General features: G+C 49.2%; 1 protein-coding gene across 1 annotated transcript; it reads left to right on the top strand.

Annotated features, from left to right (window-relative positions):
- The first annotated feature begins 1,070 nt into the window (after nt 1-1,070).
- SLC7A5 (solute carrier family 7 member 5) lies at nt 1,071-42,240 on the top strand. The gene is made up of 10 exons (XM_075714982.1): nt 1,071-1,665; nt 15,441-15,566; nt 28,661-28,766; nt 29,507-29,551; nt 30,932-31,055; nt 32,158-32,261; nt 33,006-33,102; nt 33,458-33,607; nt 34,754-34,931; nt 38,622-42,240. The coding sequence occupies exons 1-10, from the start codon at nt 1,071-1,073 to the stop codon at nt 38,675-38,677; spliced, it is 1,581 nt and encodes a 526-aa protein (XP_075571097.1). The 3' UTR covers nt 38,678-42,240.
- The last annotated feature ends 14,916 nt before the right edge of the window (nt 42,241-57,156 follow it).

Raw genomic sequence — 57,156 nt, 5'->3', positions numbered from 1 at the left:
CACTGCCAAGTCTACCACTAAACCACGTTCCTATATGCCACATCTACGCGCCTTTTAAATACCCCCAGGGATGGGGACTCAACCACTTCCCTGGGCATCCTGTTCCAGTGCTTGACAACGCTTTCCATGAAGAAATTTTTCCTAATATCCAATCTAAACCTCTCCTGGCCCAACTTGAGGCCATTTCCTCTCATCCTATTGCTTGTTATTTGGGGAAAAGAGACCGACACCCACCTTGCTGCAACCTCCTTTCAGTAGTAGGTGAAGTACCCCAACAAGTCTCCTTGGATGCAAAACCTATGCCTTCACCGAGGTGGTGCGCTAGAAGTCGCTCATTTTGCCTGCAAGCTTGGCAGATTGGCAAATTGTTGTGTGGGGGTGGGTGGTTTTTTTTTTTTTGCAAACAAGTCTTTTTGGCGATCTTGGCGTCCAAAATGACAGGCAAATTTCTGCAGTGCCTCTGCAGAAGCACGGGTGATGCAGCAGCTGGGCCTTGGGCTGTGCGTGTGTAAATGTCGAATAGAAGAGTACGGTGAGCGCGCTAAAATCGGGTGGGGCGGGGGGGGGGGGATTGAGAGACGCAGGTTTTGCTGAACTTTGGGTTGACACACGCAGCGCCCCATTCTCCTTTGTAAGAACGCGTGGTCGAGCCTAGACAGGAGAATGAATGGTAACAACCCTCGCCCCCCGGCAGCGGACAGCGGGGGCCCCCCTGCACCCCGCAGCCGGGGGTAGAGGCAGGGGGTGCTTCAGGTCCCCTTGTTGTCCCCCCGCTCCCCGCCGATTTGGTCTCTGGGGGCGCAGGGGAGGGCGGAGGGGGGAGACCCGCCGGTGAGGGGCGGACGCCGCAGCACCCGCCTTCCTCCTCCTCCTCCTCCTCCTCCTCCTCCTCCCGGAAAGAAGGCCAGGCCCGTGCTCCCCGCCTAAAGCGGGAGGCGCCGGCCGCACGCCGCCCACCGCCGCCGGAACAAAAGGGCGGGCTGCATGGTGGCGGCGGAGCGCCCCGCCGCTCCGTGCTCCTCTCCGCGCCCCGCTTCGCCGCCCCGCGCCCCGCTCCGCGCCCCGCCATCATGTCGGGCAACGGTGTCAGCAGCAGCGCGGTGAAGAAGAGGAGCCCGGCAGGCTCGGCCTCCTCGCTGGCGCAGGATGAGGAGAAGCAGGCGATGGAGAAGATGCTGGCGGCGGCGGGCGGTGGGGCGCAGGAGAACGGTTGCGCCCGCTCGCCTTCACCCTGCGCCTCCACCGAGGGCGAGGGGGTGACCCTGCAGCGCTCCATCACGCTGGTCAACGGCGTGGCCATCATCGTGGGCACCATCATCGGTTCCGGCATCTTCGTCACCCCCACCGGCGTGCTGCGGGAGGCCGGCTCGCCGGGGCTGTCGCTGGTGGTGTGGGCCGTCTGCGGGGCCTTCTCCATCGTGGGTGCCCTCTGCTACGCCGAGCTGGGCACCACCATCACCAAGTCCGGCGGGGACTACGCCTACATGCTGGAGGTGTACGGCTCCCTGCCCGCCTTCCTCAAGCTCTGGATAGAGCTGCTCATCATCCGGCCCTCCTCGCAGTACATCGTGGCTCTTGTCTTCGCCACCTACCTGCTCAAGCCCATCTTCCCCACCTGCCCGGTCCCCGACGAGGCTGCCAAGCTGGTGGCCTGTCTCTGTGTCCGTAAGTACCCCCAGACCCTCTCCAGGGGCCTGCTGTCCCGCTACCCTACGTGGCTCCCCGCTCCCCGTTGCCTTCCCCCAAAAAAGTCAGCCCAAACAGCTGGCTGCCTTGAGCCCATCACTTTGTGGGAGACGCACCACCTCCCCTCTGCTGCACTAGCTCCGTACTGGTATTTTTGGGCTGTTTTGAACAGCATGAGTGCAAATGTGGCCCCATCCCAAATAAATTGAGCAAAAAAAAAAAAAAAAAAAAAGCCCAAACTGCCAGTTACGGGCTAGCGAGCCTCTCTGGTTTCTGGCAATGCAGCGAACCGCGTGCGATAAATGCAACGTGTGTTTTGCCTGCGCGCTGGAGCGGGATTTCTCATGCCCTCCCACCGGAGCGTGTTCGGGCAGGGCAAAATCCCCTTGCAGCGCTGAGGTAATGCTGGGCATTTGTGTGCAGCCGTAGGTGAGCATAACGTGCAGCGGAGAAATTATCTGTCACGAACAACTGGTGCTGAACGTGGCCTGTGCTGCAGTGCCGGGCTGTTTTCAGCACCAGTTTAGAAACGTTCTCAGCTGTATGTGCATTGATACCATGCTCGAAACCTGTTAGCGTTTTTGTTTTTTGCCAGCAAACATGTCTTGTGAGGCGTTGCCGTGCAGGGAAGTTCAGTCACGCCGCGATGAATTTAGGGCCACTGATGTCTGCCATGGCACACAAATCTCTCTCTCCTGCTGCAGTTTTTATTGCCTCTCTGGTATTTTGAGGTCTGTGGTTTTCCAGTGAAGCCCCGTTTTCCATTCCTCCGGTGACTGCAAAGTCACCCCATCCAAATTCCTCATTCTTTAAATACAGGACCGTTTTCTGCCTTTCTCTCCTCCTTTCCTATTCAGTCTGTGTTGCACTCCACTGGTAGTTCTTGTGCCATTGTGAAGGTGTGTATTGGGAGAGGGTATCATTTTTTGTGAGGGTTATTTTTTATAAAAAGCATTTATTTGCTGTACAGAGTTACAGTCAGGTGAGCTTTTTATTTTTTCATTGTGAGGTGGTGAAGAGGTCTGCTTGTTCGTGCTGTCCAAAGGGAGATTGTGTTAGATTCCTTCAGCCTCTCGGGGATCGCAGGCATTCAAAAGTTGCGGCGCATGGTCGTTATGGGAAGATATATTGTCTGTAAATGTCTTCATACACAAACCGACCGAGTCCTTGGTAGATACATTATATGGCTAGCTAGTAGATATAGTAAGATGGATAACAGGCAGGACAGCAAATTGTACTTTCTTTGGGCAAGATTGAAACTTACTCATTCCCCAGATAAATTTTTCGGAACGTAAGGGCAAGTAGACAGGCTTGTGGACTTCCCAAGTTTTTAACAAAGTGGAGTGCATATATTAAGGAAATACAGTCACCCAACTAAGAAAGCTGTAGCAGGGTTAGAAAATAGTTCTGCTGATGGGTTTCTTGCCTCAAGCAGGGCCTTGTGACAAATCCAGTTTTAGAGCTTTTCCGCCAGTCTGCAATACGGCTTCTTCAGTGGCACAGAGAGAAGGGGCATGCATGCACGTGGCCTTCACGTTTTTTGCTGAGAAGCTAACAGAATTAGAGCGTTGATTAGATGGACTTTCTAACCGGTTTATGTCAAAGTTTTGCTGTGCAAGAACATACCATAGTTGACAAAGCCTTCGAGAACACGTTTCTAGTAATAAGTAACTTTTCATCTGTAGGATCTTTCCCCAAATAGGTGGGGTGAGGTGTCTCTGTTCCCATTTTACTGATCAGAAAACAAATGCGGGGGCAAGATCCGTTCAGTGACAGGGTGGATTGCAGCATGACATTTCTTGATGCCAGGTCTCATCCCCACTTAGCTTCTCCAATAAGTAATATAAGCGTCTCCAACTTTCTTTTGCTAGCAATTAGTCGTTTTCCTGAAGCAGAATTTGTTCTTGAACCTTTATCTTGAAATGCCAAGGGAAGAGTTGCTAGCTCTACAAATCTGCGTCATTTCCATGTGTTTCTTCTTTAAACTTTACTCCCCCCTGCACCACTGGCTACTATTTCGTTTATGCTTTGAGTTAAATTTTTGTTTGTCTGCTTTGCTACAAAAGGTTAGTTCATCATGCATTGCCTTCGGCAAGTTAGTTTTCTGTAACTTTGATTTTTGGAGTTAGCTTTCCTACTGTCTAGTGCCAAAACCACATCACGAACTAGGAACAATAAATGAAGTAAATCTGGTCCAAGGACTTAGCGAGTCACACAAAACTTCTATGGACTAACAGGCGTCTTTGTTACACGGTTGTTCCACACATACCCTTATCCAGTGAGATACTATTTTTTTCCAAGAACCCTAGGATAGGAAAAATGGCCTGTTTGTGCATACGCTCTAGAACATACGTTAACAAGTTATCTCAAAGAAGGGAAGAACAGTTTAAGAAGCAATAGGGGAATTTGGGGCCCCGGGCTGGAATACAGTTGACTTATTATGTAGCCAAACCCCAGCCGTCTAGAACAGTACCAGCTGTATTCTTTGCGAAGTTTGTATCTCAACGTAAAATGCAATTGACTGCATGGTTTCTAGTAAGAGGGGAAATAACAAAAGTTATTTGTTTCTACTTTGAGCCTTACTGGTGTTGAACAGTTGAATAAATAATGTGTTGCTCGGTATTTGCCACCATGAAGTACAGAAATTGGATTTCTAGGCATTAAGATAATCTAAATAAATCACAGTCTTGAAAGAAAGAAGAAAATAGTTGGAATAGGGGATTTTGTTCCCCTTAAGGTGCTGAGGAAAACAACGTGGGTGGTAAGTAGAATTTAACTACAAATAGGTTTTTTCTGCCATCAAGATTGTAATCTACAGACAGTTGGTATGCAAGACTACTTCTTCCCGAAGACAACATAAATGCTTATTATGGCTGCCAAATAAAAGTGTGGGAACTCACTACAGGGAAGTCTTCCTGTAGCAAGATGGGTCAAGCTGTTCATCATTAGCGTGGCTTGTTTGATGTTCACTGTGAAACAGCCAGTGCTCCCTAGTTGTAAGAATTTCCAGGTGCTTTGGCTTTTCAGGCTGCGGGTTACTTAGGTAACTCAAACTGCATGTTATTTCATCTGTCAGATCGGATGGCTGATACTTTTAGGACTGATAAATGATAAAAGCAAATGCTAAGGGATAAAAACCCCATAAGGTCCACCTGGTGTCCAAGTATTTTTTGAACAGAAAAAGTTCATGAAGCTGAGAAGTTGTGCCTATGCATAAAAACCCAACAGCTGTTTGAATTCCCCCAAATATGATCTCGCCTAAACCAATTTAACCCCTTCTACAGAGGGTGGAGGGACAGTTACGAGGTCCTGACTTTTCATATTTGATGACATTTACATTACAGTGTCTGTATTGTACATGGCAAAGAACTAAACTACTAAGGATTCTGTACTCTGTTTTTCAGGCGCACATTTGAGGCTATGTAGATAAATGAAAATTTATTTATTGTTGCTTCCTCTGTTTTCTCTTGAGAAAGCATCACAGTGGAACATACGTTTGCACCGCACTTCCAACATACTTGTATCTTTTTCTGCAATCCTCTCCAATTTATTTTCACTCTGAATTAAAAAAAATACACGCTTTTTAACAGAATATTTAGGTAGCAAGTGTAGTTTTGAAAGAACTTGTTGTTTATGAATGTTGCAGGACCATCTTCACATAGTAGAAGGAGGATCATGTAAAACTGTTTAATCCTGTCTTTTTTTTTTTCCCATTGAAGAGCTGGTGTCCAGGTAATGGCCTGAACAGTGACGTGAAAGAGCATCCAACTGAAAGTGCATCTCTGATATCTTACAGTGCTAGCGGGTCAGATTCTCTTTTCCAGCTGGCTGCCGCTTGTGTCACACTTCCTAAATTTGAACTGGTAAATCTTAACAAAAATCCTTAGAAAGTTCACAGAGCACAACCTAATACACAGTGTGTATTCTAGAGATGGCTCAAGGATGGAAAGTTTCAAGTTAGCCAGTTAAAGATAACGTCCATATTTTTTATTTCCACCTGTTAATTTGCTGATTTCCTACATGTGAGAGGTCTTTGAACTGTGGTACAATAAATTCCCTGTAGGTAAGGGAGACGGGGGATAATGCTGCTTCCAGACCCGAGCTGGTTCTTGCTTGGTGTTTCACAAGTGCCTGAACTGTTCCTCCTACGCCCGTTCTTAGACGCCGTCCGCCACGCCCCCCCCGTGTGCTACGTAACAGGTTATCCTATAATTTACTTATTTCTTGACAATATCATCTGCTCCAGAGAAGCTTGGGAAACCCTGCCAGTTGCATATTTGACTCTTGATCTTCAGTGTCAAATTAGCGATTTGATTGTTAGCTTCTGAAGCCTTTTATCACTTGTTAATTATATATGCTAATCTGGCACTAATAACCCCAATATTGCTGCAGCGATATCTGCTACTTCCAAAGCTGCAGTATTTTAATCTTCTTTAAAATTTCTTCAGACTTCTTTTGCTGCTTTTGAAATATTATTTTGGGCACTCCTCCTGCAAGCATGGAATTCCAGTAAAATGATCGTACATTTCTCATTTGTCTCTTCTGTTATGAACGGCCTAATAGTGGAAGAATTAGTAGCAGTCCGTGCAGAGTTGAGTCATATCTAATAGCATGTCATATGGAAGCATAAGTGCCTGACACCCCCCTGAGTACATTATGAGCTAGAGGAAGAGACTGGTATCACATCCAGGGTTTGGCAAAAGCGTATAAAAACGTGCCTTGAACGCTTGCCAAATTACAGCCGTAGTCCGTAAGTGGATATTCAGTGTCAGCATTTCAACTAGAAATCGCGTATGTTGAAAGCAGGAACGTCTTTATTTAGTATTAAGGTTTTACTCTAAAGCTGACAGTTTGGCTGTTTGACCAGCTGTTTAAAGTGAAGCTATGGGTAGATTTTGAACTTGTCAGGTATTAGATGGCAAGCAAGGCAAGCACAAAATACATCTTAGACTTGTCAGTTTAAGATGGGTTTATTCTGCAGCATTGCTACTTGGAATTCATCTGCTGGGACAAGCAGGGTGTGAAGCTTTGAAGGCTTTTTTTTTTTTTTTTTTCCTCCCCCCTCCTCCAGAAAGGAGGATTAAATAACTCAGCTATATCAGTAAATATGCACTTGTTTGATCAGAGTGGAAGGAAGGGGACTTTGTAGAATCCCTGCTGTATGGGTAATGTTGCAAGACTGAGGTTGCTTTTTTAAATCCACGTTTTAATTAGAGAGAGTAGCATTAATGAAAATAGCCTCTGACGCTAGCAGGACTCTCCTGAAATGGATGAAGGTTTGGAGGACTCTTGTAACACAGCCAGCAACTACTGCATTTCTTGGCACCCCTCTCGTGGCTCTCGCAACAAATGTCCCATTAAACTTGATTGTATTTGAATGATTTACACTACCACTGAGACCCTTCAGAGTCTTTCTTTTCTGACATGGACAAATTGGGAAGGCTTTTTCAGAGAAACTCGCCATGGTCAGTCTAATTCAAAGCAAGATCACTAGGTATTTCAAGTATTCCAACAGTCTCATCGTCCCAGTGTCAGATGTGGCCAGTAGATCAAATGCAATGGATGAGAAAGCAGTTTCTTGCCAGCCAGCCTGCAGAGCTGAATTCTGATCCTCTGCGTGACATAAGTGGCATGATTCAGACTAAAACCTGCCTGGAATTTTTCATTAAGTTCATGACCCAGGATTTAGCACTCAATGCTGAAGTTCAGCCACCTTCCTGTGGATTTGTGGAACCTAACTCAGTACAACTCCGGCAAGGGTTTCTGTATCAGTGTAACATCACCGTGGGCCGGGTAAGATGCCATGTTTTGCAGGCCCAGTAGCTGACCATCTGGCAATGGTCATGTCCGTGGTGATGTCACGGGGCTGGTGATGACATCACAGGATGGTGATGTCCGCGGGGCTTAATGTGCACGTAAAATATTAGGAAGTGTTTTTTGCTGTTAGGAAGGTATTTCATATGAGGTGGGCATGGTGGAAAAGATGTCTAGCTTGCGATAGTTATGGGGTCCTTTTGCTTTGCTGGGAATGGAAGAAATACACCTCTTTCTCCCACTGCATATATATGTTTGTCTGTATTTTGTTTGTCTTCCTGTGGTGAAAGGACCTGTTTTGTGGAATTGCTGCATCATGTAATCTAGAAACTTGGACAGTAAAAACACAAGCTTCTTTCTAAGCAGACAAAATAGCAACTCCTACCACTAGCTAGGAGTTAGCTCCCCTAGCATTAATAAATTCTTCGCAGCTTTTCGTGTTCCACACAATTTGAATGGTGTAAACTGTATCGCTGTTATTACGGTGCCTTGGTACCAAAGCGATAGTTGCATTTCTGTAGGCTTGAGATCCAGCCGCTGCAGTGTCTGCAAACCGTGAAATTCTTCACTGAGCTCTTCCTCCGGGCAGTCCTGGTGCTGCCTTTTGGCCCTGACTGGTTGGCACAGCTCTTGAGAGAGGTGGCAAGTAGGTGCTTGTTAATTTATTGTTGCAGAATTCTGGAAACTTGAGGGTGTGGATGCTTCTGGGAGCTGTGCTACATGATGAAATGCTAACCTCATCCCGCTTTGCACTAACTTCTCTGGCTCGCAGCTCTGAGCCTGTTTCAGCACCAGGGGCTTCCTGGAATTGAAAGGCAGTGGAGAGGTGGAGCTGTGACACATTCAGGGTATCTGCGGCCATTTGTTGGAGACATCCAGAGTTCATGGTGTCAGTTGGGGGGGTGTGGAGATGATCCTGCTTCTTAAACGCCAGCGGTAAGGCAGCCTTTGCCTTCTCCTTTCACCTGTTGTGTGTGGATGCGCCCGTCCCCTGAGTCCTCAGCATTTGGGAAGAAAAATAAAAAGGCAACTGTAAGCTGTTGCCAGCTATGTTTATTATTATAAGTTGATTTTAATATAGACACATTTGCTCTGGGGCCAAGTGCTCCTTTCCAACAGCCTCACGTGCCACTAAGCATTTCCCTTCTACAGATGGATTGCCCTGGCTGTAAAGTTTCTCCAGGGACTTGTCCTTGAAGAAATATCTGCAAAGGTTTTCCTTCTGCTTTTTCTCTTTACCACCTTGCAGGGTACAAATCTGAGCTCAGTTGGTTAGAACATGGTGCTAATAACGCCAAGTTCACAGGTTCAATCCCTGCTTACTGCAGGGGGGGTTGGGCTCGATGATCTCTCAAGGTCCCTTCCAACCCAAAGCATTCTATGATTCTATGATCTATCAAGTTGCAATTTCCCTGACCATTTTCTGTGTCTGTCCTTGTACGTGTGTCTCATATTAGATTGTGCTATTAGACACCTGGGACTATTGGAAGACACTGTGGCATCACAACCACCTGAATATAAAGTGGGTTTTTTTGGCCTTAGTGAATAGCTAAGGCATTGATGTTCCCATGGTTTAAACCACTGTAGTCAGTATAGTGTAATTCCGTGTTTGTACTATGTGGAGTAACTATTTTTGATGTGTCTAACCTCTTGTGGGCTTAGACATCAGTTTTCTTCAAAGCACATGGACCATTTTGGGTCTGTGCCATGTGCTGCTGTCATCCCTGCAGTTTGTTTCTTGGTGGCCATGGGCTCAGCTTGTCTCGTCGCTGTTTGAAACCTGGTTGCACCATCTTTGGTAGAAGAGAAAACTGCTTGTCCATCATCTGCACTTTTCACGAGTGAAAGGAGCAGCTTTTGCTGCGGGATGGGGCTGAGAACTGTTCGGTAAGTTAATTGCGAGGAGAAAATCAACATCATCCAGTGGCAGATGGTAAATGGAAGCATCATCTTACAACTGTAAGGGCTAAGCGCTTTGGAAATGCGCGAGTTACAAACAGGAATCATCGCATGGTTCATCCTCTGTGTGCGGACAGTGTTGCAGTCCCTGTTTTCCCGGTGGGGAAGCTGAGGTGGAGGATTTCCCTTCATTCTTCCCATTTCTTTCCACGAGTTCCCTACCCTACTGTGCATTTTCATTCTGGTCCTGTAATACCATGAATAGGAATCCGTGGGTAACTAGCAGCAAGTTAACTGAGTTTACTTCTTTGAAGCAAGCTACTTGGACACATTTATCCCTCTTACAGAGGTGTATACTGAATTATATAGGAAGGACCGCAGGTCAAGACCAGGGAAACCTATAGAAGATGAAATAAAGGACAAAAGTGACATTGTGCAAGGCTCCCGTGGTATGTAACCTCACACGCAGCATGAATGCAGCTGTGCCAGTACCTCAAGAATTCCATTTCAGAAATGATTCACTTGGAAAGCTGCTTGAAGGTCTTGGGTTGAGCAAACTCCCATCTCCCCATCAGCATGATGCTGGAATTGGATCCTTTTTTTCCCCCTGTGAATGAGGACGAGCGTGCAGGGCTGTGGATCGGCTGCTTGTTCGCTTTTTTTCCCCCAAACGGAGCATCCCTGAGCACTGTCTTTACTCCATCTCCGATCCATGGCCACGTTCCATTACCTCGGGAAAGCTGCAGCCCTGCCTTTTCCTATGGGATAGTTGCCAAGAGCGTTGCATCATAAATGCCAAGCCCCGGGTTACCTGTATTAGGGTTCCATTCACACGCTGTTTGCTTTGGGCAGAACCACATGCCTGCAGGGCGGCTTTACTACATCCTGCCTTTCCTTTGTGGACACAGGAGCTGTTGTTACATATAGCGTGTTTGTCACGGACTTGTTCTATATGGGGATTGTCGTGATCTCTTTCTATGTCTGCTTTGTAGGGATTTATTCCTGTTGTTACCTAGAAATCACGTTTGGGAGGGATCTTGGAACTCAAGTTCAAAGGAATGTTCCCATAAAATGTGAACCGCGGGGGGGGCGAGGTTCTGGGTCCTCTGTTGGATTAGTCAGTTTATCCTTGGTTTCTATCAGTAATGGCGAAACTACCTGACTCTGCAGGTGAGCGCCCGCGGAGCAGGTTAAGTGACATGCCTGAAGCCAGCTGGGACTGCTCGCACAGAGTAAATAACTGGAGGTGGACCCGCTGTTGTCTTTACAAAGCCAAACTTCTCTTTGAAAGCCTCTGGATTCCCCTCTTAGGGGTGGCTTGAGAGTCTTGAAATGACGCTCACCCTTGGCCAGGCTAGAGCAGTCACCAGAAGAGATGAAGGGGTGAACGGCACCTTGTGAGCATGTTCTCTCCACAGCAGTCACAACCCAGTATCTTCCCTACTTCTGCCAGACATATGAAGTAAATAAATAAAAGTACCCCCCTCTGACATCTGCAATCACTGCAGCTTTCTAGCTCCTATTATCCCAATTATGTCAAGCTTTTGGAGAGGGGCTGCTGGATCAGACAGACTGTGTCACGTCAGGTCATGCTGAAATCCTCATTCCTAGAATGATTCCCAAGAACGGCCCCGATGGGTCACGCTGAAGGTCTGCCTCGCTGCATAGCTGGCTTCTGACAACGGCCAGCGGCTGTAGCCTTAGGAAGGGTGCTGCAGGAATTAGGGCAGTGCCGTCTGATCTTTCCCTGCATTGTATCATTGCCCTGATTTATAGTAAAGCTGTGGCTGTGCAGCTTTCCCCCGTTCTTCATGCGGAGCAGTTCATCCGAGGTGAACGGAGCGGTGCCAGGAGTCGTCCCACAGCCCCTGTGTTGCAGGGTAGCGTCTCGGATCAAAGACATAAAACTTTCTGCTTTAAGAAACCCTAGCCCTCTGGTCTCCTGAGAAGTTGAGCAACCACTGGAATTCATCTTGGAGTTTTACTGAAAATCTACTCGATCTGTCTTCTCATCTTGGTGTCTGTAGGATTCTTTCTGGTCCATGAGGCTGGGGGTTGGGGTTTTTTTTAGCCCTTCCTATGTTGAAAGCATTCAAGTGTAGTAACTCCACCACACTCCTTTAGGACAGACAAATATTACATGGTGGGAAAAGCAAACCAGGGAGATTGTGACTTGAAGAGCTCTGAATCACGACTGGCGTGGAGGAAGCTCTCAGCTTCCCAGAGTCTCTTGCCTGAAGTGTTTTCTTATTTTTACAGAGCCTGTTTATCTGGCACCGATATGTTTTTAAGGGCTGAATACAGACACTTCCGTTGCTTTTCAGTTTTGGACTCTGTAGAAAGCTTTTGCCTTTTATGTACACCACCGCCATCCCACGGTCCGTCTAGCAGACTCCGTACAGAACCAGAACATGAAAACCAGTCCCGAGTAAGTCAGTATTTAATGGGGAGGCTGAAGCAGCTATTGTCAAAGAAACAGAATGCCTAAACGGGGCAGGGAATGTCACTGTCACACCTCTAAGGGCTGTCTTTGCTAACGGGAAAAGTGTGCTTTTAGATGCGTTAGCTCATCCTTTAAATATCCCTCTGTAAACAAGGAGAGTTTTATTTTTAGCATAATGGCTGGTCGAAGTGAATCCTGGATCCTCGGTTCCCTCCCTGTCCTCCCCATTAGGATTCACCAGAGGTGTTTTTAGCAGACGGATTGTGATCTGTGTTACTGATATTTCACCGTGTTTTCTTCTCTCCCCCTCACCACCCTGTGTAGCACAGACAGACTGTAAGTTGACCTTGCTAACCTTTATTTTCTCCTCCCCTTTATATCTGGACAATGTCTCTTTTAGCATACTGGTTGGGGCAGATATATCGCAACCTTGCCACAAGCTGACAGAGCTGTGACCCTGCAAAGCACCGATAGTGCTGGCCTGCTGCTTGATGCTGAAAAGCCTCCAAGCCCGGGCACGCCGTGTCTTTCTAATTAGATGCACCATATCTCCCCTGAACAGCACAGGGTGGAGGGACAGGCGGTTAAATTTGGGGGAGGCGGCGTGGCAGGTTTGTCAGTGTGGTTCCTCACTGCTTGCTTTTGGCTGTGTGCCGAAGCAGGTCAGCCAAAGCCCAGCTCGTGCTGTCCTGTGACCTGCGTGAGAGCCCGCCGGCGCAGGGGTGTCCTTCCCAGCAAAGACAGCTCAGGGTCATGTCGGTCTCACCTGCTCCAAATGCCCAGACACCCCCAAAGCACCAAAGGGGATTGAAAGACATGATACAGAAGAAAGTGAATCTGAAATCCCATATTTACTTCTGGCTTTTGTTCTTGTAGGATCCGATGATCACGTGCTTTTCTTTGCGAAGACCTCCAACTCTGTCATTTCTCCAAGCTTTAAATGCTCTTGTATTGAGATGACACCAGATCCTAGGGGTTTTGGGGGGGAGCCAATGATCCTGAAAGCAGGCATCATGTTCTGGGACATGCAGACTGCTGCAGTGGGACTGCCTTTGCTCTTCCCTGCCTAAAGATCCCCTACAAGCAGCCTTTAGCTGAGTAATATACGGTCAATTAAATCCTCTCAGCCCGATGTGTACGGCTGTTGTGCTGTGGCCGTAGCAAGCTCTTAGACCCCTGTGAATGAATGATGCAACTCGTAGCCCTTCTTGCCTGCATGTGCTCTGAGTCACCGGAAAGTCCTGTCGCTCTCGGCGCTTGCTTAAGTGAGAATGCAAAGTCTGATCATTGCTGTCGGACCCAGATACCGTGGTCCCTGAAGACCAAGCTCTCCGAAGCCAGCCCATGGGTACATCTGAGCCTTTCCCTGCCCGTATGTTCCAGGAAGGCTATTCCCAGCTCTGGCGTGAGCTCTGTGCGCATTTCCCTGAATTCTTACTAACACAGTTGCTTTCTCACAGGCAGAGCAGAATGCAAGGTGGCAGTGAGCCAATAAGACCCTTTTAAATGCCCAAACACTCCTTCCTCCTCCCATGGTTTTATTTCTCAGCTGGCAGTTTATTGTGCCCTTGCTGAGGGGCAGGGTGTGAGGCTGCGGGAGCAGCGCCTTTGCTCCGAGCGGGTGAGATGCGAGCAGCTCTGGTGCGCGGTCCTGCCGCAAGGCGGAGAGCAAAGGCAAGGCGCTGCCCATCCTGCGCACCCATCTCGCGTTGGAGGTGGGGTCGCGAATACGCGGTGCGCTGGTGCCTGCGTCCTTCGCGTGCACGTGCGCGCTCGGGGTACGCTCGGCTGGATACCGGTCTGTAGCTGGGAGGTAACCTCGCTTCAGAGGAGGGGTGCGTTGTGGTTTTCCCTGTGATGCTCAGCATGTGTTGAGGGCCTTAACGCACCGGGTGCTCTTGCTGGGCGGTAACCAAGCCAGCCGACTACTGGTATTTCTGCCTCCCACCTTTATCCATTGCCTTCTCCCCCCGTTCTGAAGCACCCCGTGCGGCTCAGCCCCGTGAGGACAGGCTTGTGGCCGGAGACTCCACCAGCAACCTCCTGGAGACACTGGTGACCTGACAGCGGTGCTGCTGAGCCCCGTCGTATCTCTGGGGGTTTGATTAAGGCTGAGATATCAACATCAAATGCTCTGGGCTTTAAACCGTGGTGCAGATACAGCCTGTAACCTCAGGAGAGGGTGATCTGATCCCAGCTGAATATTTTGGGGAGCAGCTGCTTGGCTCTGGTCGACGCAGTGGGGTGCTGTGAAAACGAGCTGCAGGATGTGGGAAAGAGCCTTTGCCACGAGGGCAGGGGCCAGCCTGGAAAGGGTCCCACAGGGAAAAGCCTCCAGCTCGAGAAAAAGGGTTGAGATCCGCTCCTGCCCAAGCTGCTCAGTGCCCGGTTGGCTCCGGGGGCTGCTGGCCAGCTGGTGTGGAGGCAGTGAGGGGTGGCTCGGTGCAAGGCAGGCGAGGAGGAGTGGAGGGCATCCAGCACGCAGGGCACCGTCATTCTCTGCGGGGCATTTGCCCATCTGTGAAACAAGCAACAGGCTCTGGAGAGCGGGGAGCGAGCTGGGCATGAAAAGAGGAAGTGATTCGGAAGAGCAGTGAAGGTTTTAGCTGTTATTTTCTCTGAAGCAGGTAAAAGTCGGGCAGTCAGCGGCGGTGTGGCTTTAGACAAGCCCTAGTTCACGCTGTCCCTCGCCTGGTAGGAGTGCCACGCTGCATAGTGGCAGGAGATACAGGGGAGGGTGATGGGGGGACAAAGCAAAAAGAGTAGGAAATTAGGCTTCATTAGTTGCGTGAACCACAGAGCAACTTGTCGGTGGTGGGAGCTTCAGGGCAAGCAAAACGCTGCACGAGGAAGGCGGTGCAATCAAGCACAAGAGCAGCTGCAGCAAATTCGAGCCGTTGCGCTGGCCTGCTCCGTGCAGCTCTTTCTTCCGTCGCTGCGGCGTGCGGCCCTGGCGAGCATCTCTGAAAGCCTGCGCGAGCGGCCCTGGCACCGCTGGTCGAGGATCAAACAGCAGACGAGGCTTTCCTTAGATCCGGCTTCTCTTCCCGTCTGTGCCGCTGACCCACAGGCGTTGTTTGTCTCGCAGCTCGCCGAAGGGATCAGGACGGGGACGTCTCTTCCTTTATGTTTATGCAGTGGGCAGCGCGGCGCGGCCTCGAGAGCCTTTTAGGTGCTGTCGTTATACAAATAACGATATATCGGCTCTAGCAGTTTGTCCTGACATTTGTCTTGTGTTTTCACCCAACAGCAGCATTAAATTGGATTGACTTAACAGGGATTGCAGCCGGGCGCTTTGATGCTAACGGTTGCAGTAACCACTGTTATTTACACGCCCTCAGAAGCGTACTTCCCAATGCAGCGGGGCAGTTCCTTGTCCCAAGGAGTGGATTCAAACCACTTGTTAACAAAACAAAAGGCAGAATAGAGAAGTACGTGGCTGCAGAGCCTGGCTTTTGAAAAGTTTCTGTTTTAGGAAGAGACTCTTTGCGTTTGCTTGAGTTTTAGCAAAAAGCAAATGCCAATCGGTCATAATTTGTTTTGCATTTTAAGTGTTTCAGTGCAAACTGACATGTCTCTTCTTTTCCGTTTCCCTTAGTGCTCCTCACAGCCGTGAACTGTTACAGCGTGAAAGCTGCTACTCGTGTTCAGGATGCCTTTGCTGCGGCAAAACTGCTGGCGCTGGCTCTGATCATCATTCTTGGCTTCGTGCAGCTTGCAAAGAGTGAGTATGTTTCCTTTTTCTTTTGAAGGTGATGTGCAGTTAAGGACAAAGCCCAGGAGTCCTGACCCAAGCATTTCAGAGCTAGCAAAAATGTTTTACAAGCGTCTTTCGTTCTCTTGCATGCTTGAGTGATACTTCCAGCTCGTGCTTTGCAAAGGGCTGAGTGCTTTTGTGCATTTTATTTGTGAGATTTCATATTTACCTTGCTGAAGTTGTGCTGGATTTCATGCTGCTGGAACCCAGCATGTACCACCCAAGGTCTTTTCCATTTAATTCAGTCACTCTGCACCCTCTCCCTTTGAGAATACAGAGCTGCCAAGTCTACGTGGCTTGAAAATTTTGGTGCTGTGGCTCTCAAGAGTCTTTTCTGTAACTGGCAGCTGGTCGTGGCCATTTGCTAGTAGAGAAGTGTCCGCATGTGCAAACCAACCCCCGGTAATTTTCATTCTTTCACAAACTGCCCCTCTACATTTCCCTTCTTCCTGCGTCAGGTATAGAATAGCTTGATCGAGTCCATGGGGTCACGTAGGGATGCCTGAGTCAGGCAAGGCTGCAGAAGCCGCATGATGAACAGTGATATTAGGGCTCTCAGCTGACACTAGCATGCGTGTCTGTCAACTAGCATCTAAAAAAGAAGATAAAAATGGGGAGATAAAGCAAATGTTCCAGTGTTTTTGCTGCTTTTCTTCATGCGCACTTAAAATCCTCTCAAACTTAGGGAGATATTTTTCCCCAAACCCACCTGATTAACCCACGCAGATAAGCTTTACTGTGTGCTTTTTCGTGCAAGTTTTGTGAAAATAAACTTTTCTTAGGGAGCAGTACAGGCCCTATTTGTTAGATGTGGATAAAAATCTATAGCTAGTCCCGCCTGTCTCTGTACTGGCAAGCGTGCGTGTGTGCGTGTTTGTGTGTGCACGTGGGTCTTTTTAATTCCTGTCTCAGCTATGGGAGCCAGCGCTGTCTTCGCAGAATTTCTTGCTTTATCAGAGATTGTATTTTCTTCCAGCTCAGTGCCTACGCACAGCAGGAACATTGTTTGAGGCTTACCACAAAATATACCTCCTTCTTCTTTATAACTCCCCGGGCTGCTTTGCTGAACTTTTTTTTCCTCTCTTAGAAGGAAAAGGATAAGTAAACATAAATCTCTGTGCGTTCTTTAACATTTTACCAATAAAAGGTCTTTACAATTGTTTTTTGCTTGCAGGTAATAAGCTTAGTTTGTTTCTTGGGAACCACCTTCCCTCCCTGTGTACTGTTCTTTTGTCCTTTTGTTGAGGGTGAATCACTTTCTGCCCTGGTTTCTCAGATACAAAGACATAATATTTCCATTGATTTATATGCGTAACCAATAAGAGATTTCAGTCTTGCATACAAAAAAACCATCCTATACTCTTGTCTCAGAAGCTTTTTACCTCCTATGAAGCCTATTACAGTTTCAAGTTTGGGTAGTTCTGGAGAGGTACGACCGCAACTTGTGTGCATCTTCCAATACAGCTCATTTCACATGGCATTTAGTTTCCTGCTAAACTACCTGGACACTTCAGACAGAGTGAATGGTAACAAGATCAAAAGCAGTAGTTAGACAATAACATCTGAAGGCAAAGACCTTGTCTTCCTCTGTGTGTGTGCAACACTCAACGTAAAGCAGACTGGAGCGAGTGGGAACCTTGGGGTCTTGATGCTCCTCACAAAGCCCACGTTTACACCTTGTCCCAAGCGGCACGCTACTGCTTGTCCGAGTTCCTATTTTACAACACACTGCCTGGGATTCTGCCTGTGGTCTAACAAGGATTTTATTAATCTCCTTACAGCGGTTGCAAGCTCCCTGGTAAGTCTTTAAGAATGTGCATCCTCCTTTCATATGCCCTTCCTTAGCTTCCACGTACATTTTGCAACCTTCTCAACTTTCCTTTAGATCATGCCGGGTAACTCGATGCTTTTATGCAACAGAAATACATCAAGGGATTCTCTTTTTTCTTACTTTTTCTTCAAGGAAAGCATACTAGCATCACTTAAAGCATACTGAAAATGGGAAAGCGCTGCGCTGTTCTCCGTCTTCGTTGGGACAAGAAACGATGGGTGCAAGCTGTGAGGCAAGGGAAATTTAAATTAGCCATTAGAAAAACGCTTTTAACTGTAATGCAGAGCTCAAGTAGACTGTCCAGGGAGGCTGTCTCACAAGAAGAGGTTAATAAAGGCCTCTCGGGAATGAGTTAAGGGAGTCGAACCTGCCTTGGAGCAGGGGGACAAACCCGGTGCGCCTGGAAGCCGCCGTGTCCGTGCTCTCTGAGGCTGCGCTGTGCGTTAGTAGTACAGTACAGCGCTGCTGGATCTTCTCCAGGCGAAATGCTGCAGACCCAGTCTTTTAAAAAGTGCTGATGCTTTTAAATGGGCAACTTTTTTCTAAAAGCCTGTTTAACCTCTGAGGAGGTGGGTGATCCCAGGTCCCGTACATAACCACAGTGCCATGCCTTTGCTGCTCCTCTGTGGGCCCTTGTTTTCTTTTGTACCAGTCCCAACGCTCTTTGGACAAAGAGGACTCTTCCCACTGCCGGCTCCATAAATTCAGTCCCAAGCCGGCAGCTATTATTTGGGTAAAATGCACGCCGAGTGGATTTGTCGGGGGCTGGAGTTCAGCGGCGGAGGGGTTGTGTGTTCCCGTGACACTCCGGATAGTGCCCGAGCGGTGCCGATTAACTTGCTTTAATGGTTACCGTCCCGTTGCTGGTTTATGTTTACAGTGTCCGTAAACAGAGCAGAGGAGCAATACCACAGTTTCTTGCTCAAATGTGGAAACTTCTGAGACTTCGCAGAAGTATGTCTTTCTCTGTATTGACCTCCCGCCTTCAGCTTTCGGCTTTTTTTTTTTTTTTTCTTTTTATCCTTTCATTGGATATTTTAATTATTTTCCAAAAAGCAGTAACATCTCAAAACAAAGAAATATGTGGCAATATTACCACACAGAAAATAGCATTTCCTTGTGATCCCTCTATGGACAGCTGTTTTACATCACTTCTTTCATGCAACTTCAAAAGCAGGGTAGAAGTTGGTTTCCTACTTAGACAGCCTTTCAACTACTTGAAAGTTGACTCAGTATAGCTGACCCACTTGGGATGCAATTATTTGACTAACACAAAAGTTACACTTTTAAAAAGCCTTTGTGGGGCTAAAGTTCAGTGTCCTGGACTTAGTATATGGGTGTGTAAAACCTTATACATGGACCTGCAACTGTACAGCCCACCAGTCTGTAGCACTTAAATAGTATAAATAACAGCATAGACAGGATCAGGGTTTTTTCACTCTGCTGTTACTAAAAACTAAGCTTATTTTTGGTTCTGCTGTTTTACCAGCTCTCACAAATTGCCTTCTGTCCAGCCACCTCTGGGTACTTTTTGGCCATATTCTTGACCTGGTGAGCGGGATGCCTGGGACTGGATCGTGCAGCAGGTTTGGACGGTGGCTCTGCAAGTTTAAGGGACATTTTCTGCACTGGGTGTGACGCAGAGGTCTGTGGCTAGGTCTGCAGCTGTGCTCTTCATACCCGATCACCCTGCGCCTCACAGTGCCTTAAAAACTAACCTTGGCATGAAACAGTAGAAAAAAATGTGCTAATCTTTAAGGACACGCCTGTGCTTTTTACATGTGAGGAAATTCAGCACAGGTTTTGGTGTTTAAAAAAAAACAAACTAAAAACATGTCACAGGCATGTTTCAGATATGTTCTTTTCTGTTGTTGATGTAGGGTTTCTTAAATGTTTACCTGACCTTGGGCAGCTCAAGCAGCGAGGTGCCGCTTGTTTGCAGATGGGGGAGTGCGGCAGTGCTGGGCTCCAGCCCTCGCTGCCATTCCTCACCAGCGGTTCTGCTAAAAAAAAAAAAAAACAACGAATTGGGCATTTGGGACTTAGGGAAATAGAATTTAACAGACATTTTATTGAATTATTTTTATTGCACTTCTTGTCCCTTTTCCCTCTTAACGCCTGATTTCTGATCTTAAATTTCTCATCTGTGGTGCCTCCCGTGCCTGTTTGATGGCAGCAGCATTTTTCTAACTCCCTTCATTGCGCTTGTCAGAGACCAGCAGAGTTGCATCTGCTGAACAAGCACGGGGTGAATTAAGGACAAAGCAGGAGGTTTAACTCCAGACGTTTGCCATGGAAAACTTAGACTAGGCAGAGAATTTTGGTCTTAATCTTGTTTTTTCTTTAAATAGATGTGTACAATATCATCCAGCGCTGGCACCCCTTACCCCAGTATTGCTTGCTCTTTGTAAGAAGGTTTTTAGAGGTATAGCTGTGGCTGGCAAATTCTGAACTCCACACGGGAGGGTTTCTGAAAGTGCCAAAATGACGATTCAAGCCTTCAGTCATTAACGTGTGCTTATCATGTCCGTGAAGCCTCCTAAAAATACCATTGAAGTACTCCAGGTGCGAGGCAACGTCTTGGCGCCGCGGGTGTGCGTGCACAACTGGGTACTACTTTCATTTATCGAATCCCTTTGTCTTTTGCTAGAAAGCACCCATGTGGTCTCTGGCTTTTCTCTGTGAGGGTTTTTTTGCTAGTTCCCTGGCCAAACTTTTTTCTTCGCCTTTTTTTGGTGAAAAATCTTGTGATTAAGGAAGAACCAAGGGAGGGAAAGTTTACTCACTCTTCCTTTCCTACCAGATTTTCTTCTCTGCTGCCAGTGGCAGCATCAGTTGAAGGTCCCAAAAAAGCCCCTTGAGCCAGATCTGGAGTGAGAGCGGGGGGCTGAGCGGATGAGCTCTGCAAGCAGCAGAGGCGAGGATACAGCTGGAAGCGTGGGGAGGGCAGGGCTGCTCTGGAGGGGTCCTGCTGACATGGCCAGAAAACTTGATTTCATGGTTGGTCATTAAAATGTCAGGCTCCCTCAGGTCTCAAAGCACAGTGGCACACTGAGAGACAGCGCACTAAAGGACAACAAGAGTGGTTGTTGTCTGAATCATCTTGGGTTTGTACCTACACTTAACCACGCTTGGCTGTCCAGAGGTGGATAAGCACTTAGCATAGCCAAAGAAATCTGCCACAAGTTTTCCTTTGACCTGCTCCCATCTCTTGTGTCCATAGTGTGAACCTGAGAGCGAGCCTGGTCAGCAGGTCGACGTTTAGGAGTTGGTTTTCAATTGATTTTTTTTTTTTCCCCCCTACTGATGGTGGAGCCATACGTGTCCAAGATGAGTTTGGAGCCCAAAGCCAAACCAGATGGGTGTTCACCCCGCCAGCCCATGACTAACTCGCATGTAGATCCTCTCTGGCAGACAGGAGGCAAAGCCTATGGATAGTAAACGTCCCTCAAGCTTTTCCGTGTGTCCCTGCAAGTTGGGGCTGAGGCTTGTGCACACAAGATTGCAAGAAAAGCGTGCCCTGCAGCTGCCCGTGCTGTTTCTTGTTACACTGGCATTCAGAAATGCCACTATAACATGATTTTCCAGCAGTAAGCTTTGAAGGAAAGCTATTGTGCTTCTCTTACTCACCCTCTTGTTCACGGAGCACATGGAAAGTGGAAGACTGTACCGAAGGAGAGCATGAACAAGGAAGCTGGGAAAGCCGCCAGCATCCTGCACCTCTAAATCACATCAACTACATGTTGGAGATTAATCAGGCGTCTTAACGCTGGAGGGTTGATACAACACAATTATGTTTTATGGACCTCTCGCTCTCTAATCTTTGATTTCTTTTCCAGCCAAAGGTGGGTGCAGATGCTGAGGCCAGGTGGGCATGGCAGGTTGGCGTGCTATGCAGCTTGCCTGCTCTGGTTTGGCGTGAGAGCAGCGGTTCGTTTCTGCTCAGACAATTCTTTTCCTGCCCTCTCTGCCCAGAAAATTTTTGGCAATTACAGATTCAAGGATAGAGTTCAGCCTGCTGGGGCTTTTGCATTTTACAAATGCAAAGTTGCCTGTCCAAAAATAAATAAAATGCATTTAATAACAACAACAAATAAACCCCCCAACATAGAGAAGCAATCGGTCGGTGACCTGTGCTTCTTGTTATGATCACTGTGAGTTTGAGTGGCTCTGTGTGCATACACTGGAAGCTTGGCTTTTAAGGATGATGTGAACTGTTGTTTGTTTAACGTTGCGTGTGGAGGCTCATAGCTGCATTAACTCTTCAGGGTGGAAATGTGCCTTGATGTCCGAAAAGCTGCTTTATCCAAGGAGTTGTGGATTGTAGCATGCTGCTCATTTTTGGTATCCCGAATGAGCTGCCAAGTGCTAAGCTGGATCAAGGTAGGTGCCTTGCGTTGGAGGCTGAGGAGCGCATCTCAGGCTTGCCCCAGGGGACCCTGCTCCCCACCGTTGCGGGCTGAGTGGGTTTTAAGGCAGCTGACACAAGAGGCTCTGTTGGCTTCTCATTTTTCCAAGTGCAACTATCCCAGCAATGCAGACTTATTTAACTAGGGAGCAGCTAATACTTTGGTATTTGCTTCTTTACATCTCTGGATCGCCTCTCTCTGTCCCTCTAAAGTCTTTGGTTGCAGCCGAAGCAGTCTTCCCTGCCTAAGGTGTATCAGTGCAGTCGATAGCTCTGTGTGTGTGTATACATGTGCTTTTGCTTGTGTTTTATACTGATCCTTTCCCACAGCCTTCAACTGCTGGGCTCAAATTAATGGCCTTGCCTGTGGTGCTAGAGGTGTGGGTGACAGGCAGGAGGATCTGCCTTCCCCAAATGTTCTTGGCTCTCCTGCATGTCAAGCTGGTTGGCTCCGGTGAGCCCCTCCAGAGCCTGGTCAGGCAGCTCATTCTTGTTTGTCATTCTGGATCACAAGTTTCTATGGATGTGGACCGAACCTGTTGTGCAGATATGAAAATCAAAAACAAGCTTATGGAAGTGGCTGGAAACCCACTGGGTGGTTTGTTTAGGGTTTGCACCTTGCTGTTAATCTGCCCTGATAGGGACAGACAAGGAGGCATTTAGGAAACACCTTTCCATGCTGTGCTACGGATCAAAGGGACCCTGTTCATCTCAGGTCTCTGCACTGCCTCTGTGCTTTCTGGCTCCCGGAGGAGGCACGGCATTTTGCCGCTGCTCCTGGGTCTGCTTCTTTATTTCTCATCAGCAAATGTTATGCTGGCAGACACAAAGGTTGTGAAAATTTGGAGGTGTTTGCTTAGGAGGAGGAGGGTAAAAGGTTTTTTGGTGATAGCAGGATGCAGAGGAGGTGGGAAAGGTAACAAAACACTCTCTGGCCCAAGTAGTGTCCTGGTGGACCATTGCAAAAGGAGGAGTTGTGAAGCTTGAGTAGTGTGTGGGGTGGAGTGAATCCAGGAACCTTGGCTTCACCCCGGAGGAGAAATAATGTTGACAAAGCTTCCCAGCACTGGGAGGAGAGAGGAGCTTTTCCGTAAAACAGAAGGAAGTCGTTGAAATGAGGGGAAGTATCACAGCCTGTCTACAGCTGGTGGTGAGAACCAGGGAGGTAAGCCAAGCGCTCCAGCTCCTTCTTGGATGCCCTCTCTGCTGGTCCACGGTTTCTGGTGGTGTCGTTCAGACCCATAAACTCGCCTGCTATGGGACCCAAGTTTAATAGCTACTGTTCAAAACTGCTTAATGCAAAGCTGTCTGCAGAGTGGCAGCGATCAGAGAGGAGCAAAGAGCTTACGTGGCTACCAAGCGTGCGTTTCCTCGGGAGCCACGAGCTGCTGAAGAGATTCTCTCCTAACCCTGGCCCCTGTGTGCTTCTTGCCCTCTTGTTTTTCTGACTCAGTCGATTGAACTCTCACTGCTTTTCTCAGGAAGTGGCTCAACAGCTGAGTGGATCTTCTCCTCTCGGGTTTTTCATATACACAGCACATTTCTCCCCAGCTTGGTTTCCTCCATGAGCGAGATGCGCTGAGGGCCCACCCTTCTCTTGCTGAGCTGTCTAGATGGCTGTGTTCCCTCTCCTCACTGTTTAGGCAAGTTAAAAAATATTTAATTATCGTTAAGTGCTTTCTGCAAAAGAAGATTGCTTTGCTATTAAAACTGGAATGGACATGACTGGGGAGCAAATGAACATTTTCAAAGAAAGGGTCTGAACATGCAGTGCATGGACCCAAAATAGGTCCCTCCCGCAGAAGGGCCCCAGGTGACCCATCGCTTGCTGGTGCAATTACCAGAGTCTTGGCAGCTGGCAAGATCAGCAAATGGGGTTTATGTCAGAGCTTGTTACCTTAATTTGCTTAATTGTAGAGCAGAGTGCAGTTGAACAGCCAGTTCAAACCAGGTTTCGGATCGCTGGGGTGCTGGGCACGGGCAGGGCATTGCCTAGAGAGCAGCAGTGGCTGCATGGGCTGGGGCAGACGGGGGAGCCGGGAGGGTGGGCAGAGCACGCCTTTGCCCGGGATGCTCTCGCTTACGGACCTCTGGCTCTGTGGGAGCAGTCGAGGCTGTGCTTGGCAGCCTCACCTGCAGATTTGTAACCCTTGATTTGATCCAAAGTCTGCAATTCAAACCTTCAAAGTCTGGAGGCTAGAATTGTACGCTCAGGCTTGAAAGATGCAAAGTGTCTGGAACTGAGGTTCATACCTCCATTTTGAACAGCAGGTCCTAATGAGCGTTTGTATTAGAGGAAGGAGGTAAGAATGACCGTGCTGCACTATCTGTGTCCAGTTTTGGGCCCCTCAGTACAAGAAGGACATTGAGGTGCTGGAGCGTGTCCAGAGAAGGGCAGCAAAGCTGGTGAAGGATCTGGAGACCAAGTCTGATGAGGAGCAGCTGAGGGAGCTGGGGTTGTTTAGTCTGGAGAAGAGGAGGCTGAGGGGAGGAGACCTTATCACTCTCTACAGCTGCCTGACAGGAGGGTGCAGTGAGGTGGGTGTTGGTCTCTTCTCCCAAGGAACAAGCGATAGGCTGAGAGGAAATGGGCTCAAGCTGCTCCAGGGGAGGTTTGGATTGGATATTGGGAGAAATTTCTTCACGGAAAGAGTGGTCAAGCATTGGAACAGGCTGCCCAGAGAGGTGGGGGAGTCCCCATCCCTGGAGGGGTTCAAAAAACGGGCAGAGGTGGCACTTGGGGACATGGTTTAGTGGGCATGGGGGTGTTGGGTTGACATTTGGACTGATGGTCTTAGAGGTCCTTTCCAACCTTAGTGATTCCCAGTTTTACTCGTTGAAAATTAATCCAGCCACCAAGCCAGGAAACATGAAATGAATTATTCCTCTCCCCTTAATTGGTTTAGTGGTAGACTTGGTAGTGTTAGGTTGATGGTTGGGCTGGCTGATCTTAAAGGTCTTTTCCAACCTCAATAATTCTATGATTCTATGATTGTATCTACCCAGTATCCCCAGTCTCCAGCTGGGGCCAACAGCAAGCATCAGTGGGTAAGTGTAAGAACAAGGGGGATACGTGGTGCTGCCTGGATGCTTTCTCAGCCTCCAGTGCACCTCTGGGTCTTCTGCACCAGAGGAGGTGCCTTTGTGTGATGGATTTCTCTTCCAAGGATCTGTCTAACGACTGCTTGAACCTCTGTCTAATTGTGCGTGGGGCTGCTAACGAGATCAGGGCAAGACGGGTACAGACAGAGCTCACCCACTGTATCTGGGATACCCTGCTGGCATCGCTGCTGGATGGAGCTTGGCTTTTTTTGCCCCAGGATGTGTAATGTGGTGCCAGTTATGTCTGTAAAGGCATCGCTGGTGGGCACAAATTGTTATCTTTCTGGTGCTCCGCTGGCCGGCAGGGTGGGACAGAGCTTTGCAGTGACGGTGGGAGAGGACAGCTGCTCTGCTGGGATGAGATCTCTGGAGCGTGTTTGTTAAGGAGCCCAGGCTCCTGCCATGCAACCAGGAAGCAATAAAGCATGAAAGAAGCAAAGGTTGTAGCAAAAGAGCATCATATGCACACCGGAGAATATGAGCCTGTCCCCTTGGAGTGGGAAGAGATATCTCGGCTTCTCTGGTTATTTAATTGTGTTCTGACATGTTGCTAAATCCATTTTACCATGGGAGCATAGAGACGTGAAGTTTAGCAACTCCTTGCAAGTTTTTGGAGAGCTACAGCCCTTGCCAGGTGAGGCAGGGAGAGGGCAGCGAGTTGTCAGCTCCTCAAGTGTCGAGGAGGAACAAAAAGCCCCTTCCCTCGTACCTAGTCTCCTCTCCTGGCTGCCTCCACGCTGACTTGCCACTCCTTTGCCGGTAGCTGCATTTCGGTGCTTCAAAGAGATGGGTTAGGTGCGTGCCGTGGCGGGTGCAAGGAAGAGGTGTGTGAGTAGTTCTGTCCCACCCATCCATCCCTCTGTCCGCCACCCCTGCCCACCCACAGTGTAATGAAATGCTAGCCTTTGTTTTAATTTCTTTGCTTCAGTGCCGCTCCCGTAGCGGTCCCGTGCTGCCTTTCCCTCCTCTTTGCTCCTGTGTCCTGGAGGGAGGGCAGTCCTGACACACAGCCAAAGCGTCTGTACAGCCCAGCAGGCCACCGAGTTGGGCTTGGACCCCTCCTTGCCCAGAGGCTGAAGATGCCCGCAGTTCCTAAGCGGGTGGCACATCCTGAGTCCAGGCATGTGGTTTCAGGCTGGGGACCGCTGATGCTCTCCTCCCCTCCTGGCCAGCTGGGCGAGGGCGGCAGCTCAGACCCTCCTCGGAGGCACCAGCACACAGTTTCTGTGTGAGGTTTAGGAGGGCACAGAGCGAAACCTGCAGATGCCTCAGAAAAAGGAACGTTGGGCCTGAGAGCTTTTTGCCTGTGGCAAACAGAAAGAGGCTTTCGGTGGAAGCTGGTGTGCAGTTGTGGACAAGAAACGGAGGTGTGAGCCCGTGGCGTGATGCTGCTTGTGCCCGGGCTCCTCCCGGATCAGAGCATCCTCCTGACCTGGCAAAGGCGGTGATCCCTCAGCCTGGGCGGGAGCTGGGCTGCTGGCAGAGCACGAGCAGACCTTTGAGAAGAGGCGTCCTGAGAGGTATTTGAAATGCCTGGAGAGCTCTCCTGCTCTCTTAGTCCATCCATGTGCTGTTCCAGTAGCTAATTACAGTCACTGTTAACAAAAAGTATATCTTATTCCCATCACAAAAGACCTGGAAAGAATTAGACTGGTAATTATTCAGGAGGGGCAGAAAATAAACTCAGGAAAGCTGAGCCCGAGGGATCGAGCAGAATGTGATACCGTGCACACCCACCTCCTGCTCAGCCTTATTGTTCGCAGCCAAGCGGGGCATTAATGCTATATTAAGATTATGTGACTGAACCTATAAGCTAGGAATTAGGGTTAAACCTGCAGCATTGTAGCTGTCTCTTTGCATTTCCTGGCTTTCCTGTTACACTCTGAGGTACATGTTCCAACCTCACTTTTTAAAAACAATTGGTGCGTTTTGCTAAGGAGACTCACTGGCTAAAGGGGCATTAAAAACAACCAGCATATCCCAGGGTAGGTTCAGAAGAGACCTTCCTAGCAAGGAGGTGCTGGGACAGAGGGAGAAGGCAACACCGGTGGAGAACTGCAAACTGCAGTGGGATCTGGACAAACAGAGCCTTGGAAAACTGGTGTTTCCCAGACCTGATTGCCCAGTGTGGTCCCAGCGCTTTTGCAGCTTGCACCCACAGCATCCCCTTGCAAATGGGATAGCAACCGGGAAGGGAAGAAGGCAGAGGGGAGCTGGTTTTTTGGGTAGTTTTGTGAGCAGAGAGCGTTTTGGACACTGTGCTAGGGAATATCTTCTTGCCCTGGTTAGGACTCAGCAGCAGGGAGGAAGGAGGTGAAGGGAGCAGTGCCCAGGATGGAAGGGATGGGGATAGAGCTGAAGGGTCAGGCAGAGACGGGGAAAGACGAGATGTAGCTCTCCCACACACACGGGGCAGCTCCGTGTCACTGGCACAGGACTGGAGCAGTCCCTTGCGAAGCCCCATGAATGAAAGGTGCACCAGCAGCAGTAGTGCCGTCAGGAAAATTCCCCCTTTCCCACCGCTAGAAAGATGAGCGCGAGGCCTTACAAGGTCTGTGCATCCATGTTTGTTACCCAGCCTCTGCAAACGTGGCCTTTAGTGGCATAGGGGAGTGAAAGTTTCCAGCCGGGGATGGGAAGAGAGGCCATCCAGAGGAAAAATGCCTGGTACATTAGCATCCCTCTCCTTTCCCCAGATGCATGTCCTGGGTACCTTGTGCTAAGAGATGAAGGGTTAAGCTCCAGGCCCTGCTGACTGCCATGTGATGCAGTCGCTTGGGTGATTAGTAAAGATCTGTGCCCTAAGAGGAATCACATGGGCTTTCACAGGGCGCCCTGGATGCAAATGTGCCCTCGCGGAATCCTGCCTCGCTGCCCGCTTCCACCCTCACCAAGGGGAGCGCTGGGTCTGGGGAGGGGAGCGTGGCTGCGCCATCCCAGGCCTGTCCCAGGCTCCACATCAAAAGGCAGGGAGCAAAACAACTGCAGAGCATTTTAAAGCAAAAATAAATAAATTCTTGGCTGCTCCGGGAGAATTCTTACCAAAGGTACAATTGAGTTGTCTGTTTATGGCTTTTCATTTCAAAAGCAGATACATAACAGGAACTTTTGATATTCAAGTCCTAAAGCAGCTAACTTCTGATATTTAAGCCCCAGAGAACCTGACTTCCCACAATCAAAGGGATTGCCATAACCCTCTGCTTTATCAGGTGGCTGGTGGGACCAGAGGAAATCCTGGATTTCTGCTTTATTGGGTGGCTGGTGGAAGTGAAGGAAATCCTGGGTTTTTATCGAATGAAAGCAGCTTTCAGTTGAGAGGACAATGTGACAATATCTGTTTGCATAGCATCTTCCAGCAGGAAGGTCCTCAGAATGTTTTCTTCGCGGGGAGAAGATATCTGGGAGATTACCTCCGTGATAGCACGTTGCAGTGTGAGAAAGTTTTGAGGACTCAGTAATGGGCAGTTGCTTCAGATAAATGTCTGGGGCTGATTATTTGTTGCGTTAGTCCGGATGAGTTAAGCACTGTAAAACTGGAGGAGTCAACCCAACAGAAATATGTTCACATGCTCTCTAGCATAACCCAAAATGCATCAGCATGATAATTAAGTATCCTAAGAGCAGCTTTTGCCTCCAGGTTTCTCTGTTTCAACACCCACAAAGGCCCTTGGGGTTCGCAGTCCATCTGCATGGATCCTTTCTTGGTTTTGTTTTCTGCAGATAATGTGACAAACCTGACTCCTGAGAAGTCCTTCCAAGGCACCAAAGTAGGCGTGGGGAACATTGTGTTAGCTTTGTACAGCGGTCTCTTTGCCTATGGAGGATGGTAAGATGCAGTCCTTTATCTCTTTTCAATGCTAAATACTGTAGTTTGTTCCTTTGTCCCCAGATTGTGTTTGCAGGGAGAGTATGGTCCAGGACTTTCCATCTTTCTTGCAACCGGGGCAATGAGGCAGATGCTTTGGGTTTGCCTAGGAACGTTAATAGTCATACTTCATGCCCCATTTCCAGCCAGGACACAGAAGCACAAAGAAGTGGTGGTGATCATGGGATGTAGAAGAGGCAGCGATGGTGGGTTGCTCGGTGCAGCTCCTGGGCGGTGGTAAGAGAAAGCAGCAGGGTGGGTTTAGCTAGCAGAGGAGAGGTGTGTTCCATGCCAACAGATTATTTAGAGCACCAAACTGAAGCTCCTGGAGAGCTTCTTTACCAGTCCCTTTGAGCACCTGCAAGCACAAGGAGCCTGCTCAAAAACAGGCCGGTTGCAGCCATCCTTATCGCTTGGAGGGCGGCCCTGTCGCTTGTGGGTCCAGCTCTTCACCTGCAATCGCCCCTCCTGTTGCAAGGAAGCTGGCGGTTCGATGTGTTTGATCCCCCAGCACCATCCAGAGCGGGCGCTCCGCAGGTTTTGTGCTGTAGGTCTTGGACTAGGCATCAGCCATCATAAGTTTTACCGCAGGTTTCAGTCTCTTTACCCCTCCTGAAATTCCCTTGCAGATGAGTAGGATGAAGGCCTTCATTTATTCCCTGGACTAACCAGAATTAACCACTGTTCTTTTTAAATTACAGGAATTACTTGAATTTTGTTACAGAAGAGATGATAAATCCCTACAGGTAGGTGTGTGTCCTGTGGTGACTTCCCTGGGAGGAAAACTTGTTCTTGGGAAGCCCTTTCCTCGTGTGTGTAAGAGGGGTCGCTAATCAGCCCAGAAGCCAAGGTCTTTTTCTAGGGAAATAGAAAACGAGGGAAATTAATGGCATCGTTCCTCCCTGGAACAGGGGAAGAGGAACAATAATCTCTGTATGAGAAGGGCTGTTGCAGACGCTGCTTTCCTGTTCTGCTAATATTATGAGTGTTGTTGCAAAGTCCTGCTTCCTTGGCATGGCACCTCTTTGAATTATAGGCGAGGAAGAAGCACTCGTGGCTTTATTACTGTCCTGTATAAACTCCCACAGGAGTATTTGTGCGCACATATGTTTGTCACATGCTCTTCCTGTTCTCTTGAGCAATAGCCGCTTTCTGTACTGCTTGTCTTCGGGCTTACACAGGGGACCTGGTGAGATGAGGGTGGGCCACACCGAAGCAGGACATCGCTGATAAATCAGTTTTGCTCACAGGGAAGGTGCCTGTGAGGCACTGTTGATACGAGCTTCAGGGTCACTTGCGCAAGAACCCATTCCTGGCTGACCCTCGCAGTTATTAGTGCCTGCTGGGAAGCGTAAGGTGTGATCCGCCCTTTCCTTGACAAACACAGTTATAAAAGAGTTTTTGCAGATTGCAATTATTTTCTTGTCTTCTGAATGCAGTCATGGTATTTGACTCTCTCCTCCTGTGGCTTTCAGCTCCACTAGACCAATTATACATGGCATCAAGCAGGGTTTCCTTTTTCAGTTTCCGTTCGCAAATGAAATTAGACTATTTGGAAAGGCAAATTTGTACCAGCACAGCCTCGTCTTTACAGACCCACTCAGACTGTGTCTGAACTCATTTTCTTTGAGTTTCATCCATCCAGCCAGCTGCCCAGAGTTAGAGCCTAAAAACTGCCCATGAAACCCCTGATCTTTCACTCTCCCACAAGAAACCCAGCAGCACAAATGCTTCTCCTGTGCCCAGAACAGGACGCATGTGCTAATGCCACTGGCTAGCAAGAGACACAGGGGGTTATTTTTAATTAATTGCCTTTGCAGTTATCTTGGATTACTGCTTGCCCAGACAGCTAGAGTCTCTCCATGCAAAAAGTCCTTTCTGCCATAATCCTTCGCTCTACATCTGTCAGCCTCCAGGCTGCTCCCGTGTGGGCATCTTCTCCTCTCCTGGGGGAGCAGCGTGTGGCTGGGAAACTGGACATGCTGAAGAGCCAAAGAAGAGCAGAATGGCTCGAGCCAACTTTAAGCGAGCGCGGGAGGGCTGCAGCATGAGCCATCGATCCCTGGCATCACCAGCTCTCTTCTCTGAACTGCGGCGCTCCATTACAATTTATATTTTCTTCCTAGAAACCTGCCCCTGGCTATCATCATCTCACTACCTGTAGTCACTTTGGTTTATGTGCTGACAAACTTGGCTTACTTCACGACCCTGTCGACGAAGCAGATGCTGACGTCCGAAGCCGTGGCTGTGGTAAGATGGGTGCATTTCTGATGTGACTCGTCTGTTTTCCGGGGCTGGTTAAATCAGACTTACAATCTCTGCATGCATCTCCTAGTTTGTTCCATGCTGGTCGTGGTTGCTTACAAAAAAGCTGATGTTTGACAGGAGATAAAGAGCAACTGTGACGGGAGCAGGGAAGAACAGTGTGATACCAACTGGGATTAATCACAGACAACAGTAAGGGTGGGCAGACGGGTAACGCTGCTCTTAATTTGTAAATATGCAAGGTTGCTGCTGGCCTTATGACTTATCATCAGTTACCAGAGCACGGTATTTATGGGAAAAGGTCATTCAGTCAATACTGAACTAGACTGTTCTCTTTGTATATCTTCCTTGTTTTAATTAAGAGAGAAAAATAATACTTCTATTAATTAAAATGCCATTGCGGTCAGAAATCCTGGTTGCTTCAGAAGTGAGCAGCATGGTATGGCCTTGCAAACTGAGTGTGACCAGGATCGCTCAGTGCTTCGAGGGGGATCTCCCAGTCCAGGATAAGCTGGTCTGGGCCATTCAGGTGACAGCGCTCCATGCTTCGGGTTAGAACCCAGCCCCGCTCCCGCCCGCACGTACACAGTGCTGAGTTATTGGAGATGCCAGCCTGTGTTGCATTGCTCTAGTTGTGTGCCTTTGCAAGTCTTGAAATCAATCTAGTCTTGGCATAAAACTGCAGTGAAGCAGTGCAAGGTCAGTTTGTGATATAAAACTACAACGCCAGGTCACTGCGTTTCTAAGGGGTTGTGTCCCAGGGTCCTTACTCGGCAGTCGGTGATAGCTGCGTGTCTGAGTCTCCTCACAGTTTCCCTTTGGTCTTGAACTTTTGGATAGCCGTTCTGATAATGTTGTGTCCTGACTCTGAGGGAAGGGCTTTCTGCTGATGTTTTTTTGCAATTCCACAATATGCTTTATCAGGAAGGAGGAGCAGCACATGACAATATGGAAAACTCCATAACAGGTTCAGCACTAAGCCGTGTAATTTGTTCAGATTTCTACAAATATTAAGTCTTTGTAGGCAGCTGTGAGTTCTTTTGGATATTCTGGGTGTGAAATGACTGTCTTCTTATCCACCGCTTAGGATTTTGGGAACTATCACCTTGGCGTCATGTCCTGGATCATACCTGTCTTTGTTGGCTTATCGTGCTTTGGATCCGTTAATGGATCTCTCTTCACTTCTTCCCGGTAGGTTTCTTGCTCAATTTTGTGCTTTTTGTTTACAAGTCACGCTTAATGCCTCTTCGTTTGGAGTTGCCCTCCAAAGAGCGGCTGTGGGTAGACACAAAGTCTAAAGGGTCTGGAGGATATGTGGGGAATGCAGGGGAAAAAAAAAAAAGCAAGACTTTAAAACCATATCCAGTTTAAAGGAAACCCTTTCAGTGGTCTTAGTCTTCTGTTCCTCAGGCAAAGTCCTGTTGAAGTTATTAGAACATAAACAAACACAGGCCTGGGGCTCAGTGTTGCCTGAGAAAGTGGCTTTAATGAAAAGCAGAAACTTATGAAAATTCAGGGCTGAGAATCCCTCCAGAAAGGGGAGAAAGGACGGGGCAGGACGGGGACTGAGATGGTTCCAGCTCTGACACACATCTCCCGGGTTGTCTTAGCAAAGTCACTTAATTGCTCTCTCTGGAAAGGAGGATATGAATACATCTTTTCTTGCATTCTTTGTCCGTCTCCAGCCTTCCTTCTAAGACAGGGACTTTCCACTGTGTACGTGCAGAACACCCCATGCTGGGGTCTGATCCTGGAGGGCCCCGCTCCCGAACCAGTGACTAGCAAAAGGGCACAGCTGGCATCATGCAAGGTGCCATGAAGGTGGAAAACCTGCACTGAGCTTGGGCTGTCCTCACTTGTTTTGTGCTAAAGACAAACCCCAGCCCAGGGCTGAAGGTTGCAGAGGTGATAACAGCTCTGTCTCCCCCACCTCAGGCTGTTCTTCGTGGGATCCCGAGAAGGACACTTGCCTTCAATCCTGTCCATGATTCACCCCAGGCTTCTCACTCCTGTGCCGTCCCTCGTCTTTACGGTAAGCACCTGGCTCTGTGGTGATGAGCATGGACCTGCTACTGAGAAACAGGTCGGGGGTAGGATCCCATCAGAGTGGTTGGAGCGGGGCTACTTGGGCACCATGTCCAGACACGGCCATTTCTGCATGCACCTACAGGAGAGGATAGACCCTCCTCCTTCTCATCATATCCTCATATTCCACTTCTGTTTTGAAATCGCTTGAGGCACCCATTGAAAATAGCTTAAATAAGTAAAAAATAATCAACCTGATTCTTTCCTGGCAGACAGTTCTTCTAAAATACCTGTATTTAGTGTTGTAACATACATGGTTTTGCCTACTCCCTTTGCTAATGGCTTTTCTTTTCTGGGTGCAGTGCATCATGACCCTGCTCTATGCCTTCTCCAACAACATTTTCTCAGTCATCAACTTCTTCAGCTTCTTCAACTGGCTGTGCGTGGCTCTGGCCATCATCGGCATGATGTGGCTGCGTTACAAGAAGCCAGAGCTGGAAAGGCCCATCAAGGTGAGAGCAGCGTGGTAATTGCGTGGTGGGTCCTCCCCGAGTCCCTTCTCAGCACCGGGGAAGGTTTAGCAAGTACGGCTGTGTGTCCTGTTCGGAAGAGGGACTGGGATTGCAAGCGTGCAGGGGAAATGTTGTGTTGTAGCTAATGCAGGTGTCCCTGCTGCACAGAAATCTGCCAAATGCAAATCGATGCAGGAGGACAAAGATCTCCCGTGGCCGTGGGGACATCAGAGTGAAGGAGGCTCTGGGTGTCAGAGGTGCAGGGTGGGGTACCCCAGCAGGAAGCTCTCAATGACAAACATATTCCCCAGGACAAATCATAGGCTGTGGCTCTCAGTGAAACACTGTACCATCATGGAATTCACTTAAAATAGTTTTTTAATAAAGCAGACAAACCCACGCCTGCAGAGATGAGAACTTTGTTCTCTTTGTCCTTGGCCAGCTTGGCAGTACCGTGTCCCATCTGGGAGGAGGCCAAGATCATGTCAGCCGCAAGCATGTCTGCCTTCCTTACAGGCATGTTTCTCATTCATCCCCCAGCACACTCAGGTCTCTGCCAGGCAACAGGCAGCCAGAGAGAAACAAACTCTCAGACCTGTACCAGCGCCTTCCCAAAGTAACTCTTTGCAGGGTGTTTCCTTTGTTTTTTGTTTTTTCTTCTAAAAGCCGGGCTTCTCTCAGTGGGCGCCCTGCTCAGAGCAGTGTAGCTGAGTCCCTTGAGAAACTGCTGTGAAGAAGCTATGGCTTGTGCTGTGGTTGCTGTTTGGTAGAGGTGCTTTTTATAAGCAATCATTCAAATACGGGATTGGGGTCAAAAAAAGGGTGCTGAGAAAGGCTCATGGCTTTGGCAAGCCACGTTTCCATGCTTTGTTCTACTGGTTTTAAATGTACGTGTTAGGTGCTAGCCTGTTTTCTCCAGGATTGATGAAGAGCACTGCCTAAATCGATACCTTCCCCATGGCAGTTCAAGGTCATGGTCCCCTTGTTCAGAGCACTGGGGCAGACAGGAGCACCGTCCACGTAGGGGTCCGTGGTGGAACATGAACTCCTTCCCTCCCCGGGCTGTACACCTAGATAAACTTCACTGGCAAATGTACCCTGTTCCCCTGATACAACTTCTGACCTGTTCTTTGGGTCCTCCTTTAGGTGAACATCTGCCTGCCCATTTTCTTCACCCTGGCCTGCTTGTTTCTCATTGCTGTTTCCTTCTGGATGACGCCGAAGGAATGTGCGATTGGCTTTGCAATCATCTTCAGTGGGATCCCTGTTTACTTCTTCGGAGTCTGGTGGCAAAACAAGCCCAAGTGGGTTCTCCAAGGCATCTGTAAGTATTACCAGTGAAGAGCAAGGGTGCAGCCTTGGCTTTCACTCCAAAAATAGTAGCTTCCTGGTGAGCATGCTACAGCTAGTAGCACTGGCTCTCCTTCGTGTAGTGGAAGCTTCCCACGTCTTGGCTCTGATCAATTCTTCTTTCACGGTAACAAGTTTTAATCTGATGATTACCTTATTTACCAAGCACCCAAAACGCACCCTGACTTGCGATAATTGCAAAGTTTGAGCCAAATGCCATGTGTTGGGGTTTTTTTGGTTGTTTTTTTTTTTTTTAATCTTGGCAAACAGGTTGTTTTTATGCAGTGGAGCGTAATTCGCTGAGCACATTGCTGCCTTTCTTCTGCCTCCTGTAAAAGCACAGCGTCAAGCCTTTTGTCAGCAGAGAATCCCTTTCTGCTGGTGTAGGAAAGGAAAAGAAGTAACAGCATAACAGGCTGAGCACAGTTGGCCTCAATCTGACTGCTGAAAATTCAGAATTGGTCCCAATCCATCGCTTAGCCAGCGCTAACTTTTCTGATCCAGTCAAAGCACTCCTTGGCATCAACATGTGGCAGCAGAGCAGAGGGAGGGGAAAATCCCCTGGATCTTTTCTCTTACGAGGCTGATTTTTAAGGTATCTTTATATAAGGTTTTCCAACAGCTGACATGACACCACGGTGTGTTTTGAAGGGATGGAGAGGCCATGCTTGGCACATGGAACCTCTGTCTGAACAACTGAATCAAGAAAGTCAATCCGTGTTGTCCAAGTAACTAAACTGTACCATCTGCCTCCCAGCTCTCATACAACAGGCTGACCTAGAAAAGCAGACAAATAGAAATGCCCAGCCTTAGCTGGATGCTTTTTATGAAGAAAAGGCTTTTAACAGCACTCAGCACTTGTATTCTTTTTTTATTCCCCCCCCATTTCTCTCTGTCTGTCTCTCTCACACTTTTTTATTCTGAGTATTAGGCTCAGTTCCTGGAAAAGCCATTTTTGCAGTGCCTGGGTGGCAAATTACCATATTAATTGTTTTCCACCACCAAAGGCTTGAAAGGAGAATATAGACAGTATTCTGGGAACACAGAATGATAATCCTGCAAATGTCCACTTAGAAACATATGAACTTTAAACACACGTGTATATTCATCAATTGCAGATAATTTGATCACCTCCAACTGATCTGAGTTTGACACTGTGTGTAGTTAGAATTAGTGTTAGCTTTGCCTCGCAAGACTGTCTTGTGATCTCCAAGAAGCCAGTGAAGCAGCAGAAAGCACAGGTGTGCTTGGATACCAGCCAGCGAAACTCACGGGTGGAAAAATGAAGTTACTTCAGTTTAGCACCTTTCCTGTGCCAATCTGCATCTGAAATGCTTCCTTTGCTCCTCACCGGCTCTGGGTTCAATATGCTGAGTGGCTTTGTGCTGGGTACTCGAGCCTTTAAAGAAGCTGTGTGCACATACAGCCAAGGTTTTCCAAATTGGAAGTAAAAGTATTGGCTCATATTTTCTATGCCCATTCCCGCTATTGTGCCTGACTCAGTTTTGGCTGCTTGCAGTTCTGGCATCCAAACATAGTCACTGTATCACCACGCAATTAGAATCTGGCATCAAGAAGTACCGGAGCCTGTCTCGGGGCAGCACAGCATCCTTGCTGCAGGAGCAAAGCTCCCAGTGTTACATGTTTAAGTTCTGGGCGTGAGTAGAGAGTAGCTCATTTGCTTTCAACTCTTAAATTGTATTTGGACTTATCTCACTCAGAACCACAGTGGGGAGGCAAATGGGTCAGCCCTTTTGAGGCAGAGTGTCATGAACCGAGACCAAGTGTCTTGGGTTTGCATGGCAAGGTTTTGGTAGCAGGGGGGCTACCAGGGTGGCTTCTGTGAGAAGATCCTAGAAGCTTCCCCTGTGTCCGATAGAGCCAATGCCAGCCGGCTCCAAGACAGACCCGCTGCTGGCCAAGGCTGAGCCCAGCAGTGATGGTGGTAGCGCCTCTGGGATAACATATTTAAGAAGGGGAAACAAAAAAAACCCAAAACACCGGGACACAAACTGCAGCTGGAGTGAGGAGTGAGAATATGTGTGAGAGGAATGGCTCTGCAGCCTCCCAGGTCAGTGCAGGAGGTGCTCCAGGCGCGGAGCAGAGATTCCCCTGCACCCCTGGTGCAGCCCATGGGGAGGCAGCTGTGCCCCTGAACCCATGGAGGCCCCCGGGGAGCAGAGATCCCCCTGCACCCGGGGAGGAGCCCACACCGGAGCAGGGGGATGTGCCCCAAGGAGGCTGTGACCCCATGGGAAGCCCACGCTGGAGCAGGCTCCTGGCAGGAGCTGTGGCCCTGTGGGGAGAGGAGCCCAGGCTGGAGCAGGTTTGCTGGCAGGGCTTGGGACCCCGTGGGGACCCACGCTGGAGCAGTCTGCTCCTAGAGGGCTGCATCCCAGGGAAGGGACCCACGCTGGAGCAGGCTGCTCCTGGAGGGCTGCACCCCATGGGAGGGACCCACGCTGGAGCAGTCTGCTCCTGGAGGGCTGCATCCCAGGGAAGGGACCCACGCTGGAGCAGGCTGCTCCTGGAGGGCTGCACCCCATGGGAGGGACCCACGCTGGAGCAGTCTGCTCCTAGAGGGCTGCATCCCGGGGAAGGGACCCACGCTGGAGCAGGCTGCTCCTGGAGGGCTGCATCCCGGGGAAGGGACCCACGCTGGAGCAGGCTGCTCCTGGAGGGCTGCATCCCGGGGAAGGGACCCACGCTGGAGCAGGCTGCTCCTGGAGGGCTGCATCCCGGGGAAGGGACCCACGCTGGAGCAGGCTGCTCCTGGAGGGCTGCATCCCGGGGAAGGGACCCACGCTGGAGCAGGCTGCTCCTGGAGGGCTGCATCCCGGGGAAGGGACCCACGCTGGAGCAGGCTGCTCCTGGAGGGCTGCATCCCGGGGAAGGGACCCACGCTGGAGCAGGCTGCTCCTGGAGGGCTGCATCCCGGGGAAGGGACCCACGCTGGAGCAGGCTGCTCCTGGAGGGCTGCATCCCGGGGAAGGGACCCACGCTGGAGCAGGCTGCTCCTGGAGGGCTGCATCCCGGGGAAGGGACCCACGCTGGAGCAGGCTGCTCCTGGAGGGCTGCATCCCGGGGAAGGGACCCATGCTGGAGCAGTTCGTGAAGAACTGCAGCCTGTGGGAAGGACCCATGTTGGAGCAGTTCATGAGGACTGTCTGCCATGGGAGGGACCCTACGCTGGAGCAGGGGAGGAGTGTGAGGAGCCCTCGAAGGAGCGGCAGAGACGATGTGTGATGAACTGACCCCAACCCCCATTCCCCGTCCCCCTGTGCTGCTTGCGGGGAGGAGGGAGAGAAAATCAGGAGTGAAGTTGAGCCTGGGAAGAAGAGAGGGGTGGGGGGAAGGTGTTTTAAGATTTGGTTTTATTTCTCATTACCCTGCTTAGTTTTGATTGGCAATAATTTAAACCAATTTTCCTCAAGGCAAGTCTGTTTTGCCCGTGACCGTAATTGCTGAGTGATCTCCCTGTCCTTATCTCAACCCAGGAGCTTTTTTTTGTCATATTTTCTCTCCCCTGTCCAGCTGAGAAGGGGAGTGATGGAGCGGCTTTGCTGGGCACCTGGCATCCAGCCAGGGCCAGCCCACCACACCAAGGTATGCGTTGGGCCCCTGCGTGTGATCCCTGACCTGTACTTTGCTTTCTTCCCCACAGACTCCGCAACAGTCCTCTGCCAGAAACTGATGGAAGTGGTTCCGCAAGAATCATAAGCAGGAAAAGCAGAGACATTCAGCTCGAGGAAACGCACAATATTATTTTAAGACGACACAAGGAGAAAACGCTTCTGATCCCTCGTAAACGAAACCTAGGCACTGGAGCACCCCGTCGGAGCTGCTTCGTGTCTTGACGCCATGCCCCCGGCTCTGCCTTGCCTCCTCCAGCCCCTCCGTCGCCACCCTTTAGCCTGGCAGATGAGCAACCCTGTGATGAGAAGTTCTTGGTACGAACGTGGGGCAGGAGGAGGAATTCCTGCCAGCAGCTTCGAAGTGGTCCTGCCTGTCCGATCAGCCTGTGTGTGTGTGTGATACTGAGGGCTGTACTTCAGTTCTGTGTAGGCTCACTGGGTTTGGGTCTGGGATCCCCCGGCCGATGGCAGATCTGCTCGCGAGCCCACTTTGAGTGTTGCCAGCTGTAGGAATGTGCCCGTGTCTGGGGCTGGGATTGTCACAGAGCCGCAGGGTGGTCCTGAGCCCGGCCACCTGCTCTACCTGGCCAAGGACGGGTGGTCGGGAAGCAGAGGTTGGCTGATGTTGGCTCACACGCTCACACACACACAAACTCACACCAAAATACGTGCTGCTGGACGCTTTGGACTCTGTCCACTGGCAGGGACTTAGGTGAGACAAGGCAGAGCAGAATTAGCGTCAGAGAAACGATGTGGGGAGGCCTCGTCTGCCTTTCGCTGTGTTCCTGACAGGAGCACTCGGGGTTCCTTGCCACTGCCTGGCTTTTAACTCTCCGATCCAAGCCATCTCCCTGCTATCGAGCCAGTCCTCCAGGATGCTCGTCACCAGAATGCCCATCCCGTGGCCCTGTGAATTAGCACTGGGGCAGGTGCAGGCCTGAGGGTGGACTTCCTCCTGATAAAGCCAGGGAATTGCAATTAGCAGAAGGCCAGCTCCTTGGCTTGTCCACTCCGTGTTTTGCTGTAGATAGGCTATCATCCAGCATGGGATGAGCAACATCACGCTCTCCAAATGGCCCCGTTCGTTGCCTTCGGTGTGATTCACGTTTGCCCCTAAACCATCTGCAAAGAGAAAATAAGGGTGGGATTCCCTTGGCTGGTTCCCTGGGGTCTGTCTGCGCGTTGCCTGTCACCATGCCCTTTGTTATGCTGCGTCTCTTCTAGAACGTGCAGTGGAGATGGGACCAAGTGGGTCTGGGGGTGTGGAAAGGGGCAGATGTCCCTGGATGGCTGGAGCCTGGCTTTAATCTTGCTCTGCTGTAGATGGTCTGTTTTGCTCTAAGAAGCAGGGACTGGGGGACCTGTTCCTTCTTCGTGCAAAACGGCAGCATCAGGTTTGGCTTGGTGAGATGCCCCCACCAACATCCTCCCGTCCAGGGAGTGCTCTTTTGAGCACAAAACCACGATCCACATGTGAAATCTTGTTTTGCTGTTGTGAGTGGTGCGGTCCCATCCCCTGAGCCCACCCAAAATTCCACTAGTTACCAAGTAATCAAAACTGCCCTCTTAGGAACATGTTGCTTTATTTGGTCAAAAGCATCACCTTTTCAGCAAAACTGCAGTTCTTGAACAATTTGCTCATAATGCCTCTGCGCTCACAGTGATAGTTGGAAATCAAGAGCTTCTTTTTCCCACAAGTGAGCTGCTTCAGTCTGTGTTACAGATCATCTTTGTGCTTGTGCTTTGTGCAAATGGGTTGTGGAACTACTGTTTCTCCTCAGTATTTTTGTAAACTAAGCTGTTTGGAAGCCGGGATCCTCTAAGAGCTAATGCTTTCTACTGGATTCCCCTCTTAGCATAGAGTTATTTTGGATGAAGAGGCATTAAGGACACCAATGGTACTAGCACATGCTTTTTGTCCTTTTAAGAAGTTCTTTAGCAAAAAAAGAGCATGTATTATAGCAGCTGGCAGCTTCTGTTCAAGCGTGTGTGGCTATGTCAACGAGTGTCTACGTGCAGCTCTTTGCTATTGCTTCGCCAACCACACGTCTTTGCTTTGAGGCAGTGCAGGAGGAAGAGGTGAGACAATCAGGACGCTGAAAACCTTTGCCATCAGGTTGCTTATTCCATGGCAGCGCAGTGTAGAGATACCCAAGCCAGCTCAGGTGCTGCTTTACACGCGTTAGCGTTGAGATCTTGTGGAGCTAAGTTCACCTGTGGAGACTCGCAGCTGGTTTGGGTACATCTACAGCGCAGAAGCACCCAAAGTTAAGGCCAGTGCCTGGCTGTTCAGGGACCTACGTGCAATGAATTGGAGCATCTCGGATCCAGTGCCTGCGGAGAGGCATTTGCATAAATAAGGTCATGAACCGTAAAACCTGAACTCAATTTTAGGAATCCTCTTCCAGCTGAAGGCTGAGATGTTTTGGCAGGGTAGTGATGGGAAATCGCTGCTTATGCAGGACCTGTTTCATCGAGAGAACCTCAGTCTGTCACCTACCGCTCGGTCTGCGGGTTTTTGGCTGTAATGGTCTCAGGGCGGGTTTCCTGCAGGGCCTGGGTTCAATGTAGGGGCTCTCAGTGCTAATATATACCAGCAGAATTACTCACGATGCAAAGGAAAGGGATTTTAACTCTCAGCCACCTCAATCCAGTGTAAATTAGCGCTCAAGTCCAAGCCACAGAGAGCTCAGAAATAGGTGCAACTCTCCCAAAGGCGTGGGGGTTGCTTGGTTTGGACACATCTTTAAATGACTTTCATCAGTGATGGAGATCCATCACTACGCAATATCCTCTTGGTGAACCTTCCACACTGGTTTTAAAGAGGAGATGTCACACTGAGAAATACTGGTTTTATTAATTAACCGATCTTAATTAAATCCTTAACTCGCTTGCTCTTGATGAATTTTCCTGATTCTTCACTTGCTGCTAAAGATCTTTCTCTTGTACTAACCCGCTGGCTCTGGCATTGATACCATATGTTTCATGGTGATCTCGCCAGCGTCTCCATGGCAATAGAGGTATAGGAAGAAACTGAACCAGGTACCAGCACAGAACGACAAAAATGTTGAATTTGGTCAGGCACAGCTCACATCTCAAAGTCTACCTTTCAAAAGCCTGATTTCTTTTATCCCTGATTCATTGACCCCAATAGTTCCCCTCTACCAGAGCTTGGTGACGTGGCTGTAAGAGGCTGGGTTATTTTTTTCCTGGAGGTTAGGGAGATAATGAGTAAGGGGGTAAAACTGAATTTTATTTTATCAAGAAAACACAACTAAAGTAATTTTCACTCCAGTGGGTGAAACTGCTGTTAGCAGCATCTGCTGTCCAGCACGACAGCTTGTAACTCGGATCAGCAACCAGGAGTGTCGGCTGCCCTCGGGGGCTTGCCGTGTTCAGCTGGATTTGGGTATGGAAAAAGAGAGAATACACCCCCATGAAAGACCTCCTTGCTGCTCGTTTTCCTCAAATGTGGAATGAGATGTGTCACGGAGGGCAAGGGGAGCAGCAGAGACTTCACAGAAAATTTCTCATCGTTCCCAGCATGGGTGTGTGTGAGGGTGGTGAGGCACTGGCACAGGTTGCCCGGAGAGGTGGTAGGTGCCCCATCCCTGGAAACATCCCAGGCCAGGTTGGACGGGGCTCTGAGCACCCTGCTCTGGTTAAAGCTGTCCCTGCCACTGCAGGAGGTTGGGCTGGGTGGCCTCTAAAGGTCCCTTCCAACCCAAAGCATTCTATGATTCTATGTGGGATTTTTCTGTTGTTTCTCTGTTTGCTTGTGCTCTCTCGAGCCCATGATCGGTCACGCCTGGTGCAATCCGCCAAGAGAGATAAACCTGTCCCACAAAGGACGCATACAGCCACAGCGACCGTGCCTTTGCTTTCCTAAACAGTAGCTGCAGTTAAACGAGGTACCGCGTGAATCGATTTCATATGACAGTATTCTGCAAATACAGCCGGAATGGTCGTGTCAGTGGAACCACAGAATTATTTAGGTTGGAAAAGGCCTTTAAGAGCATTGAGTCCAACCGTGGAGCCACAGCTGCCTATTTCTGCAAGTGATGGCTGTGCCACCGTAGTCCTTTGGTCCTTGTACTAAACCCCCTTTCAATTATTGCTCTTCTCAGCTTGTTTTTAAGTATTTAGACTCGCAGGCAGTCAGTTGTTAGGGGTGTTCACGGAATAGCATCCCGCAAGGATTGCTAAATGGTAGGGCAGGGGCATGCACGAGCCGGCGGGCAGGCGCTTCCTTACCCGTTGGGTTCCTCTTTCTAAATGAGAAACTTTCTTCCCGGCTGAGACGGGAACGAGCCCTGCTCAGCCTTGCAAAATGCTCCTGGCTAAAAATGGCAGGGGGAGTGGGATTTAAGTCATCCCAGGTGGATTTTTCTTTTTTTCTTTTTTTTTTTTTTTAAACTTCCTGCAGTATTTGCAGTGTTTTCCATCTCAGATACTGTGTTCTGGTAAACATGTTTTTGTTTTTAATAGCACCCTCTGTGGATACTAAGTTCAAAGGGACTCTGTCACTGTTGAACAAACTTTAAAGACCTTTCAACTGGATTGAAAATTATAAGAAGCGGCTTTGTTGTTCTCCGAGCCCTCTCCCTGCGGGCGGCTCGGGCAGGGGAATAAAATGGGCTCTTCTGCTGTGGGTCTGCCCCGAGAGCAGGGCCCTCGAGGGGCAGCGGCGTTGCAGCAGAGCTCTTCCCCGTGGCCGCAACTTCCCAACCACGGAGACGTGTTTGCAGTGGTAGAGTCTTGGTCCCGCTGTGGGGAATCGCGGGGAAGGTTTCCTCTCAGTCTGGGAAGGTACCCATGCCTTCAGCTAAGGCTACAGCGTTCTCGGGCTTTAATACAAAAATAAGTAAGATGGGAAAAAAAAAAGAAGGGAACAGCCAAATGTTGTTGTTACGCAACACTCTGGCTGTTTGGGGCTATTCTTGTGGGACGCCAGCTTTTCCATCAACTGGTTGTGCAACTCCACGTCATTGACATCAAAGGGGAAGGTGACGTTGGCCATTGAGAAAGGGCTGGAACAAAGCTTCCTATTGGAGCTTGGGAAAGGGCAGCCGAGGGGCGAGACGGCTCCGGTTCCCCCCCGGGGCTCGTGCTGAGGTCTGCCAGCCGACGCCGTGACCTCGGCAGAGCCCCGCGGACTGAATCGCAGCCTTGTGCCAGCCCTGGGAGCCCGGCGAGCATCTCCGACTGCGAGACGGGCTGGCGCGGCCGGAGCTGGCGGCGTTTGGCTGCCAACCAGCGAGCGTGGCAGCCGGCTCCCCGCTGCGATGGGAATCTGCTCCCGTGCCTCCGCCGGGGACCCTGCCCGTGCCAGGGCATCCCGTGATACCTAGGCGTTGAGGGATGCTCAAGGGGCTCTTCATTTCTGGTGGCTTCTTGAGGAGTTGCAGCCATCCAGCCTTAACGCTGGTTTTGCCCGTACTTGAGGAGTTTCTTCCCAGTTTACGTGGTCCGAACTGGAACTAGCAGCTGGGGTGGGGGGGTGCGTGTGCGATGCTTCTGGGAGTCAAAACCAAGTGCCGTTCAGCTGCGCGTAGGAAATGTGGCTTGGATTAGGTCGCCCCTAAGGAACCGATGTCCAGAGGATTATTTCTTTGCTTTTAGCCCCCTGTTCCTTGCGTGAGAAGGGGTGTTGCTTCCTCCAGCTGTTGAAGTGTTAATGAGGAAAAAAAAAAATATTTTTTTAAATACTGAATTAATTTTTAAATGGCCTAAAAGAGACTTTATATCTACACCTAAATTATTCCCGTTGGGTGACGTTCATCTCGGCGCAGGGGCTCTGCCAGCGCTCGGGTGCTCTCCCACATCCCAGCCAGCGGGACGTGGCGCTGGGGGGTCTGGCCGTGTCTCCTGCGCTGGCATGAATTTCACACATAGGGGAAAAAAAATTCTGATTTGTTCAGAGGACGGGGTGAGGTCCACGTCCCACCTAAATCCTTGCAAAGGAAGAATTTTAAGTGGTACCCGGACCTTGCGCTGGCCCGCAGAACAAAAGGAGGGTGAAGTTCACTTCTAGTGAATAATCTGACTTTTCAGAGATACCTTTCTTCTGAAGTTCGTATTTTTGTTGTTTTTTTTTTTTAAAACACAGAAAAAAAGGATCATAACATACAGAAGAATATCTAGATCTGATTTACAATTTTGTTCTATTTGGTTGCTTTAAAAATATTTTACTAATTTAAATGTTGCTGTAGATGACATTCTATTTATTTTAAGGGGTAAATATCTTTTAGTCTTAATACTTCTACAGTAAGCGCTGTCTATTTACAATGTTTGTGTTCCTGTCAACACAGCTATTCCACGAATGCTGGTCAGCCAGTAGTAACTTAATCAAATTGCCTTGTAAAACAAGATGTCTCCTGCAATGTATTTTTTCAAGTATTTCTTGATTCTTTTATGTCTGTGGTTAACAAATCTGTTAAATGTTTGGGTTGTTCTATGTTTTGGGTTGTTGTTTTGTTTTGTTTTTTTTAACAAAGAAAGCTGAATTACAACTCTCTTGTTGCTGGTCTTTGCCTCTAAAACTTTTATTTTGCAAAAGGTTGCCTTTTTTTATCCCACATCTACCAGCACCCGAGCCCCAGGTTTCCAAGCGTTCCTCTTGCAGACGGGTTTAGGAGCATGGCCTAGCAATGACAGCATCTGTTCCTCTACCACCACCCTCCTCTGTTAAATTCTAGTTACCGTTTCTGGTTTTGCATGTGTTAAAACTAAGGGAATGGGAACGTGGGTGAGCTTTGGGCAAGAGGTGGGAGCAGATGATAGATGTCCTAATTCCCAGGGTGTATCCACATGGTTACAGAATCATAGAATCGTTGAGCTTGGAAAAGACCTTTAAGATCATCCAGTCCAACCATCAACCTAGCACGGCCAAGTCCACCACTAAACCAATTAAGGGGAGACGAATAATTCATTTCATGTTTCCTGGCTTTGTGGCTGGATTAATTTTCAATGAAAGTAAAACTGGGAATCACTAAGGTTGGAAAGGAGCTCTAAGATCATCAGTCCAAATGTCAACCCAACACCACCATGCCCACTAAACCATGTCCCCAAGTGCCACCTCTGCCCGTTTTTTGAACCCCTCCAGGGATGGGGACTCCCCCATCTCTCTGGGCAGCCTGTTCCAATGCTTGACCACTCTTTCCGTGAAGAAATTTCTCCTAATATCCAATCTAAACCTCCCCTGGCGCAGCTTGAGCCCATTTCCTCTCGTCCTATTGCTAGCTACTTGGGAGAAGAGCCCAACACCCACCTCGCTACACCCTCCTGTCAGGAGCTGCAGAGAGTGATAAGGTCTCCTCCCCTCAGCCTCCTCTTCTCCAGACTAAACAACCCCAGTTCCCTCAACCGCTCCTCATCAGACTTGGTCTCCAGACCCTTCACCAGCTTCGTTGCCCTTCGTTATATGACAGAGACGCTGCTGGTAAAAGCTTGCAGCCAAAAAAAAAGGTCTTAACAGCAGGAAGGTATCAAACTTTAGATGGGTAAAGAGATCCTCTGCTGCAATCCCTCTTCCCCGTGTCCTTCCACACTAGAGAGAAGCTCTGTCTGCAGGAGCCCTGGCTAGAGGGAGGGGAGGGGATGCTCAGGTGTACAGAAAGGTGGAGGTGTGAGGGTTGCTTGGAGATGTGTGCTTTTGGCTGTGCAAGTGGCAGAGCTCACAAGTTTTCCTTCCTAAAGGAGAAGATGGTGCTGAGACTATTCTGTTGACACACCCCCCACTCCCAAGAGGAAGAAGGGGGCACGAAACATTCATGGAGCTTAGGAAGGCTGCAAAGAAAACCCAGGAGTAAAGGGAGAGACTTCAGTGATGCCTGCATAGGCTGAACAGATGTTATACACAAATTTCACACTGTATTTTAGGTGCTACAGTCAACCAGTGTCTTGAACAATGAGAGAATTCACAAGAAGGAGGCAATTCTTGATTTACTCTCAAGCATTGTGGCTGTTTCAGAAAGTAACACTGGAGGAGACAATCCGTAATGTTATGTGCTGAAGCCCAACATCCTTGGAAGACCAAACCCAGCTACCCCAGTAACATTTAACTTTAAATACATTCATATTAAAAAAAAAGAAGTTAGAGGTGCAGAAATGAGAACGCAGTTACGAGGATAATGTGTGCGACAAGGGCACAGCGGCTCTCCACTATGGCATTAGAGCCTCTTAGTGGAGGAATTAGAGTAATCTAAGAAAAACATCTCTAAAAGCCAGCATGGCTAAAGAGCAGAATAGCCTGTGCCCTTAGCGATTTAGGAGAGATCATTCCAATAGTGACAGTTGTGGCCAAAGAAGGCAAACAGAAGAGAGGATAAACTTCAGCAAATTAAATATAAAACCTCAATAAGACAAGTCGACAGTACATTCACAAGTGGGAGGCGGACGGCACAAGGAGGAGAAGGGCTGCGAAGCCTGCAGGAAGGCTGCCAGGGACCCCGTGCTGTGCTGCAAGGCGCTTTAGCAGGCAGATAAGGCGGTAGCACAGAAACAAAATGAGTTATTTGCATCCGTGTTTGCTACAGGCTTGCTTGGAGAAGTTCCCATGCTGGAGCCTTTCTTCACAGGGAGTGAGCCCAAGGAATTGCTGCCAGATAAAGCATCGTGTTTCGGAGCAAAGCTCCAGCTGAGGGATTCAGAGGCCTTCAAGAGCTGCAAAGGGTCCCAGATCAGATTAAGGGCTACCGGCAGCCATGTGCTGCCCAGCACGGCAGTGATGCCCGTGCTATGGGAGGTGGCAAACGGGATGCCGGTACAGGTCAAGGGTCCAGGAGTAGCCCAGACCGGTTGTAAGAAGCTGTTGTAGAGGATACAGTGAGCAGAGAGACAGAGAAGAGCATCCGGGGGAGAAACACGCAGCTTCTGTACAGGGAGGTCAGTGCTCAGCAGACCACCAAGCTTCCAGTGCCTTGTATCCTTGGCTCTTCAGCAGGCTCATGTCTTGCTGAGCTCCCCACGGGGTTTGAAAGAAGGAATTAATCTTGGTAATAATTCTTTGAGAGAGAGAAAACACTGGTAAATGTGGTTAATAATGGAGGGAGGTGGTCTGCAGAGCTTGCCTATGGATCTTCTCTCAGTTCAGGCCAGTTCAGCACACACAATTTGGAAAAGGAGAGGGACAGGGGTGGCAGAGTTTTGGAGAACAAGCGTTTTGCAGGCTCATCAAATACAAAGTTGATTGCAACGAGCGATCTCCTGACAGGGCAATAAAACTGCAGATGTGAAGAATGTTAGGAAGTGAGAACGAAAAAGAAAAATTGCAACGCTGCTGTGCAATGTCACCCCATGTGCCTGTCCGGGCGCTGAGCTGGTCCGGTCACCACACCGGGGCTGGGGGCTGCGGAGGGGGAGTGGGAGAGGATTTGGACTTCCTCTGGAGCGAGCACCGGGCGAGCGTTCAGGTGGACAGCCTGAAACAAAGGCAGGAAGTGTTTTTTCGCACACGGCAGCGTTAATCATGCACTCAGTGTCAGGGGATGTGGTTGAGACAACTTTTATGTGTGCATAAAAGTTCAAAAAGAGCTCGGATAAAAGGGTTTGTTATTAACTGCAACAGCCCGGGCGCAGCCCCGGCCTCAAGGAGCACTGTCTTTGTGAGTCCGAGGCTGGAAGGACAAACCTGGGAAGGGATCATCCCTTGTGTTTCATACGAGTTTTCTCTGATAGATCGCTACTGATGGCTGCTGGAGAAGTGGTCCTTTGGCCATGTGTTGCCTCTTGGCTTCCCCCCCAGCTGTCCTTTCCTTTGGTGCCACCGCAGCAGCCGTGCCTTCGTCTGCAGAGGAGGAACATCAGCGGTGGGAAGGGAAGTCCCACGGTGGTAGAGGAAGCCTCACGCTGGGCTTTGCCTGGGAAGGACACACTGGATGGGAGCCACGTGTGGGCCCAGCGCGGTCCCCAGGCAGCACCGAGCTGCCCAGCCACATCTGAGGGGTGACCTGATCACTCTCTACAACTCCCTGAAAGGAGGGTGTAGTGAGGTGGGTGTTGGTCTCTTCTCCCAAGTAGTTAGCGATAGGACAAGAAGAAATGGGCTCAAGCTGCACCAGGGGAGGTTTAGATTGGATATTAGGAAAAATTTCTTCACAGAAAGGGTGGTCAGGCATTGGAACAGGCTGCCCAGAGAGGTGGTGGAGTCCCCATCCCTGGAGGGGTTCAAAAAACAGGCAGACGTGGCACTTGGGGACATGGTTTAGTCTAGTCTACCCTTGCTTGGTTTAGTGTGGACTTGGTAATGTTAGGTTAATGGTTGGACTGGATGATCTTAAAGGTCTTTTCCAACCTAAACGATTTGATGATTCTATGATCTCCCCAGCTTCGGTCTTGTGGCCGCTGGGCTTTCGTCCTGATGGCTGGAGGTTGCGGTGGTGATGGGAGGGGGCAGGCATGGGAACGCAGCCCTCCTGGAGCACACACAGGCAGCGAGACTGAAGCTTGCCCTCCCTCGAACCAAAACCTTGCCATTTTTGTCCCCGAACCCAGGAGCGCCTACACGTTTGAGTGGCATGGAGAGGGGCACGGGGGTCTGCCACCAAAGAAGGGTGAGTCCTTGAAGCAGCATGTAGAAATGCCGCTGCAAACTGGAGGCAAGCCCAGCAAAAAGTAATAAAACAAGCTGTTTGTTTGAAGATTTGTGCGAAAGATGAAAGGCACCAAATATGTTTGGGTTGGGAAGAAGCCACGAAGGGTGGGGCGTGACACGGGCTGGGAACTACTTCAAGGCTGCAAATATAAATGAAAGCAAGGAGCTGATGAGGAATTGTGGATAGAACTAATAAAGGGATCCTCTGCAGCAGATAAATTAATACACCAAAAACGAGATACAGGTATGAGGAAATTTAATAAAAGGAGAATTGATGTTGACAAACTTCCTTGCAGCAAAATACACCTGACAACAAAATTGTCCCCTTAATATTGAAGCAATGCAAGTTCTGCTTGGAAGTTCTTTTTTTTTTCTTTAAAAAGGAGTTGCTAATATTTCACCTGTTGTACAAAAGCTGTGAGATAAAGGTGTCTCTTCAGAACATGCCAGTCTGTCCTGATTTTGCTGGAGACCTATTTAAGGTGTCAGAGCTCAGCAGCACAGGATTTATAGAAGAGCGGGTGTTGTAGATCTTCAACAAAAGCATGCCTCTAACTCCCTGATAACCTTGAAATGCAATGGAGGGGTTTTTACAGATACCTGTAAGTTTTTTTCCCCCCTGCATATTTACTGAATATGCAAGTTCTCTGCCCATCTCAGGCTGCTGTTCCCCCCATTGGGGATGGGTGGCACGGGAGATGGTGGTGTGGTCGGGGGGCCCGGAAATCTGGCCTCTCCTCCAGCCAACATTGTGCCTGGCTGTGCCTCAGTTTCCCCAGCTGGGAATGATCTCGCCCGCCTGCTGAGAGCAGCTAAAAAGCGCTGCCTGAATCAAGTGGGGCAAGAAGTGCTGGAAATTCCCCTGGTCTTCATCCAAGCTGCACAATGAGAAAGATAAATCAACATTTGAATCCTTACATAGAATTACAGGCCAGGGAAGTAAGAAATGACAATTCGTCTTGCCTGAGCCTCTCCTAATTTAACTAACTTGTCCTTCAGACACTGTTCTTCTGGGGCCAGCATGCAGGGCACCTTGTGTTCACATGAAGAGCTCTGCCAGCACCCTGTCCCCGAAAGTCGGCTTGCAGTCAAGGTTTCCTGGAGCAGAAAATGTACCTGTTGCCTTAGTCTTGCTAAAGAGGTGCCTTGGGGAGCTTGTCCCCAGATCTGGGTTAGCTGGAAGCCCTTTCAGCACAATCCAATTACCCACCGCGTGCACCAGGAGCCATGGCAAGCGGTGTTGGCCGGCAAAGAGCTGAGCGGCAACCCAGTTGGGATAGAGCTGGCAAGGCGCTGAGCAGGGGAAGGATGCCAGGGTGACGGACAGTGCCTGAGACAACGGAAACAGGCAGGATGACAGATTATGTAAGAAAAATAATTCTTTTTTGGTATTAAGAGCTCTTTTCAACACCTCCTTTTAGAACTGATTCCCTGCCTCCTCTCTGCAGCCAGCGCAATAAGCACTGAAAGGATCCAGCTCGAGGATCCTATCCTGCTCTCCCGGCTTCTCTGCACGGGTTGTCATCACTTGTCACTGCGTCCTTCAGAGCTAGACCACATCGCCGTCTGCGGCAGGGACACGCACGGGTTACAAAGCAGCCTCGGAGGGTAGGGATGCATTTGGCCATGGCTGCCTCCGAGCAGAGCAGTGGAAGGTCTTTATAGGTGCTCTGTCTACGCACTGTGCCAGGCTCTTGGCACAATTCGAAGCAAGCTTTGAGCAGGGTTTTCATCAAAGACGTCTCCAGATTTCTGAAAGTGATGTACTGTCCGTAACGGCATCAAGTTATGAATCTCGTAACCTCCAGAGCAGTCAACAGTATTATCATAAAAAGGAGTAATAAAAATAAAAGGCACAGAGTTTTGTGTACACTAAGTGCCATAAGCAAATTCTAAGGATGTGGCAATATGCCTGTACAAACCCTAAAAGTGTAACTACATGGTGGGAACACGAGTGTGTTCTCCACTTTCGACCAGTTTTCTGGCTGGTCTGGTCGTCTCCAGGAGGCTGGCTCCAGATTTCGGTGAGGTCATTTTTGCTCTAACTTGTCTGGGAAAAGCATGGGCTCCCCCCTCTCCCCATGCAGCTCCTCATCTTGTGTAACCTCTGCGTGCTGCAAGGGCGGGAGAGCTCGTCCCTCTCAGCCTTTGGCTTTGCAAAGCTCATAAATCAGGTCCGGGCATCTCAGGTATTCGGGAGGTTTTGCGGTGTAATCAGCTGTATGGAGGTGCCGGTGCATGTTATATCTGAGAGCAGCCTTGCTGCAAAAACACCAGATCAGTTAAAAGAAAAAAAAATCCCAGTGTCTGGAGGGGATGTGTTACCTCTGCCAGTAGAAGGGTGGGTGGTGAAGCTCCTGCTCAGCCGATATGGATTAAAGCCCTGTGAGTCTCTGCGTGATAAAGGATGCGCAAAATGCATTTGGGCCTGCGAGGACTTGAAATGAGGTTGCTGCTGGCCCTGGCCTTCGTTAAACAAAAGTCAGCAGACCAACTGCACACAGATAATCAAAACAACAGTACATGTAATCTGTCTACATCTTGAGAAAATCAAGCTGAACGTTTTGGGGTTGTGTCAACAGCAGTTGGGGAAGTGGTTGTGTGGCCACGGGGAGATCTGGCCAGCCGAAGACATGCAAGGAGGAGCTCCGCTTGCAGACATTACTGCAAGGGCTGACGAGGATGCCCACACTTGGCAGTCCCCCCTGCCCTGCCGTGACAGCCGCCTGCAAGTCACTGGGACGTGGGCGCTGCTGGCCGGATCACGGAAAAAGCCACCGTACGCCACAGGGACCCAAAGGAAGCGTACTTTGGTGACCATAAGCTGCTGCCCACTGGACGTTACACCCTCTTCCCTGTTTCACTATTTCTTGCATCTTTGAAGTCAGCTGGTTGTTGGGATCTTTAGAGGATTTTCCAGATGTCCTGATGAACTTGCAAGGCTGGGAATGTTCATGCCAGGCTGAGCTCCCTGCTGTTATCTGCAGTCTCCTAACGCTGCCGAAGCCTCCTGTCCGTCCGCCTGCAGTATTTAGCATTTGCCATTTGCCAACGTTGTGTTTGCATTAGGAAAAAAAAAACAAAATAATTCGGATTGACAAAGTTGCTTGAAATAGCCTTTTCAAAGAGGTGGTGGCTTTTCACAATGTAAAGAGTTTAAGCTCTCACATGACATGTTGGGTTGTGCAATTACTGCAGGAATCAGCATTGGCTCTAGACAGCGTGGTCGCAGGGGGAGAGCAGGAACCTGAGAAAGCAGCCAAACGGAAAGGTCTGGGCTGAGAAGCTGCTAATTGGACAGTCCTTCCTCAGGTAGAGAAAATAATTGCTTCCAAATACAAATGCCAGTTCCTAGAAGAAAGCCATTTAAAGCCACAGTAATCCCAGTGTAGATGAGACCCTCTGAGTAAGCGAAAATTACTATTGCTGGTCACATTTTTTCTTTAGAAAGAACATTTGGGGATGGAAAAATCCTTTTGTTACTTGCTCATGTTTGTTTTCTTCATAGACCTCTAATATTTTCTAGAAAAGGCCAGAAGCCTGGCATTACCTAGTTAGAAAGCCTGCAAGTCTCAAGCCTCTCTGGCTTTTTTTTAGTTTCTATGTTTAATTAAAATCAATACTTCAAATTAAAACATAGAAAACTGAAAGAAAAATAGTCTGCCTTTTTTCTTGTACCCCGTGGAGCTTCTGAGCAGGTGCTACCACTGCTGAGCAAAGGTTAAACAGCTTTTGACTGTCTTACTCCTTAAACGAAATTTGAGAGAACCTCCTGCACCCAAGTCAAACGAGATAAACCAAACAATCTTGCAAAATATTCTCTATGGGATTTTCTTCTCGCTATGTGGGCCAGATACCATCTGGATTTCTTCCCTGCCCTCAGCACAGAAAAAGAAGCCTGCAAAACCACTTTTATACCCGCCTAATTCTGGCCATGGGCTTGCAGCCTCTTCAGGGTCTGACGCAAGACCCTAGCACGGGCCGTTGCATCAGACGAAAACAGCAGGAGCCATTTCGCAGCCTACAGGGTGGGAAAGCGCCCGCAGAGGCACAGCTCTGCCCCGTCTTCCCCCCAAAAAACAGCGGCTCTGCTTCCTTCCTTGCAGGAAGCTCTTTTTTTGCAGGAAAGGAGCCTTATATTCAACCCAGCAGCCCTGAGGCTGCTCAGAGCAGCGCTCTAAGGGTGTCTCAGAAATGGGCTGGTTTGCTACAGGACAAGATCCCCAACAGAAACACAATTTACTGCAACTGTCTGTGTTTTAACCACCTTCTTGTTGTGGCCTGTTCTCGCCTGTGTGCTGGGAAAAAGGCTTCAGCCTGAGAGCTTGTGGATGCTGAAGCCAGCTCTGTTGATTCATGCAGGGGGTTAGGCGGGGAAGGATGCTTTCATTTGATTTTCTTTGCCCTTATTAAATGAATTCCAGCCTTTCTGTGGAGCTACACACCCTGCTTTGTGTGCCACAGTGACCCAGGCATCAGCCCTGGTCCCGCTGCAAATCACGGTGGCGTAAGTCCTGCGTCGGTTTTTTGGGGCAGTTTGCTCCAAGCATTGATGTGAGTGCTGCGAGGGTTGACCTGCTGCATCCTCACCCCTGAAACCCTGCCGGGATGGGGAGCTGCAACTGGCAACCCGCAGCGGGTGCGTGTTCAAACCCTCTCGAGGCCTGTGTTGGAAAGAAACCACAGACATGGGGGAAACTCCTCTCCCACCCATCTCTGAGATAATAGCATGGAGATGAAAGGACAAAAGGAATCTCAAGGCTGGCTAACTCCAGGCAGGTGTGATGGAAACGGGGCTTGGGAAGAGATGGAGACTTGGAGACAAAGAGGGAAATCGACCTGGAATGAAAAAGGGATCTTGGTCCTGCATTAGATCAAAGAGCAAAAGGCACGTCAGGAAGAGCTTCCCTGCCGGGTACATGGTTTGGTGGTGGGGCAGGCGGAGGAGCTGGCAATCCCCCCCGTACAAATAACCCCAAAGGGGTGGCAGAAGGAATTGGGCCACAACCTTTCAGTTTGGACTGCAGCGCCTTGGAAAGTGAAGGGCTTTGGATACTGCTGCTCAAAAGGCCAACCCAAACTCCCTGCACTGTTTGGGTGAAGTTCCCCATGTTTTTAGACCGATGGAGTTACCACCCGGAGCTAAAGGATTTTCCCCAACTGGGTTTGGTGAGGTTCCCCTCGTGGCCTCAGGCGCAGGCAGTGCTCAGCTCGCTGCCTCTTCCCAACAAATAACCGCTGGCTTGTTCAAACCCCGCTGGCCTCCAGGTGCAGTGGATAAAGGTGAGGGATTGGTAGGAATGAGGAACCCCAGCGCCAGCCCATGCCTGCCTCCAGCTGAGCCCTTCACCAGGCAAGTCTGTGCCTGGGGAGAGGCACCAGCCTCTCCTGGTAGCTGCCCTGCAGTTCAGAGCCTCGCCAGATCGCTTTGCTCCACGTTTGTCCGATATGTACCAATTCCCGCTGATGTAGGTGTAATATGGCTCGTGAGCTAACAGCTCTGTGCAGAAGAAATGACCTTCCGGGCAGATCTCTCCGCTGGATGTCCCACACCAGTGGCATGGCACAGAAGGACTCATTGCCCTGTGTGGGCTGCGCAGCGCCTTTATTTCATGGTGTCTTAAAATACCTGTGCTCTTTTTAGTGGACTGGCATCCCCCAGTGCCACAAGTGAGCAGGAAGAGCCTGTCCATGAAGGCAGCAGAGGGGAACAGGCAGCTTCTGCAGCTGGCGTTGCACAAATACGTCCCCTGTGTTCTCCTCTTCCTGGCACCTGTCTGGTGAGCAGGGAAGAGCGATTGTATTAAATCAGAGCTGGCCTTTTGCATGGGAATATAACCCACCACTCCCGCTGGCTGGCGTACAGACAGCCTGGGTAAGAGGAATAGCACCAGAATGGGCATCCTGCAGCTCACGGACCCAGGCACCCAGCCACGATCCTGCTCCCTCCCTTGTGCGGCTGGGTGGCTTCTCACCTCGGTCCCGTAACGTGACAGTTTATCTTGTGGGAAAGCGTGAAGCTGGCCTGAGTGTCAATAGCCACCATAGAAACCCAGTTTACACTCCCGATCTTTGCCAGACAGCTCTGCAGAGCAAGCAGCAGGTATCAGAGTAAATATTGGTTTTCAAATGGGCCCTAATGGGACCTAATTCTGCTTTGTCAGCAGAATGGATCATGTGTGGCGTGTCAGATTGTTTTTCACGTGGTTCTCTTAATAATAAAACTGTTCTTTCCATTCAAACAGCACAGAAAAAAGCCCACTTTGACATATCACCAAGATCTGGTTTTTGCCTTCCTGTCTGACTCTTTCTTTTCTACTAAAAGAAATTACATCACAGGCAGGAAACCAAGATCGTTGTTTCCGAGAGAAAACAGTACACATTACAGTGATAGAAAAACTGTTAACGGATATTATTTTCATGGGGATTGCACCTTGAGGTTAAAATTAAAGCTTTTCTTTAAAAAATGAGTCAGTGATAGACAGATATGGGACAATCATCTATAACATCATGTCTATAAAAACACCCTGAAACACGTTCAGAAGTGGATGTGATGTCATCTTTTAAAAACTAAATCATACTAATTGCTGGAGTACAAATCTATCCAAACAGTCAGTGCAGAAGAACAGTGTTGTGATGAGGCAGTAGGCTTTGTAGGTGACACACGGTGTTCTGCTGGAAGGAAAAAAGAAAGTTTTATCTACACTTCGTGGTCCCTAAATTGCTAACCAACCCTAGAGGGTCTGCTGAGTTTTGGGGGGGTTCACAGGGAAGAGTGAGAAAGAGGCAACTCGGTATAATTGCAACCATGGAGCACGCAGCTCCCATGTCTCCTGCTCCGTGCACGGTTTCTCAAACCCACCACAACAAGCACAATCACACCAAAGCACAGACCCCACTACAGCAGCTCCTTCTAAAGGCTTTAGGAGAACATTTCTGCTCAGGAGAGTGGTTAATATACCCAAGTGTACCTTTTTAAGCCATTGAGAATGAACAAATATTTTCTTTTCTTTTGCAAAACCACAAGGAATCTTGCCAGGGTCATCATTTCCTGAGGGTAAATGTTTAGCATGATAAGGGATGTATGGAGCTATCTTTACCGAGGGGCTAACAAAACCAGACTGAGCTGGAGTGGGAGAACATACCAAATCCCGCCGGAGTGCATTGCTCAGACTGGTAAAGCCTTGTCAAATCAAGGTGACAGCAGCAGGTAGGGCAGTAAGTAGATAATCTGATCCCAATAGCTGTCACAGCACTACCAGGAAAAGCAAATGCCAATCAGTTGTGGAAAAACCTATTCACCCATCAGGCCAGGGTCAGTGGCTTTTTTGTGAAGATAAAACAGAATTAATTTCATCAGTGTCACTGTTATCAGGGCTGAGGTAGGTAAAAATCAAACACTAAGGGTCAGTCCCTGTCCTTTGCCTCCTCCGCTGCAACAAACTGTAAAAGTTGGGCATGGGAGAACAGTTAGAAACAACCCCTGTCCACTCTTGCCACAAGGCAGGTCGACTTGCTCCAACCATCTTTGGCCGACATTGGCCTCGCAGGGTCTTAGGCATGTCTTTGGAAACATCACAGCCACCCCCAGACAGTCTCTTCTCACGTCTCACTAGCCTGGTAGTCAGTAAGTTTTCTCTAATGCGTAAATGAAACCTTTCTCTGCTAATATATAAGCCAGCCTCCTCACGCTACCTGCCATGAGACTACTACAACATCTTCCCGCCTTGACAGCAAGCTGGATGAGCCACCGAGACCGGGCAGACGTGCTCCCTTACGAACTGATGGAGGAAAACTGGTGCTTGAGAGCACTTGAATGAGAGCATTGTACCTAGCCTGGTGATGGCAACAAAAGCCAGGCGAGATACTAAATGCTTTTCTGCCACAGCCTGCCTTCATATTACTGGGGATAATATTTGCCCCAGTATTCCTTCTCCATTTAAGTGAAACATCCCTCTCTAAAATATTCT

The sequence above is a fragment of the Pelecanus crispus genome, chromosome 8 (genome assembly GCF_030463565.1).
Source record: "Pelecanus crispus isolate bPelCri1 chromosome 8, bPelCri1.pri, whole genome shotgun sequence".
Taxonomy (NCBI): domain Eukaryota; kingdom Metazoa; phylum Chordata; class Aves; order Pelecaniformes; family Pelecanidae; genus Pelecanus; species Pelecanus crispus.
Note: the sequence above shows the minus strand (reverse complement) of the source record. Positions and strands in the feature narration are given on the sequence as shown.

What these genes read in the sequence shown, in the direction of transcription:
- SLC7A5 (XM_075714982.1), top strand. Translation starts at nt 1,071, where the DNA reads ATGTCGGGCAACGGTGTCAGCAGCAGCGCGGTGAAGAAGAGGAGCCCG. An exon ending in GGTGGCCTGTCTCTGTGTCC is followed by an intron (nt 1,666 to 15,440) that starts GTAAGTACCCCC and finishes CGTTTCCCTTAG; the next exon opens with TGCTCCTCACAGCCGTGAAC. An exon ending in GAGATGATAAATCCCTACAG is followed by an intron (nt 29,552 to 30,931) that starts GTAGGTGTGTGT and finishes TTTTCTTCCTAG; the next exon opens with AAACCTGCCCCTGGCTATCA.